The sequence below is a fragment of the Mirounga leonina genome, unplaced genomic scaffold (assembly GCF_011800145.1).
Source record: "Mirounga leonina isolate KUSES-001 unplaced genomic scaffold, KU_Mleo_1.0 Mir_177, whole genome shotgun sequence".
Lineage (NCBI taxonomy): Eukaryota > Metazoa > Chordata > Mammalia > Carnivora > Phocidae > Mirounga > Mirounga leonina.
Genome location: NW_023270459.1, coordinates 6,122,668 through 6,183,615, shown reverse-complemented (window position 1 = coordinate 6,183,615; position 60,948 = coordinate 6,122,668). Strand labels below are relative to the sequence as shown.

The following is a 60,948-nucleotide window of genomic DNA, read 5'->3' as shown; positions in this document are numbered from 1 at the left end:
GAGCCACCCAGGTGCCCCTGTTAATGAGAATGTTGAGAAGCTGGAACACTCGTACGCTGCCAGGGGCGGGGGTGGGTGGTGGTGGTGTAAAATGATGTAGCCACACGAGAAAAGTCTGGCAGTTCTTCATAAAGTTAAACATAGGTCTACCATTTGACCGAGCAACTCCACACTTTGGTATATACTTAAGAGAAATAAAAACATATGTCCTCACAAAAACTTGTACATGAATGTTTATAGTGACATTATCTGCCATAGCCCAAAGGTAGAACCAACCAAAATGCTCACCACCTGCTGAATGGATAAACAAAAGGTGGTCTATCCATACGATGGAATATTATTTGGCCATAAAAAGAATGAAGTATTGTGACATGCTACAGTACAGATGAACTTTGAAAACATTACACTTTTTACAAAATTATTTTTGTATTTTACAAAATTATTTATTTTTACAAAATTAAAATTATACAGCTAATATATGTATATTTCACACTTAAGACACTCAACATAGAGCAGATGTAAAGGGACAAAACACTAAATTGCCACCTATCCCCAGTCGGTTAAGCATCTGCCTTCAGCTCAGGTCCTGATCTCAGGGTCCTGGGATCGAGTCCCGTGTCAGGCTCTCTGCTCTGCGGGGAATCTGCTTCTCCCCCTCACTCTCCCTCTGTGCTCTCTCTCTCTCAAATAAATAAATAAAATCTTAAAAAAGAGAAAAAGAAAACATTATACTAAGGGAAAGAAGCCAGTTACAAGAGACCACATATTATATGATTCCATTTATACGAAGTGTGCGGAATAGGCAAATCTATGGAGACACAAAATAGATTAGTGGTTACCTAGGACTGGGAAGATGGGAGGATGGGGGTGGGGGTGGTAGCTAAAGGGTATGTGGCTTTTTTTGAGGCTTAAGAAAATGTTCTGTAATCACGAGGATGGTGGAACAACTCTGCTAATATAAGAATCGTCAAATTGTACATTTTATTTATTTATTTATTTATTTATTTAAAGACTTTATTTATTTGACAGAGACACGGTGAGAGAGGGAACACAAGCAGGGGGAGCGGGAAAGGGAGAAGCAGGCTTCCCAGTTATCAGGGAGCCCAAAGCGGGGCTCGATCCCAGGACCCCAGGACCATGACCCCAGCCGAAAGCAGACACCTAATGACTGAGCCACCCAGGCGCCCCAAATTGTACATTTTAAATGGGTGAATTGTATGGTATGCAAATTACATCTCACTAAAGCGGTTACGAATAAAATTACAAAACAAGGAAAAAGTTCATTTTATTTTTAATTTTTAAAATTATACAGCTAATAGGGGCTCCTGGGTGGCTCAGATGGTTGAGCGTCTGCCTTCGGCTTGGGTCATGATCCCGGGGTCCTGGGATCGAGTCCCACATCGGGCTCCCTGCTCCTTGGTAGCCTGCTTCTCCCTTTGCCTCTCTCTCTCTCTGTCTCTCATGAATAAATAAATAAAATCTTTAAAAAAAAATTATACAGCTAATATATGTATATTTCACACTTAAGACACTCAACATAGAGCAGGATGTAAAGGGACAAAACACTAAATTGCCACCTATCCCCAAATTCTAATCATACTGCAGTCCTGAGAGGAAGTTGCTGTTATCAGCTTAATGAAAATCTTTCTTCACATTTTTCTTTGTACGTGCATATGCATGAACATAAACAAGATGTAGATTCATAACTTAGTTCTGGAATTTAAAAAATAGGAGGACTCATGCTGTATGTATTGTTTTGCTGCTTGCTTTTTTTCATTTAACATTGTGTTTTGGAAATCCTTCCGTGTCATTATGTATAGATCTTCCTTTTATAGAAATACTGCAGAGTATTTACAAAGTATTGCATCAGTAAAGGTGTAGGTAGGCTGAATACGTAATAGGGGAATTGTTGGGTTGAAGGGGATAGGGCCTAAAATTTGGCAGATACTGTCAATTGTCCTCTAAAAAAGCGGTAAAATTTCACCTGTCCACCAGTAGTGAATATATATATATATGCTTCCCTACACCCGTGCAAACCACAGACATTGTTAGTACTTTTAAATTTTATTTGTTTGATATCTCATTGTTTTAACTTCTGTTTTCCTGATTACTTGTAAGGTTAATGAATTTGGATTCCCCAATATTTTCACTCTGAGTTATTTTTCTTAAGATATCTGGCATATTTTTTTTTACAACCCTTTAAAACATTTTTTATCCTTTTTATTTATCCTTGGATTTTGTTTTGTCCATATCTCTTGTAAATAGCAAAGAGTTAGATTTTCTTGATTGTAGTTCTCATCCATTTGCCTGATCTGAGAACCAGAAAAAAGGAAACTTGCAAAACTTCACAAAGAGTTTGTTAATGATAAATCACTAAAACTAATGTTGTTTAAATGTCGGTATGTATAGCTAGCTGTATGTTATCTTTGTTTTGCTACAAAATTAAAGTTTTAAAGTTTGTTTATACAAAGGGCACCTGGGTGGCTCAGTTGGTTAAGCATCTGCCTTCGGCTCAGGTCATGATCCCGAGGTCTTGGGATCGAGTCCCGCATCGGGCTCCCCACTCAGTGGGGAGTCTGCTTCTCCCTCTGCCCTCCACCCCCCTCCCCCGGCTCATGCACATTCTCTCTCTCTCTAAAAAAATAAATAAAATCTTTTTCAAAAAAATAAAGTTTGTTTATATAAGACATTTAAAATTTTATCATAAAGAATTCCACTTTGAAAAACATGTCCCCAAACTCTTTAACAAAATTCTCTCATGAAAGGTGGAGTCTAATTTTCCTCCCCTGGAATATGAGCTCACCTCAGTGACTCACCAAACCATCCCTCTCCTCTGACGGAAGTGATGCTGGGTCACTTCGAGCTTCCACTTGGCTGTTTTCCTGTTAGGATGCTTCTCTTAGAACTCAGCCCCCATGTTGTGAGGAAGTCCAGGCCACGTGGAGAGGCCCACATGAGGGGCAAGGGAGTGCTCCCAGGCCACAGCCAGCACCAACTGCCAACCCAGCTTTGGAGTCTTCAAACTGAGGCCCGAACATCAGGAGAAAAGACGGGCCATCTCTGCTGTATCCTGTCCCAATGCCTGCTTCACAGAAGTTATGAGCAAAATAAATGGTTGTTTCCTGCCACTAAGTTTTGGAGTAATTTATTATGCAGCCGTAGTAATTGGTATATTTATTAATAAAGAGAGTTTTAGACGTGTTCCTCAATACCACCCAACTGGGGTGGAAAAGAGAAGGCAACCTGGCTCAGAAATTTTCTTGTTTTTCTAATAAGTCACTCATCCACTTTCCTCAATGAGATATGTTTAGAACTGTTTATACTATCTTCTTTTGGGTTTTCTCTTTCTGTTTCTGAATAGAAATATATATTTTTTAAATCTTTTTTTTCATTAAAAAAATCTTTCACTTGCTTTGAGTTAATGGAATTTTCTTCATCTCATTCTAGATTTTTTTTTTTTTTAATTTGACAGACAGCGAGAGCGGGAACACAAGCAGGGGGAGTGGGAGAGGGAGAAGCAGGCTTCCCGTGGAGCAGGGAGCCTCATGTGGACCTCGATCCCAGGACCCTGGGATCATGACCTGAGCCGAAGGCAGATGCTTAACGACTGAGCCACCCAGGCGCCCCTCTTCATTTCATTCTTTTCCTTCTGGGAATTAGAAATATATAGAATTTATACGTCATCTCTTCTTCTAGGATTATGATTACATTTTTTAACCCACATTTTCTATCAGTATCTATATCCTCCCCTGAACAAGATGAAGAACTGAGCTTTCACTTCCTTCCTCCCTCTCTTCCCCACCATCTTTCATGTTAACTGATCTGAGCTTGAGTTTCAGACTGTCTTAAAAAAAAAATAGCCAGCAATTATTTATATTTAATTACGGGCGCCTGGGTGCCTCGGTCTGTTAAGAGTCTGCCTTCGGCTCAGGTCATGATCCCTGGGTCCTGGGATCGAGGCCCACATTGGGCTCCCTGCTCAGTGGGGAGTCTGCTTCTCCCCCTTCCTCTACCCCTCCCCACCCCGCTTAATAAATAAATAAATAAATAAAATCTTTTTTAAAAATTAAAAAAAATATTTATATTTAATTATAAGCACCCCCTCTACCTCCGATTCTTTGCTTGACGCTGGTTTTAGTATAGTGTATCTTTCTCATGGATTCATTTTCTGACTTGCTGGAATTCATCTTTTAGCAAATGTTCAGGACTGTCTGGGAGTAACTTTATGAATCTTTGGATGACTTAAAGATGTCTTTATTTTGTGTCTTCCATTTGGGTGTTACTCAGACTTGGTGTAGAGTTCTGGGTTTAAAAACAAATTTTTCCAGAACGATCTATGCGGTGTTCCATTGCGTCATAGTGACCAGTGTATCCGGTGAGACACAAGGCTAACACAATGGTCACTCCAGTGTGGGGACTCCGGTAATCCCTCTCCCCCGGCTCTGTTTTGAAGGATTTTCTCTTTATTTTCGGTATTCTGAATTTCATGAGATGGGCTCTTTCTTCACTCTTCTTAGCAACCTAAGGACCATGTCTTTTCTTCCGCTCTATAAATTCTTCTCATTGAAACCCCCCCATTCCCCTCTTGCTCCCCTTCCTGTGTCTTAACTGTGCCAACACCCCACTCTAGTCCCACCGGATAGGACCCCCTCACCTGCCTGTCTCGCCCTCCTCCCCTCCATTGTGACCAGGCAGGTGGCTTCCTCCTGGCCCAGGTCCAGGCCTTTCTTCCTGCTCTGGACTCATTGCTCCCCACCACCCACCCAGGGGCCCGTCCATGAGCATTCAACCACGCACTCCTCTCCCCACTTAAGGAAATCAGGTGCCTCTCTCTCTCGACTCCACACCCTCTCCACCCACCTCCGTATTTCTCAACTCTTTATTCACAGCTGAGTCTCTTGACAGAGTTGTCTCCATGCACCAACTCTACTTCCTCACCTTCATCAGTTTGCCCACGTAGTCCAGTATACTCCCCACAGCACAGGTGTGTTCCTGAAACTGCTCTGGGCAGGTGCCTTCCAGCCAGACTCTGCAGTTAGCCCTTGGCCCTCACCTGCTTTCCCTTCCCAGCAGCATCTCCACCCTCTCGTGTTGGAACACTTTCTTCTTTCAGCTTCAATCTGCTGCTTCTCCATCTCCTTTATCGGCTCCTCCTCTGACGGAAGTGATGCTGTATCCCTTCGAGCTTCCACTTGGCTGGTTCAGGCAGAGCCACCCCATCTTCTCTCTCTGTGCTCTTGTCCTGGGGGACCTCATCCTCTCCTCTGGCATTAAATACCATCGATTTGCTGTTTCGTTGCAGATCTGTGCCTCCAGCCTGCTGCCAAGTCTGAGCTCCATCCTCTAACATCTCACCTGTCCATGGATCTCAGAGTTGGCCGGTCTAAGACTGGACCTTGTTTTCCCTCTGAATGCCCCACCCGACCTGCTCCTTCTCTCCACTTATTCAAGCCCAAGTCCCAGGAGTCAATCCCTACATCTCCTTTTCTCTTGCTTCTCCATGTCTGTTCTCTTAGCATAATCTATTGACCGTATTACCCTTCATTATGACTCAACATGAATGTATCAGGCTCTCCTCATGCCCAGGGCCACTACCCTAGTCCAAACCACTGACTCTCACCCGGACCACAACATCCCCCCAGCTGGGCTCCTTGCTTCCGGTCCTGCTTCCTTACAATGCATCTTCCATCCAGTGGCTACAGACATCCTCCCCCAAACACAATCCAGCTCACAGCTTCCCCTTACACCTAAAATAAATCCTACAAGTTCCTGCCTGGTCCAGCTCTTCTCCATCCCTCTAATGGCATGTGATGTCATTCTGCAGCCCCACCCCCACCCTTTCATTCATTCAGGGACCCTGGCTTTTTTACCTCCAGCCTTTCACACCAGCACAGGTACTTACGCATCACTCCATTTGCCCGGTGAGGAGGAGATGGACAATGGAGCAAGGTGCCCAAGGATGCAGCAAATTGGATGCATCCTCCAGTGACATGATGAGGGGTATTTAGCTTTCTGACTAGGACGAAAAGGGGCACGAGAGATCTATGCTGTAAAAGTCCTTGGAATGCACAAGGTAGACGAAAAGTGAAGATCCACCACATGTGAAGATCCTCAACTTGGGAGGAAAAACACAAAGAATCCAATAGAAAAATGAGCCAGGGATTTAACAGGCTTTTCACAGGAAGAGAAATTCAAAGAGCCAATAAGCATGTGAAGAAACTGAGGTAACCTTCTTTCCTCTAAGCTCATGAGGTAGGGACAAATAAAAGAGTGGCTGGTGAGAATGTATGAAACCAGATTCTCTTGCACATTGTTGGTAGAAACATGAATTGCAGCAATGCTCCGGGGAAATAATCTGGCAATGTCTATTAAAATTAACTTACATGTCCCTTTTGATGCAGAAATGACACTATTAAGAATCTATCTTATAGGTATAAAATTACCAGCCTGGAAGTATATTTACCCCAAGATGGCATTTTAGCAACTGTTTGCAATATCAGAAATCAAAGGGCAGATTAGAATAAAGGTTGTAACAAAATGGAAAATTGTTCACAATGTCACGTTAAGTAAAATAGGAAGATAAAAAATTCTATCAACATGACTACGAATCTGCCAACATGGACTGAGCATATGGACAAGAATGTGTAGAAATATTGATTTAGATCGCTGACGGGATTGTGGGAGATTTTGCCTTGAATGTCTGTTGCTATCAGAATATTGTTTTGCCAATAATGTAACTTTTTAAAAACACGTGTGGTGAGTCCTGGAAGTGGTGGTGGTTTACAGGGTAAAGGTTAATTTCCCTTGACGGCCATCTTAAGGTTTCGAGCTATTCTTTGGGAAGCCGTGAGTGGTGGATGGGTTTGGGGCTTGGGAGTGCTGGAGGTGGGCATGGAGGTGGAGGGGGTGAGGGTGGAGACTAGAGGGGAGTCTTCATGGGAGGGGAAGTCACTGCCACTCTATATAGATCAGGCTTGGTGAGGATCAGATCTGGGGCAGCGGAGAAGGAAGGCAGGAGGCAGATTCGGAAAGCCATTTGGAAGAAACCACCCAACTGGGTAAGTGAGGAGGAGGAGGAGCGGAGGTGACTCTACCTGCCTTACCCGGGCAGGGAAAGCCTTGCAGCCAGCGGAAGTTTTTAAAGACCTAGGGTGGGAGGGGAGGAAACGTAAGAGCTCAATTTCAGACATGCTGAATTCGGAATTTGAGAGTTTTCTGAACTCAATTTGGAACAGGGAAATGTTTGCTTTGAATGACAAAGTTAATATATATATATATATAATATATATAAAATATCTATTTAAATATATATTTATATACTTTTTAATATTTATATACAAGTATATATATTTATATACTTTAAGTATATATATATACTTATATATATAATTTATATATATACATATATATATACTTATATATATATAATTTATATATATACATATATATATATAGTACATATATATTCAAGAAGCCAGAGATGGAACATTCTTCAGTGATTTGACTGACCTGTAGAAAGACTGAACTTTCCCTTCAATAAGACAAAGCTACTTTCAGCAGAGGGATTTCCAAAAATAGCACTTCCTCACTTTCTGGTATGGCTTTATCTTAGTATTTTTGTCTAATATTGAACCCAGACTCTTCTTTTTTAAGTCTTTGTGATCGTACAAGGATATTTTCCCCTCCTTAACGCTTTTCTTTTCTTCAAGAAAGAATTCCTGTGCTGGTTTTGCCCACTGTGTATTTGTAAACAGTGGACACCAATGACCCAAACTACCCCTTGGAGCTTTCGTCTTTGCTATGGACCAATTCCTCCATTCTTTTAATAACTTTGGTTCCTCTTTACACTCTGGCAGCCTTTTCCCTACATACTTGTGGTAGAAAGCAGCCCCAGCCAAGCACGGTTTTCTGGGTGTGGCCCTACTGCCCTTCCCTCATCTGGGCAGCCATGGTTCTTGCCGGCTCTTTCAGGTTCTCTGGCACTAGCTAGTCTGTGACCTTCTCCCGCAGGGACCTCTCCAATCCCGACCACCCATTGTGGCTACTTTCAGAACCCTCTGCCGCAGGTCCTAGATTTACACTTTCCAAATCAGATGTGAGTGTTAGAACATCCCAGCTTGCCTACTTGGGTGGCTACAGCCATTTTTAAAAAAGGAAGACAGCAAGTGTCATCGAGGATGTAGTGAAACTGGAACGCTGACACATCCCTGGTGGGAATGTATGGTTCCTCAAAAAATTAAAAATAGAATTACCACATGATCCAGCAATTCTACCTCCGGGGACAGCATCAAAAGAACTGGAATCAGGGTCTCAGATATTTCTACACCCGTATTCACAGCAACGTTATTCACAGTAGCCAACAGGTGGAAGCAAGCCACATATCCATTGATGGATAAATGGGTATACAGAATGTGGTCTAGCCATACAATGGAATATTACTCAGCCTTCAAAAGGAAGGAAAGTCTGACACATGTTATAACCTGGATGAACCTTGAGGCCATCATGCTAAGTGAAATAAGACAGCTGCACAAAGACAAATGACGTATGGTTCCACCTATACGAGGGACCTAGAGTAGCCAAATTTAGAGAGACAGAAAGAAGAACGGTGGTGGGTAGGGGTGGAAAGCTGTTGTTTAATGGGTATAGAGTTTCCGTTTTACAAGATGAAAAGACTTCTGGAGATTGGTTGCCTAGCGATGTGAATCACACACTTAAAAAGGGCAAAAATGGTAAATTTTGTCATGTGCATTTTACCACAATCAAAAATTTTTTTGAAAAATTAAAAAAAGGAGAGAGGGAGTGGAGTCAGGATCTAAACCCACGTCATCCGATGACAATGCCTATTCTTACCACTAAGCTATGCTAACCCTATGGGTAAGAGGACCCGTGCACCTCAGAAGGCAGATTATCTGTCACCGGCTCTTGCTTGGAGATATCATTCCCCAACCTAAGAGGCTTATTGGTCGAGGCCTTATATGTACATTCAGAGCACCTTCCCCTGTACCACCCCTGCCCAGAGATGTTCTAGTAAACCATTTCTGTAACTCCATTTATCCTCAGGAGCAGAGCCCCACCAGCAAGCCATTCTCAATCAGTTTAACATAAGTAGCACATCCTCTAACATTAAAGCTGGAGTTTGGGGGCGCCTGGGTGGCTCAGTCAGTTAAGCGTCCAACTCTTGATTTTGGCTCAGGTCATGATCTCAGGGTCATGAGATGGAGCCCCGTGGTTGGTTCTGTGCTCAGCGAGGAGTCTGTTTGGGATTCTCTCTCTCCCTCTGCCCCTCCCCCCGCTTGCAAGTGCTCGCTCTCTCTCAAAAAATAAAAATAAATAAAAAAATTTGGAGCCTTGTGAGTAGCTAACACACAGCCCCAATACTCACCTTACAAAATGCACTCGTCTTTATTATTTGTGTGCTCATTTGGTTTCCTCATGCCAGTATAAGTCCCTCCAAGATATTCATGTGTATCCAAGGGACCCTGAGTCTAGGCTTGTGTTCATGAAAGCTTTTCTGCATGGGCCAAGAATATTCTGTTCATTCTTTTACCTTTTGCATTCTTTGAAGATGAGACCTTGTCTTGTGCGTCCCATAATACTACCATATTTATACACATAATAAGCATTTAAAAAAGAACAACTTATAGAGATTTTCAAACTCGACAAAAGTAGAGAAAATAGTATAATGAACACTCATGTACTCCTCACTGTGTCAACATTTTACCATTCTTGATCCCTAAAATTTAATAAATATGTCATGAGATGATAGCATTGAATGAATGAATTAAATTGAGAATTTAAATGGAAGAACTTCTTGGTAGGTACATTCAGTTTTGTTTGTTTGTTTGTTTGTTTGTTTGTTTTTAGCAAGTTCCGGCGTGGGGCCCAAACTCACAACCCTGAGATCAAGACCTGAGCTGAGATCAAGATTTGGACGCTTAACCAACTGAGCCTAACATTCAGCTTCTTAATAGGTGACAGTGTGGAATACACTATTTCCACATAGGTAGGTCAGATTCTACCTGTCTGAGATCATTTATATCTAATTCTGCCAAATGATAATCTGGAGATGGGCTAAGTTACCTCTTTGTATATTTTCCCATTGTGTAAGTCCAGAATGCTGCAGGCTCTTTGTTTACAAGCAACAGAAACTGAGTCTGGTTGATTTAAAGCAAACAATCTACTGAAAAGATTTGGAGGAGCTCATAGAATCCAAGGAAAAACAGGACAGCCTTGTAAAGGACAGCAACCAGGGCAACTCCAGGACCCTGGAGAACAGGAACCTATTGATAAGTCTGTTCAGGGTGCTGCTACTGTCCAGATGAGATGCTCCAACCATTCTCTGATTGTTACTCCTGTCACCACTTGAATTCCTAAGAGACATCGTCCCCCTTTTGAATTCCCAGGAGAGACCGTCAGTTGCTCACTCTAGTCTGGGTCATGTGTCCATGCGGATGTGCAGTCAATCACTATGACTCTAATTTGGCCAGGCCAGTCTAGTTCCCCAAAGAAGAATCTTATACTCTTATCAAAAGAATAAATGAGGGATAACAAAGGAGCAGAGTTCACCCAAAGACCCACTAGCAAAAAAAGACCCACTAGCACTTTTCCTTGGCAGCACCTTCCAGCTTGGTGTCTTGTGAACTTAATTTGTCTTATGTGGCTTCAGACATGGGTTTGATTTTAAAAATGTTAAGTAGTTTTTAACTAATCCCTAAGATACTATCACCTTCTGGTATATTGCCTCCCTGTCCTGTCTGACCTTTTGAGAATAGATCGCGTCCAGAAGAGTAAAAAATCCATACCATCCATTTTTATCCCAATCTCCCCAATTTTATTTCACTTTATGTCATCAATAAATGCTTTGGAGTCTCCATACAAGTAATTTTCTTTTGGCAAATCGAGTTATACTTCCCTATTAATTTATTTCTAATCTCAAAGTTGTCATCCTTACGTTCGACTCTTCTTTCACAAGTGGTGGTCATGACAGTGAGATTCTCCTATATGCTAAGTGGATGCTCTGTTCAAAGACTACTTCATGGGAGGTCCTGATATGAATACTTAGTGAGGAAAAGTTCTGTAAAGTGAAGCATTCTTCTAATTTTTTTTTCAAAAGGATTTATTTGCATTTTTTAAAAAGAATACATAAATAGATATTTTAGGGAAAGGAGAGGGAAGAAACTGAATCAGTAGAGTAACTATAAAATTTTTCCATTTCCTTCTTCTACATCATTTCCACCTTTTATTTTAGTCCTTCAGGTTTTAGAACTTAGCTGGTCTTTGAGTCAAACACTTGTGGACTGGGTTGAATACACACCTTCAATTATGATAAGTATGTGTTTACCCCATCAATTAAAATTAGGATTGTCCCACAGAAGATTCCAGGTGGCTGGTAGAATCTGTTCTTCAGAATTCCTTCCTGTTGTTCCTTTTTCCTTTTTATCCCTTTTCTCTTTGCTTATAGTTTGACTTTCAAAGTTTTTTCAAGTCTTCTGGTTACAGACATTCTTAGGAAACATTTGCTGTATTTTCCTGGCTTTGGGCAAGGCACCCAAACTTACTTTGATCTTTCATGACACCCACTAGGCTCACTATTTTCAGGATGGTCTAGATTTCACTCATCGTTCAAAGGGGAATACACAGAAATGCACAGCATTGAAGCGTCATTTCCACGATGGGTAAGTATACCATGCCATTGGGGAGAAAGATGGATTTTTTCAGAGTTCTTTTTTCACCTGAGAATCTCTAGACAAATGGATAATTTTCATCAATAAATTATTTTCTGTACAACATTTTCCATGAGCTAGCTTCTCCCATTATGCCACCCACTCCTTGGCTAATAGAACCCTGTTCCTTGGCTAATGAATGCATTCAGGAACACAGGCCTGGGCCACTCTAGACCAGTGCTGTCTTAGAGAAATAGACTATGAGCCACATATGTAGTTTAAAATTTTCTGATAGCTATATTTAAAAAGTAAAAAGAAACAATTGAAATTAATGAATTTTAACTTACACAAATATACAAAAAAAAATATTTCAACATGAAATCAATATAATAATTATTACAGAGTTGGTTTATAGTCTCCCCCACCCTCCGCAGTCTTTTTGAGATATAACTGACATTTAACATTCTATAAGTTTAAGGTGTACAATATAGTGATTTGATATATGTGTATATATATATATATGCATTGTGAAATTTCAGGGTTTTTTGTACAAAGTATTCAAAATCTGGTATGCATTTTATACTTAGAACACATCTCCATTTGGACACTAAATTTTTATTGGAAATAATTGATCTGTATTTAAATTTCATAAAATTGATATTGAAAAATAGATTCACATACCAACATTTAAAAAATGTTTCCAATCACTGAATCATGTATTGGTTCAAAATTTTAAATATAAATTACTTAAAATGAAATAAAATTGAAAATGTAGTTCCTTAGTTGCACTAGTCACATTTCAAATGCTAGTTTTTTTGGACATTACAGCTCTAATGTCCAAAGTAAGCTCTAAACTCTTACTGCTCTAAGTATGGTCTATGGACCAGAGGAAGTTGTATGACCTAGGATCTTGTTAGGGATGTAGCTTCAACTCTATTTCAGAAGCTAGTTTCCTAGCATTCAAAGCACATTAAAGCATAAAAAGGACACTTTAGCCCAGTGGTCACTAAACTTTTTCATCATGGGCATATTCTTCTTATTTATTTTTTTACAAAAACTTAAAATGTAAAAATTATTCTTAGCTCATGGGCCTGTAAAAACAGGCTGCAGGCCACATTTGACCCACAGGCCATAGTTTGCTAATCCTTGTCTAGACCAAAACTGATAAAAGAACAAAAGAATCTGTAGTCCTTTCTGGTGACCCAGTTACCTGGTATATTCACATTATAACAAACAAAGGTAATTAAAAAGATAACATGAATTTTATAGGGTAAATTTGCCATTACCTATCCAAATGTAAATATGTACCCTTTGACCCACACATACCACTTCTAGACATCTATTCTACAGAAAAAATACAATTACACACAAACACACACAACATAGCAATTATATATGTTCAAAGATACTCATTGCAGCAGTGTTTGTAGAAGCAAAATATCAGAAATATTATAAATGTCCATCAATAAATGTTCTAATAAGTTATGATATCTTCATTACCACAAAACACTGTATAGTTATCAAAAGAAATGAAGTAGATCTGTATACAGGGACGTGAAATTATGTCCAGGACATATTGCTAATTGAAAATAAAGTTACAGAATGGTATATTCTCATTTTAAAAATTGAGAACACACATGTGCAAACATACACTCACATAACCCAGATTAGTTCAATGATTACCCCTGTGGAGTAAGAACTGGGATAAACGGGCAGAAAGTAGAGGGAACTTCCACTTTTTGCTTCATACATTTCTGTATTATATTCATATTTCAATAGGTGTGCATCATTTCTATAATAAAAGTAATTTAAAAGGCGATTTTGATTTGTGGGCATATGACCACTATCTTACTTTATACTCTTTTCTGTTCTCCCTATTTGTAGTAAGCATATTGAGCTTATACCTAAAAAATTAATCATGTCAGTCATTTACCATTTCTGATAATGAGGGTCAGAGTCCTAGCTGAGATGAGCCCAACATTCTGCAGTTCTTTTCTACATGAAGCATTTCCTGATTCAAAATATTATGGAGGTGGGCTGCCCAACAGAAATAGAAATAGAAAAACAACTAGGAATCTGGGAAACCAAAAATTTAAACTTTCACTTAAAATCCAGGAGGGGCTACACTCAAAAAGGGTAAACTGGAAATAGACACCCTTCTCAAAAAACTGAATACAACCTTAGACATCTTTCAATCCCAAACTAGATTAAGGTAATTAGCTTTTCTCTACTTGCCTGCCAGGAGGCAAAATTAAATCCTCTTTGAAGGATGATAACATTCACCAGACTGTCAAACTATTTACATAATTTGTCATACATAGTAATTGTATTCAAGCTAATATTACCAGGATGTCTATTAGTTATAACCAAAACCAAAAGAAAATAGAAAGCATGTAGAAAAATAGACAATAATAAATAAAATTTAAAAATGAAAGAAAAAGAAAATAGTAGATAGGAAGTAGTATAAGCAGGTCCTCAAGTGATCCATAATATTGTGATTATCAGAAATGGACTTTAAAATAATTGATTGAAGTCCTAGCTACAAAAATAAGGCAAGAAGAGGCTATTAAAGTTACAACTTTAGAAATTAAAGGTATAACTAATAGAAAACCCCCCACAAAACTCTTATTATTTATAGACAATATGATGGTATATGTAGGAAATTCAAAAGACTCTACAAGCAAACTATTACAATTCACATGTGAATTTAAAGGAAGTTATTACATCAAGTTCAATATAAAACATTTTTGCATGTGTGTATCAGCAACAAATAAGAAGTCACATGTAATAGCATAAAAACATCAACCCTCTACAAATAAATCTAAGGAGAGATTCCAAGTGCTATAATTTTACCCCAACAACTCAAAACATTATTTAGAAAAATTTAAAAGATCTAAGGATATGAAAAGACAGGAGATGCTCATGGATTAGAAAACTCAACATAGGGGCACCTGGGTGGTGCAGTTGGTTAAGTGGTCCATTCTTGGTTTTGGCTCAGGTCATGAACTCAGAGTCGTGAGATTGAGCACAGAGTCTCTCTCGGCTTGAGCACAGAGTCTCTCTCAGCTTGAGTCTCTCTCTCCCTCTCTATCTGCCTCTTCCCCACCATGGGCGCGGGTGCTCTATCTCTCCCTCTCTCTCTCTCTCGCAAATAAATAAATAAATCTGAAAAAAGAAAACTCAACATAATAAATATTTAATTCTACACTATAGTAATCTATAAATTCAGTGTCATGCCAGTTAAAATCCCAGATTTGTGTGTATGTATTTACTAAAATTGGTAGGCTTATTCTAAAATTATATGGAAATGTAAAGGGCCAAGAATAGTCAAGGTAATTTTGAGAAAGAATAAAGCCAAGGACTTATATTATTAAATATCAAAACCTATTTAAAGCTGTAATAATTAAGACAGTATGGTATTGGCACAAGGACAAATGAACCAGTGGAAAATTATGTAGAATCCAGAAACAGCCACACATACCAACAACTGATTTATGACAAAGGCTATGGAGTAGTGCAGTGGGGAAAGAAGGATTATTTTTTCTTTAAAAAAAAGATTTTATTTATCTATTTGAGAGAGCGAGAGCGAGCAAGCAAGAGCAAAAGTGGCGGGAAGGGGCAGACGGAGAGGGAGAAGCAGACTCCCCTCTGAGTGAGAGCCCGATGCGGGGCTCCATCCCAGGACCCTGGGATCATGACCTGTGCTGAAGGCAGATGCTTAACTGACTGAGCTACCCAGACACCCAAGGAAGAATTATCCTTCTAACAAATGATGTTAGCCAATCAGATATTTATACAGAAAAAAATACATTTTTTTCCTTCTATTTCACCAACATGAAAATCAAATTCAGATGGATTGGATATCTAAATGCAAATGTAAAACAATCAAGTTTTTAAAGGAAACAAGAAGAGGATATCTTTATGACCTCAAAGTAGGCATGGGCATAAAAAGTAGTAACCATAAGAAAAAATAATTGAGAAAGTTGAGTATATTAAAATTTGAAACAAAGTATTAGGAGAATGATAACACACAAAAGTGGGGAAAGATATATCCATAAATATAGCAGAGAGACTCATACACAGACTATGTGAAGATCTCCAAACCCAATAAGAAAAACTCAGACAACTTAATGGAAAAGTGGGCAAAATACTTGAAAAGACAATCATAAAAGATGATATCCAAGTGGTCAATAAACATATGAAAAGATGCCCAACCTCATTCAATATCATTTATGACAACCACTTTGGGAAAATAGTTTGGCCATATCTGTTATAGCCAAACATGTGCATGCCTATGGCCCAGCAATTCTCCTCCTAGCTATATATCCATCAGAAATGCACACAAATGTTCACCTAAAGGTATGTACTAAAATATTTCCTAACAGCACTATTTATAATAGTGCCAACCTGAAAACTATACCAAATGCCCCTCAACCACTGAGTGGATAAATCAGTGAAATACTACATATAGTGATAAGAATGAATTATCCATAACCAGAGAAACAATATGAACAAATTTCACAAAAATAATATTGCGCAGAAGAAGCCAGACACAAAAGAAGACATATATAGTAGGTAGAGACTAAGATGGCCCTCAGTCATTTTTGCTTCCTGGTATTCATGCCCCTGGTTAGTCACCTCCCCACTCCCAAGTATGGACTGAGCCTCATGACTCATTTCTAGTGAATAAAATATGACAAAAGTGATAAAAATGTCACTTCTGATATTAGGTGGCAAAAGACTGGCTTCCCTCCCGGGTTCTCTCTCTCTCGTATTTTCTCACTGTGAAGGAAGCTGTTGCCATATTGTGAGTTGCTCAGTGGAGAGGCTCATGTGGCAAGGAGGTCTTAGTCCAACAATTCAGATCCCAACAACTCAGGGATCTGAATCCTGTAACAATCTGCCACTGGACTTTGATCTTTCCCCAGCTGAGCCTCCAGATGAGGCCATCGTCATAGATGACAGTCTGAATTCAGGAGATAACCTTGAATCAGAGCTACCCAGCTAAGCCACGTGTGGATTCCTGACCCACAGAAACCATGAAATCATAAGTGTTTCTTGTTTTAAGCTGCAAAATTTGGGGTTAATTTGTTATGTATGGGCTCAGCAACATGGCTTCCCACTCACCAAGGCCAAACAGGTTAAGGCCGCCACTGAGTTCCCAGTCTGCCAACAGAGACCAACATGCTATGGCACTGTCCTCCAGGGTGGTCAGCTGGCTACCTGATGGCAGGCTGATTTCATTGAACCACTTTCAACATGGAAGAAGCAGTGTTTTGTTCTTACTGGAGTAGGGGCGAATGGGTGGCTCAGTCAGTTAAGCGTCAACTCTTGATTTCAGCTCAGATCATGATCTCAGTGTCATGGGATCAAGCCCTGCATTGGGCTCCACACTCAGCGTAGAGTCTGCTTGTCTCTTTCCCTCTGCTCCTCTCCCTGCTCATGCTCTCTCTCTCAAATAAATAAATAAAAATAAATAAATAAAATCTTACTGGAGTAGACATTTTCTCTGGGAATGTGGCTTTTCTTTCCCTGTGCACAATGCTTCCACCAAATCTACCATCTGTGGACTAACAGAATGCCTTATCCACCATCATGGTATTCCACACAGCATTGCTTCTGATCTAGGAACTCACTGACAGCAACATAATTGTTGCAATGGGCCCATGCTCGTGGATTTCACTCGTCTTGCCATGCTTCCCACCATCTTGAAGTAGCTGGTTTGATAAAATGATAGAATGGCCTTCGAAGACTCAATCACAACACCAACTAGGTGGCAAAATCTTGTGGGGTTCTCAAGAAGAGTGTAAGTACTCTGAGTCAGCATCCTATATGTGGTGCTATTTCCCCCACAGCCAGGATTCACAGGTCCAGGAATCAAGGCGAAGAAATGGGAGTGGTACCACTTAGTATTACCCCTGGTGACCTACTAGCAAAATGTTTGTTTCCTGTTCCCACAAATGTGTGCTCTGGTCCAGAGGTGTTAGTTCCAAAGGGAGGGAAGCTTTCACCAAGACACACAATGATTCCATTGAACTGGATATTAAGACTGCCACCTGGCCACTTTGGACTCCTTGTTCCTTTGAATCAACAGGCAAAGAAAGGAGTTACTGTGTTGGCTGGGGTGATTGATTCTGATCACCAAGGGGAAGTTGGAGTGTACTCCACCAGGGAGGTAAGGAAGAGTATGTCTGGAATAAAGGAGATCCCTTAGGGCATCTCTTAGTATTACCATGCCCTGGGATCAAAAGGTCAATGGAAAACTACAGCCCAATCCAGGCAGGACTACTAATGGCTCAGACCCTTCAGAAATGAAGGTTTGGGTCACCCCACCAGGTAAAGAATCAGGACCAGCTGAGGTGCTTGCTGAAGGCAAAGGTAATATAAAAACAGTAGCAGAAGAAGGTAGTTACCACAGAGCTGATTACAGAAATGATGACTGTCGTTGTCATGAATATTTCCTCCTGATTTCGTTATGAACATGTGTGTGCGTGTGTGTGTGTACGTGTGTGTAGCAAATGCCTTTGTTTTCCTCCCTCTTATTCTCTTTAATGTAACATAAGGTGTATTCACTTTATATTATACTATTTGAGTATTGTTCATTTGAAATCATAGTATTTAAGTTACAGGATATCAAGGAGAAGGGTAAACATCACTCAAGGACTTAACCCCCTTTTCTGGGAAAGGGGCTAATGGGTTTTCAGTTGTATGCAGAATAGTTGTATCATGTTAGGTGGAATTATGATTGTCTTTATTTGAAGATTCACTTGGTTTAAGAGATGCCGTGGGTGCCAGGTTGACAAGGGGTAGAAATAGGGAAAGAGGGAAAACAGAAAACAATGTAAAAGACATGTTGAAAATGTTTAATGTCATATAATTGGGGTCCCAGAGCAAAAGGAAAGAGAGAATGGATTTAAAGCAGCCTATATGCAAGGAAAGCCACACATAGGCACATCATAGTGAAGATGCTAAAATTTAAGATGACGAGAAATCTGAAAAGTATCTAGAGAAAAGAAAAAATATATCATCTTCCAAAGGAGCAATAAAATTGACAGTTTTTGTTTTGTTTTGTTTTGTTTTGTTTTAAGGAGGGATTCGGGGCAGAAGGAGAGAAAGAGAGAGAATTTTAAGTAGGTTCCATGCCCAGCACAGAGCCCGGCACAGGGCTTGATCTCACAACCCTGAGATCATGACCTGAGCTGAAATCAGGAGTCAAGACACTTAACCAACTGTCGCACCCAGGCACCCCAACAGCTTAGTTTTTTATTTATTATTATGTTATGTTAATCACCATACATTACATCATTAGTTTTTGATGTAGTGTTCCATGATTCATTGTTTGTGTATAACACCCAGTGCTCCATGCAGAATGTGCCCTTTTTAATACCTATCACCAGGCTAACCCATCCTCCCACCCCCCCTCCAGAACCCTCTGTTTTTCAGAGTCCATAGCCTCTCATGGTTCGTCTCCCCCTCCAATTTCCCCACCTTCATTCTTCCCCTCCTGCTATCTTCTTCTCCTTCTTCTCCTTCTCCTTCTCCTTCTCCTTCTCCTTCTCCTTCTCCTTCTCCTTCTCCTTCTCCTTCTCCTTCTCCTTCTCCTTCTCCTTCTTCTTCTTCTTCTTCTTCTTCTTCTTCTTCTTCTTCTTCTTCTTCTTCTTCTTCTTTTTAAAACATATGATGTATTATTTGCTTCAGAGGGACAGATCTGTGATTCAACAGTCTTGCACAATTCACAGCGCTCACCATAGCACATACCCTCCCCAATGTCTATCATCCAGTCATCCCATCCCTCCCACCCCCCACCACTCCAGCAACCCTCAGTTTGTTTCCTGAGATTAAGAATTCCTCATATCAGTGAGGTCATATGATACATGTCTTTCTCTGATTGACTTATTTCGCTCAGCATAATACCCTCCAGTTCCATCCACGTTGTTGCAAATGGCAAGATCTCATTCCTTTTGATGGCTGCATAATAGTCCATTGTATATATATACCACCTCTTCTTTATCCATTCATCTGTCGATGGACATCTTGGCTCTTTCCACAGTTTGGCTATTGTGGACATTGCTGCTATAAACATCGGGGTGCATGTACCCCTTTGGATCCCTATTTGTATCTTTGGGGTAGATATCCAGTAGTGCAATTGCTGGATCGTATGGTCCAACAGCTTAGTTTTTGATAGAAAGAATAAAAGCCAGAAAAAAACTCCTAAAATAATATCTTTAACGTGCTGAAAGAAGATAATTGCCAACTTAGAATTCCACTTCCCATGAAAATATGTTTCCAAAATGAAGCTGAAGTGAATAAATGTTTAGACAAACAACAACATAAAATGTTTAGACAAATGTTTAGAGAGGATTAATCACATGTATACTTACTGTAGTACAAATGGTTAAAAGGTAAGAATTCAAGAAGCACAAGAAAAATAGTCCCACAGTTAAGGGTGGAAATTCAGGAAGGATTAAAGAGTGGCAGAGAGAGATGTGTGTGTACATCTAAGTGGACACTGGCTACATAAGACAAAATAATAATGACTGATGAGTTTTATATACACATAGAATAAAAAACATATGGCCACAATATCATGAAAAGTGTGAGGGATATTTATCAGAGCAGACCCGAAACAAAGATGTGAGTTCAAATAATTGATTCGGGAAGTTTACCCAGATAATATCACTGTGGGACTGGAGAAGTGAGGTGGGGAAGGGAAAGAAAGAATGAAGTGTGCATAATCCAGCCATTTATCACTATGTGTAATTGGAGCTTAATCTTGCTTAGAAACTCTGGGACCAGAGGAGAACAAGCACCTCTGAGTTAATCCCACTTGAGGGGCAAAGAGTCTAGGATATTTGCCCACTATCCCTGGCCAGTAATTGGTTGAGGATTACTTCAGGGAGTTTTAAATTTCCTGGCACTTTCAGCCTCCTCTGCACCCAGCATCCAAAAAAGTGCTCAAACCAGGTTAAGTCATGGATGCTAGAAGTTGTATGTTGAGCCAATAGGCATGGAAATGGTAAACACCAAGGGGGTTTAGGTGGGCCAAAGAAAGTACTACAGAAAACACGGGAGTTCAAGAATTCAAAATTTATTTTTAACCATCCAGGAAAAAATAAATGAACAAATTTACATTAGACTCTAATAAGCAGAAGATGCATATTGTTATCTTTAGATGTCAAAGAGTAAGATTATATGTATTTGACAAGTTAATGGAAGGGAAAAAGGATTGATAAAAATGGCTGGATTAATCAAAAAGAAGATAAAAAGGTTGAAAAGATGAGCATAGAAGAATGGAATGAATGGGGCACAAATACTAAGATGGTAGATTTTAATCTCGATGTGTTGTTAATTGCAAAAATTGTAAAAGAATTAAGTATTCCAGTTGAAAGACGAAGATGATCAGATTGAACAATAGAGCACAAAAAATGCTGCTTAAGAGACACACTTTCAATACAGGATCCAGAAAAACTGAATATAAAAAGATGGGAAATATAGACACTATAAACAGCAACCAAAACAAATTGGGTGCAGTTCTATTGACAAACTCTATATTAAGACAGAATGCATTACTAGGCCAAAAGAGGATTAATGAGAAAAGAGTCAGTCACCAAGGAGATATGACAATTTAAATTTGTATGCATCTAGTCACATAGCCTCAATATGTATAAAGCAAATGAATGGAACTAAAAGGTGATTCACATTCATAGTGAGAAATTTTTAGCACATGTCTCTCATTAACTGAGAGGACATACAGAACCAATAAGAAATATGTAATATGTAAACAGGATTAATAAACTTAATCTAATATATGTATAAAATATTGCTCCTGACATCTGAAGAATACACATTCTTTGCAAGAATGTTGTAACATTTACCAAAATTGGCCATATCTTGGGCCAAATTTTAAAAGACTGAAATCATACAGGATGTGTTTTCTTGCTATAATGGAATTAAACTAGAAATCAATAATAAAAAAACGCCAAAGCCCCCAAATGTTGGAAATGTAGAAGCACTTTTAAAAACCAACTGATGAATAACTGAACTCTACATCTGAACTAATGATGTACTATATGTGGCTAATTGAATTTAAATAAAAAAAATGCTTCTAAAAAAACCCCAAACCTAACGAGTCAAAGAAGAAATTGCAATAAAAATTGGAAAATGTTTTGAACTGAATGATACAAAAATATGACATAATAAAATGATTGGATCAAGATAAAACTGTGCTTTCTATATATAGCTTAAAATGTTTATGTTGGAAAAAAAAAGGCTGAAAATCAATGAAATAAGTATCCATTTCAAATGCTAGGAAAGCAAAACAGCAAGTAAACCCAAAGAAAGTAGAAGGAAGGAAATTATAAAGATTAGAATAGAAACAATGAAATTAAAAACAAATGTATACTAAAGAAAGATAAAAATTAGTTCTTTGAAAAGAATATTAAAATCTATAAACTCTCGGCAGGACTGATCAAGAAGAAGGAAAAATCACAAATTACCAATATGAGACTGACAAAGAGGATATCACACCCAATCTTCAGACATTAAAAATAAGAAGATAAACAATGAATTTTTTATGACAATGAATTTGGAAATTTAGATGAAATTAGAAAAAAAAAAAACCTACCAAGAGTGATGAAGAAGAAAGTAGAAAACGTCTGAATAATCTTGTATCTATTTAATAAATCAAATTCGTGATTAAAAACCTTCCCACAAAGAAAACTCCAAGTCCAGATGGCTTTACTAGTGAATTTTATCAAACATTTAAGGAGAATAAATATTTATTTTCCAGGGACTACTTAAAGAGAAAGTACTTTCCAACTTTTATGAGGTCAAAATAACCTTGATTCCAAAGCTCACAGGGATAGTATAAGAAAAGTATAAGCCAATCTCTCTCATAAATTTATATGTAAAAATCCTGAATAAAATATTATTAAACTAAATCCAGCAATATAGAAAAAAGATAATACATAATGACCAAGATCTAAATAAGTGTAGGGATATACCATGTTCATGAACTGGAAAACTCAATTTTGTAAATGTCAATTCTCCTCCAATTCAATACAATCCAAATACAAATCCCAATAGGTGTTTAGGGAAGTTGGCAAGCTGATTCCAAATTTATATAATACAAAGTGCTAAAAATAGCAAAGACAGCCTTGAAGAAGAATGAATTTGGAAGATTTATACTGTCAGGTATGAAGACTTATTATAATGATACAACAATATGATGGCGTGACATTGGCACAAAGATAGACCAATGAACAGGACACACCATCTGGAAATCCACACACACACACAGATACCTAATTTATGATAAATGTGACAAATGCAGAGCTGTAAGGAAAGAATGGCTTTTTCAATACATGGTACTAGATCAATTGGACATCTTCATAGGAAAAACAGTGCATCTTGACCACTACCTCAGATCGTATATAAAAATGAATTCTTTTTTTTTTTTTTAAGATTTTATTTATTTGACAGAGAGAGAGAGATAGCGAGAGCAGGAACACAGGCAGGGGTAGGGGGAGAGGGAGAAGCAGGCTTCCCGCCTAGCAGGGAGCCCGATGCGGGGCTCGATCCCAGGACCCTGGGATCATGACCTGAGCCGAAGGCAGATGCTCAACAACTGAGCCACCCAGGCGCCCCTAAAAATGAATTCTTGTCATACTGGTGATCTAAATGTACAAGTTAGAACAATGCTTCTGGAAGAAAATACAGGAGAAGATCTACATTACCACGAGATAGACAAAGCTTTCCCGAACAGAACACAAAACATAAATTAAAAGGTTGATAAATTGGATTATATTAAAATTAGGAACTTCTGCTCATCCAAAGACACTCCTAAAAGAGTAATAAGGCAAACTGCAGAATGGGAGAAGATATTTGCTGACTTATGTCTGACAAAGCATTTACAAACAGAATGTATAAAGAACTCTCACAAATTAAAAAAAAAAAAAAAAAAGACATCCCAGTAGAAAATGATTTGAACTGGCAGTTCACCAGAGGATCTCCAAATGGTCAATAAACATGGAAAAGGTTGCTCTATTTCATCAGGTATCAGGGAAATGCAACTAACAGGATAATGAATTATCACTGTTCACTCCCACCCCCACTGAATGGCTAAAATAAAATGACTGACGATACCACATGTTAGTGAGGATGTAGAGCGGAGTATATTCATTTGGTAGGGCTGTTGTAACAAAGCACCACAGACTGAGTGGCTTAAACAACAGAAATTTATTTCCTCACAATTCTGGAAGCTGGAAGTCCAAGATCAAGGTGTCAGCTGGATTGGCTTCTTATGAAGGTCTTGGCTTGTAGGGGCCCATCTTCTCCCTATGTCTTCACATGGTCTTCCTCTGTAAATATCAGTGTCCTAATTTCCTCTTCTTATAAGGACAGTCATATTGGATCCCAGGCCACTCTGATGACTATTTCATTACCTCTTTAAAGACCCTGTCTCCAGGGGTATCTGGGTGGCTCAGTTGGTTAAGTGTCTGCCTTCAGCTCAGGTCATGATCTCAGGGTCCTGGGATCGAGCCCCGCATCGGGCTTCCTGCTCAGTGAAGAGTCTGCTTCTCCCTATGCTTCTCCCTCTCTCTTTCTCTCTCAAATAAGTAAATAAAAAAATCTTAAAAAACAAAAAAGACCCTGTCTTCAAATACAGTCATATTCTGAAATCCTGGGGGTTAGGACTTCAATGTATGAATTATTTTAGGAGGATACAGCTGAGCCCATAAACTGGAGCAGCTGAACCTCTCATATACTGGGAGTGTGGATTGATCTAACTCCTTTGGAAAATGGCTGGGCACCATCTACTAAAGCCAAACAGACACAGGCCCAGGGATGATTCCATTTCTAGGTGTATACGCGATAGAAATGCAGACACAGGCATATCAAAAGGCATGTATGAGAATGGTCATGGAAGTATTCCTAACTGCTCCCAACTGGAGACAAATCAAATATCCACAGTGGATAAATGGATAGATAAATTTTGGCATATTCATACAGTAGAATTCTATAGAATAATAAAAATGAACGATCTCTTGGCATTCCCACCATAGATGAATCTCATGAGCATAACGTTGAATGAAAGGTGCCAGATACAAAAGCGTACATTCAGCACATTCTATAGAATCGCATTGACACTAAGTTCAAAAATATGCAAAACTACTCCATGGTGTTCCAGGAGGGAGAAGGAGAGTGACGAGGGGTTGAGAAACACAAGGCGGCTTCCGTCCCTTGATCTGGGTGCTCGCCTGGTGCAATTTCATTGAGTGGGCACTTAGGTTTGTACAATTTTCCTTGGTATATTAGTTCAGTAATGAAGATCAAGCCCCTAACCCTGCTCTGCAACGGATTTTAAAAAGCCACCTTTATCAGGACAAGGACCACGTCCCTGTTTCCTGTCCATGTCAGGTAGGAGGCCACAAGGACAAATTGGCATTATTCTCTCCTAGCTGCTCACACCACTTTGAATTCAGTTCCTCAGCAAGTTTGGGAAATTTCTCCCCAAAGACTATACCTCCCATGGACAAAAGAATATTAAGTTGACTATTCTTAGAAAGAGGAGCTTAGATAAGGGGACTACTTGTTATGATGGCTTTGAGACGGGATTCAGGAGAGAAAAGAGCTTGGGTAAACAAGACAAGAGTAGAGTCTAACAAATTCACCCAGGCAGCGTCTTCATCCCCGAAGGATCTAAAACTAATTTTCAGCACAGATCCCTCTTAAGGACTTAGATTCTTTATTCCCAACTGATTATTCAGCTGAATTTGGGCATTAGTTTGCAGCCTCATTCCCAAAGCCCTCCTTTCCCCGCCTCTTCCTGACCCCACAGGGTAGAGCTGAGCGCTGGAAGCTTTGGCTTTGGAGGTCTCTAGTTTTGATATAACAGGGAAAAAAAAATTGAGCTAACTGAAGAGTTACCTTTGGAACGCTTAAGATTTGGCATCTGTGTTCCTCATGTGATTCTGCGAGTATCTGGCTCCTTTCATTCAATTCAAATCTGGCTCCTTTCATTCAATTCTGTATCCAAAACCAGAATTATTTTCATGACAATCTTAGTTTTATAAAAACCCCAGAACTGCAGGTGGAGATGTCCTCCTACACAGGTGCCTCATTGGCCCAGGGCCACACGACTCTTGCTTTTCCGGGTTAGGAGAGCAAAATCCTGGCAGGGGTCAAGGGCGCTTTTGGAAGTAGAATGGTGATTCCTAAATCCGTAGGAGAAAACACACTCTATTCCCAGGTGCGTCCCACTCACTTTTGCTCGGACACGTTTTGGACCGATAGGCCCCTTTTAAAACATAATTCATTCAGTATGTCACTTGGGTGGGTTTTACTCAAATTTCAAAAAAAAAACCAAAAAAAACAAACCTCCCTGAAGGAACAAATTTCATGTCAAGAGATGGGACTGACCTTTTTCCTTAGTCTAAGTTGGACTGTCTCTCTGAGCACATATCCGTACATAATCCTTGCAAAGCAGGGCTGGGGAGAAGGGAGAAGACATTTCCCCAAAGAACGACTGTGATTATATCTACAATAGCACGTCCTAAGAGGAAAAATGAACCTGCAGCTCTCAGAGTAATGAGACACCTGTAGAAAGCCATTCTAGATAATTGTGTTGTCTTGGCACAATGGTGGGGGTTGGCGGGGGAGTTGATTATCTTGATTACTCTACAAATTTGCTCCCACACACGGAGGCCTACCCTGACCATCCTACTTAAATATACTCTGTGCCACCACCTTTCCTCCTTACTATTCTTCCCCTCCCACCCCCCCAAGATTTACCACCTTTTAATACAGTGAGGAATGTGACCCCAGGAAGACAAAGACCTCCTTCCGGTTTGTTCCCTGGTACATACTAAATGCCTAGGACCAAGCCTTGTACGTAACGAGCACTCAATAAATGCTCAGGGACAATTTGAAAATTCAGTACCTTCATTAACCAAGTGCCAAGCCTCCTAATCTTCTTGCCTCATCTTGAACGGAAAACTTTGATTACAAAGCCTTTGCTGAAAAACGGAACTAGACCCTTACATACAGAGAACAAACTGATGGTGGCCAGAGGGAAGGAGGTGAGGAATGGGGAGAAAGGGTGAAGGGAAGGGGGGGTACAGGCCTCCAGTTTTGGGATGAATCAGTCACAAGGATGAAAGGTACAATGTAAGGAGGAGAGCCAATGGTATTGTAATCGTGTTGTATGGTGACGGAAGGTAGCTACACTTGGGGCAAGCATAGTATAATGTATGGACCCTTCCAATCACTAGTTTGTACCCCTGAAACTAACATGTGTGTCAATTTTACTTCAATGAAAAAAAATCAGTCTTTGCTATTATGCAAAGGATATGGTAACATATTTTCCAGAGACAGGATCAGGTTACGTTACCTTATCCTTTTATAACGCCGTTTAAAATACATTATTATTGGGGCGCCTGGATGGCTCAGTCTTTAAGCGTCTGCCTTCGGCTCAGGTCATGATCCCGGGGTCCTGGGATCAAGCCCCGCATCAGGCTCCCTGCTCAGCGGGAAGCCTGCTTCCCCTCTCACTCCCCTTGCTTGTGTTCCCTCTCTTGCTGTCTCTCTCTCTGTCAAATAAATAAATAAAATCTTTAAAAAAATAAATAAAATACATTATTATTAACAAATACTAATCTAATATGAAGGTATAAAAATTCTGGAAATTAAAAAAAAACTTACGTATGTAAACATACATCCTCTATGATGCAAAGCAAATTTGGGGTTAATTGAAGATTCTCTAAAGACGAACTCAAAGACACAACACATTTGTCTTTAATCACGGCATGAAGTGTCTGTTTGAGGAACACCATATGAAAAGTGCATGTCCAATTATGATTGGTAAGACCATGTAGAGGATGCCTGGTATGTGCCAGACCTCTAATTTCCCCAACAACCCTTCAAGATAGTGTTACCATCCACATCTGTAGATGAGGAGACTGAGGCCCCAAAAGGAGAACGAACTGGCCCAAGGTCACACGGATTTCAGATGATAATCTGGTTTTGTTCAACACCACGGTCTATCCCCAGACGCTGGCTAGCTCTCCAGAAGAGCGCCCAATGCCGTTTCACGTGATATTCACATATGTCATTGGTTTCATATTCTTAGTCAACACATATGTTTTGAGTAATTTTTATGTTCTTAGCACTGTGCCGGCTTCCTTGGAGATTGCTCTAAGAAGCCTGCCCTCTCACTGGGAGGCACTCATGAACCCCAGGGAGACCATGTGAACGGAGGAGTGGGACCCACATGGATGCTAGGGGAGTTCTGAAGAGGGAGGAACCCTCATGGGCTGGGCTCCTGGCCCTAATCATGGAGTGCCCCTTTGCCTTCTAAGCCAGGCAAGGCCATGGGTTGAGATTGGAGCTCAGCTTCTGTGTCCCCTCACAGTGGCACCTCAGTCTTCATGAGAAGTGACCTCTCCCCACCGTGTGGTCTCGGTGGTGACTGTAGGGGCCGTTGCCTCCTGCTGCCCACCAGCCTCTGTGGAAGCCGGAGAGGCAAATCCTTCCTCTCTTGGATGCTGGTGGGATGTGAGGAGGCATGGGACAGCCAAGCGTGGGGCCCATGGCCAGCACCTTGGATCTTGCGTGAGTGACACAAGGATGGCAGGCCACTTGTAGGCATCAATGACAACAGGGGATGGAGGTCAAACCAAAGGAGCCACGTCTTGACTGGCTGCTTCTGGGATGAGGCAGTGACAAAGGCCCCTGAGAACAGGTTCATTCCCTCCCACATCTGGGAGTCTATAAGATCTTCCCACAAACCCCTTTGCAGTTGACATAGTCTTGAATTCCTCGTCCAGTTTTGATTGGAAAGGTGTGTTTTTTCCTTTACCCTTTATCCGGAACTTAACATGGATGGGTATCGTTCATGAGAAAAAACATTCTAGGGACGCCCATCACTGAATCAGCGGGTGAAGTCTGCTTTTAGGAAATGGTTGTTCGCTTACTCAGATGCTTTCTCCATCAGTTGGAGTGTGTCTGATTCTTACCTAATAACTCTGTATTCCTCTGAAGTTTCCTGAAGCTTGGTAATCACACAAGAAGCCACCAGGAGTTATGGAGTCATGAGTGACCTCAGGCCCTCCAGGCTGAGCAGGGCTCGGGCTCGGGTAGTAAGGAGGGCAACACCAGGGCCCTGGGTACCCTGCCGGTCTTGCTCTGTGGGATGATGCAGGGAGAGGCTTTCCTATATTTTGGCCCAGAGCACAAGATCTTATCTGCAAAACCACATCACTCTGGCCGGTCCTGAAACCATCAAAGAATTAAGCCCGGGATGACCCATTTATTGGGTGAATGAAGGTTGCATGCTCCAGCACTGTTCATTCCCTTCCATAGTGTGATGTGCTAATTCACAGAGTATATTTTCAGAGCACATCTGCCCCTTTAAACTCTGCACCCGTAACTACAGTGTGCAACTGTAATTTGAGTTCATCAAAGCCAATTATTCCAGTTCCTTTTTTTCAACTCAGGGTTTTTTTTATTTTATTTTAAGTTGTCATGGGAAAATAATTCTTAATAAATCCCTTTAAGCACAGGGAACTAGGGCAATTACAGACATTTTAAGAATTATTGAAACATTTTAAAGTTTTTTGATTTATGTTCCAAAGGACATAAGTAATCCTTTCTTCTTCTTCTTCTTCTCCTTTTTTTCTTTTTGGAAGAGCTTCACTTAATTTCAAGGACAGACATTGGGCACACAGATTGTTCAAATCTAATTAATTATCTGGCTTTACCCACAACAGTCACACCTTCAAAACACTGAGGTTGTAGCTAATCATCTGAAATTCTCCCACACTGAAATAATTGCACACACCCTTTTGGGCCATGACAGATATATGTACTGGGTGAATTACAAGAAGGGAAGGCACACCCCCCGAGGGAAATCAAGTTTTGTTTGTTAGTGACTCATCAATTTAATCATGTATTAAATATTCAATATCTGATGTAAAACATTTAAAATCCTGAGGTAGTACCTTGAAACAAAAAATATACTAGTCGGGTTATCCAACTGTATTAGTGTTTTTTATACCCCCAATTAGATTAGAAAATCCCACAGCTGGGGAAAGCAAGGCTGGGAAGGTCCCAGGGATGGTACGGCTTCACAAATCCATGGGTGACCGAACCTGATGAGGCTGAGGGGTGGGTTCCTTTCAGTTTATGATCCACGGGAAGCTGAAGGCCAGTGACCGTTGGCCATGGGAAAGATCACTCCATGCCCAGGGACATCCACTTGGAATTAATTGACTGCACTAGAGCATGCATCAGAAAATGAACACAGGGTTTATGACTCATATTTGCAGGTAACCTAAAAAACACTTGATTTTTCCATGCATTGATAAGCTTTAAAAATAGAAAAAGAGGGGAAAAAATGACCTTGAAACCTAAAAGCTAGAATGTGACAGCCATACGTCTATCACGGTTGAGAGCCAAACCCTTTCAGTTTACCCCACAAAAAGACCTGGTATACCAGGTTGAAAAATAAAACCATAAACTCTGTCAGAGTCAAAGTTGAGTTACTGCTATGTAGGTCTGGAGTACAAATACAAGAAGAAATGTTAGCACAGGCCATGACATGCCCCAGGAATTATCAGATGCATCTTTTCTTTGGCACAGAAGTTTGGAATTCACGGCTCCAAGGAAAAAAAACTGCTTGTCAATCCAGACTTTGGATCCGGACACTGGCAGCCAGCTCCGTGATAATTCCATGTGGGAATTGGGTGGTTTGTAAAGGCAAGAGAGCTCTCCCTGTGGGGCTCAGGTACTGTTGCCAAGGGGGCATCTTCCAGCCGTGTTTCCTACGATCAGCTACGGTCAAGAGAAGCTGGTCTCGAGGAGGATGCCCTGCATAAGGTGAGAGAGAGATGAGCCGCGAAAGTAAGGCAATATTAATACAAAAGCTGGACAGAGCAGGCCAAAAGATGGACTTCCACCTGATGATCATTGATGATTCAAGGGAAATCGGTGTTTGGACTTGTGTGCCTGAGTGTAAGTGCCAGACTAGGATGGTCTAGGGCTGATCTTCCATTTTCCAGTGCACAGTGGGCCACGAAGGACCGACCCCTGCCCCCCCATCCTGTCAGCCCTCAGCCCCAGCACCAAGCCCTTCTGATGCAGGGCTAGTCCCAAAGTGCCCCAGCCTCTTGCTTTCACCCTGAAAGCAGTCTGAAAAATAAATTCACACTAAACAACCAATTGTTGACGAACGGTTAATTTGTGGGAGGTTCTCATTATCCTAGGATAAAGAGTATCACATGCAAGCACGTGCAAACACCCACAAAAAATTGGAGTGAATCTAAAATTCCTTAAAACAGGAACCAAAATTTCATACTAGAGTGAAAAAAAAGCTATGACTGGGGTTTTGCCTTGAATATTAAACAAGCATTTCGCTTATATTTTGCTTTATAATTCAGGAAAGTCAATTTTGTTTTCTATTTCAGAAAACCTGGGGTGAAATTGCAATCATGCACAGTTCTTAAAATGAACAAAGAATGTGTCAGGTGTTGATGGGCGAGGTTCTGTTTATGGTGCGTGATGATACTCTATGGATTTCCCCTTAGACTGTGGCAGTGTGATGACACTTTATTCATTTCCCCCCAGAGTTTCCCTTTGCTTTAAACTCATTCTGTTCCATGTCAGTCTCCTTTATCCCTCGATTTCCCTTCCTCAGTTGGTCACCTTTCCAAATCTTGCCCCATCCACCTCTGTCAAGGACTTTGCTTGTGATACAAGGAATCAATATGACTTGGACAGACTGTGTGAAATCTGTCCCTTTTTTTGCAACTTCATGTCAGGTTAGATTTATTGTATGTGTATGCCAGTCCGTTGCCCCCAAAGAACTGACCCCTCAAAAGTGTCACACGAAAGGCAAAATCGCTTGGGTCTGGAGTTGTGTAAGGGAGAATTAGTTTTGACCATGGCAAATTCATCATCCATGGCCATTCATATTTTCATGTTATGATTATCTTGGATTCTCTGAGCAATTTTGTAAATATCAGGCTTTGGATAAAGAAATCCCCTTTTTACTTCCCAGAACTGAATGATGGCCCATTTATTCTTTTCCAATAATACAAGCCTAATCTTGAACTGAAGCCTAAAACTATAAATTTTCTTGAGTAACTAAAGCTTTGGCCATATCCTCAAAATTTATTTTATGCGGTTCTCATAATTATTTTCCGAGCATAACTGAAATTGCCATTTTTATTACATCTGAAAGATTTATTATACCCAGAAGATTTTTTTAAAGATAATTTTTCTTTTGATTTGTAAGTTATTTCATTATTTTGTTGATCCTTTTATTTAATATCTAGTTTTATTGCATTGCAGACAATAGAAGCTCTATTTTTTTGGAATATATTCACATTTTCTTTATTGCCTAATGTAAATTTGTGTGTATGTGAAGGCTTAGTGGATATTTGAAGAGAATGCATGTTCTTTGACCAATAAAGCACCAATACATTTTATGTATTATGTCACAGTTATATGTTGTTATTCAGATCTTCTATGTCTTTTAAAAATAAAAGACACAATTTACATTTCATACAATTCACTGATTTTGAGGCATACAGTTCAAAGTTTTCTGGTGTATTCACAAGGTTGTGCAACCACTGCCGTATTCTAATTTCAGCCTAACCGTGAAATCCACTTCAGATTTATAATGACTTAGTCCCAGTGAAATAGACACTTTAATCCTAAAAAGCTCCATTCTGCCCCCTCTTTATGTTATTATTGTTATAAATATTACTCCTCTATATGTTAACAACTCAATAATACATTGTTATGATTAATGCATTAGGTAGTCTCACGTATTTTCAAGAAATAGAGAAGAAAGGAAAGCAAGTACAGTTGACCCTTGAACAACATAGGTTTCAATTGCATGGGTCCACTTATATGTTGATTTTTTTACGGTATAGTCCTGCAAATGTATTTTCTCTTCCTTGTGATTTTCTGAATAACATTTTCTTTTCTCTAGCTTCCTTTATTGTAAGAATATTGTAGGTATTACATAGAACATACAAAATATGTGTTAACCAATGGTTTATGTGATCAGTAAGGCTTCCAGCCAAGAGTAGGCTATTAGTGGTTAAGTTTCGGGGTAGTTAAAAGTTATATGCAGATTTTCACCTGCACGGGTGGTCAATGCCCCCTAACCCCTGCATTGTTTAAGGGTCAACTGTGTATATTTTTAGAGTTGTTATAGTACCTTCTTATTGACCCTTTCTGGTTCTCTTCATTTATTACTGTAGTTTCAGATTATCACCTTGTGTCCTTTCCTTATCCCCATATAGCTTTGCTCCTACTTTCCTTCTATGTAAAGTTATTGTCAAATATATTGTATTTCTATGCATTATAGACCCAACAATACAATTACATACACATTGCTTTTATAAATCAGTTTAGGGAAAACAGGAGAAGAAATATATAATTATGTGCTGTCTTTTGCAATCACTACATAATTACCTTTACCGAAGCTCTGTGTATGTGCGTGCATGTGCATGCACGCGCATTCAAATTATTGTCTGAGGTCACTTACTTTCTGCCTGAATATTTTTTGTCAGTCAAGTGGACTTATCAACAAATTGTCTCAGGTTTTGTCTATCTCAGAATGTCTTTATTTTGCCTTCATTTTTTAAAGATAGTTTTACTGGATATGAGATTATTGGTTTGACAATATTTCACTTTCATCACTTTGAAGATATCATCCCACTTATCTCTGGCTTCCATTCTTTCTGATTAAAAGTCAGCTGTTAATCTTCCTGGGGACTCCTCATATGGGATGAGTTGTTTTCTTTTGCTGCTTTAATGATTTTATCTTTGTCTTTGTCTTGCAACATTTTTACTATGATGTGTCTGGATGTGGATCTCTTTGTTTATCATACTTGGAGTTTGTTGACCTTCTTGGCTACAAAGATTAATGTTTTTCATAAAATTTGGGAAGATTTAGTCATTGTTTTTTCAAATACTTTTAATGTTCCTTTCTTCTCTTTCAGCTAATTCCTTTATGTGTATTTTGGTGCATATGATGGCATCTCACATTTTTCAAAGGCTCTGTTAATTTTTTGTTTTCTACTTTATTATTATTTTTTTACCCTCTATAGATAGACATTGATCTATGTTTAATTTCACTGATTTGTTTCTGCCAACTCAATCTTCTGTTGAGCCTATCTCTCTAGTGAAGTTTTCATTTTGATTATTGTACTTTTCAACTCCAGAATTTCTGTATTGCTGTTTAAGTAATTTTGTTTCTTTATTGCTGTTCTCTATTTGATGAGACATTGCTATCATCCTCTCCTTTAATTCCTTAAGTATGATTTCCTTTAGTTCTTTGAACATATTTGTAATAGCTAGCTGCTTTGAAGTTTTTGTCTATTTAACCACCTAGACCCCTTCAGTGCCATGCCTTTGAAATATTTATCTGCTTGACCTGTCAGAAAAAAAATAAGAGGCATATTAATATATCCCATTAAAAATGTGGTTTTGTGCTTTCTTCCCCTTATATTTCTAACTTTTAACTTTCCAAATTTCAGTGCTATTACTAGACATATAAATGCTTTTTCTTTCTATTTTGGTGTTTTTTAAACACTGAGCAGCTATAAATTAACACTTGGCATAATGAATATCAGAATATGTACCCATCCAATTTAAGCAAAAGAATATTATCACTCATTTTTTCACTTTTTATTTTAAAGAATGAATTTGGAGGATTCGGTCCCCGTAGTAAAGACATTACTCTGATCACAGCGGCTTTAATAGCTATGACTTAAGGGTATATTTTGATTTTTTGGGTAGGATAAGAATCTCTTGAGTACTTTTTCCTAAGCCTGTAGTGAATTCAGAGGGTACCTTCTAAGGTCTTCTGAGTCTAGATATGCTGAGGTCAGACAGAGCATGTAGGTCAGATTCTAAAGAAATAGCTTTGGTGCTAGCCTTCACAGAAACAACCACAAAAATACACTGGACAGAAATATAGCCTCCAGCTTCCTCTGGGCCCCATGATGCTCTGACATTTCACTTTTCCGGAGTCAATTCTCTTTCCTATTCTTGTTAGCTCCAATTTCACACTTAAACATATCTGTAGGGGCACCTGGGTGGCTCAGTCATTAAGCGTCTCCCTTTGGCTCAGGTCATGATCCCAGGGTCCTGGGATCAAGCCCCGCATCGGGCTTCCTGCTCAGCCGGGTAGCCTGCTTCTCCCTCTCCCACTCCCCTGCTTGTGTTCCCTCTCTTGCTGTCTCTGTCTCTCTGTCAAATAAATAAATAAATAAATCTTAAAAAAAAAACAAACCATATCTGTAAACCACTGTCTCTCCATTGACTCCTGGGGGATGAACATTCCTTCCAATTTACAGAGTAAAAATAAACCATAATATGAGAACTTCTCAACTTTCTAATGGCAAACTTACAAACCTGCCCCTAAATCTATTCTTTCCTCTTCTCCTCTTGTTAAAATGAGAGGACGGTCCTGCGCACTCCCTCCCAGGCTCTATTAAGCGAGATGTGGTCCCATGCCCTCCCTTCCCCTTAGGGAATAGCTCCTGCAGTCCTCCCTATCTGTGTTTAAACATGCCTGTCCCTCTCACCTTTACATACACGCGCGCACACACACACACACACACACACACACCCTTTCACTCCAGACTTCCCTGCAGCTATCCTGCTATCTCCTCTTGCTCAAAGCCACACTTGTAGAAAAAGTTGTCTAAACTCATCATTTCTTCTCCTCCCACTCATTTCTCAGTCTGTCACCTGTCACCTGTTACCTGTTAAATCTTTACTAATATTCTTGCCTCTGATCTTGCTCTCCTTCAATCTGTTTCTCACTGTAGCAGCCAGACTAATCCTTTTAAGATGCAAATTTGGACACATTCTTCCTCTCCTTCAAAGGCTTTCATGACTTCTTATTGATCTCAAGATAAGATCCAAACTCCTTGGCAAGGCCTCCACTGTCAGTCTCCTTAATCTCCTCAGCCCTCTCCAACCCCAGGCTCTGGTCACACCTTGCTTCTCACTGTCCCTGACTGGCTCTCTGTGCCTCCCCTGGTCTTTCATTTTGCACCTTCACCCGGTTCACTCATACTTACCTTTCTCACTCCAGGGAGAAAAATGGGAAGCCTTTTCTGACCTCTACCACTCCAAGACCAGATGAGGCCCCTTTCTTTTTGTTTCCCTGGCACCTGGTACTTTACCCCTACTATGTGGTACTTACCATATCACACTGTTTATTTCTGTCTCCAACTAGACCGAAAACTCTTGGGAGCAAGGATCATTTCCTAATCACCATCTCACACCAACATTGAGCAAAGTGCCTAGCACATAGCAGATGGACTGTAGATTTTTAAATAAATGAACAAATAGCTCCTGTAATAGCCTGGAAGGTCAGCATCATCTGTGATTTTCTTTCTCTCTCTCTCTTTTTTTTTTTTTTTGGCAACTAAAGAAGGCTGTTTGTTTTTATTGTGGTGAAAAAAACACATATCATAAAATGTACCATCCTGACCATTTTTAAATGTACAGTTTAGCAGAGTTAAAGTGCATTTACGCTGTTGTGAAACAGATCTCCAGAATGTTTTCTCTTGCAGAGCTGGAACCCATACCCATTATAGAACAATTACTCTTTCTCCTCTTCCCCTCACCCTATGGCCTGTATCTATGAATTCGACTCCTTTAGATACTTCATGGAATGGAATAGTTCAGTATTTGTAATTTTGTGACTGGCTTGTTTCACTTAGCGTCATATCTCCGAGTTTCATCCATGTAGCATGTTTATAGGATTTCCTTTCTTTTCATCATTTTATTTAAATTCAGTTTTATTTAAATTCAGGTATTATTAGTTTCAGAGGTAGAGTTCAGTGATTCATCAGTCTTATATAGCACGCTGTGCTCATTACATCTGGTGTCCTCCTTAATGTCCATCACCCAGTTACCCTATCCCCCTACCTCCTCCTGCACAGTTTGTTTCCTATGATTAAGGGTCCCTTATGGTTTGTCTCCCTCTCTGATTTTGTCTGGTTTGTTTCTTAAATTCCACATATGAATGAAATCATATGATAATTGTCTTTCTCTGATTGACTGAGAATTTCCTTTCTTTTTAAGGCTGCAGAGTACTCTATTGTATAGATATAACACATTTCATTTATCCATTTACCCACTGATGGACATTTGGGTTGCTTCCACCATTGGTGACTTTTTATGATTTTCTATGGTATTTATAATTCTGTTTTTTTTTATAAGTTTCTGACCCTACAACATTCAAATACAGTACTTCAGATAATATAAGCAAACATATGCTTTCTAGAAATACAGTCTTTATTAAATATAATATTTTATTGTTATAAAGTTATTCAACTCTTTCTAATAAAAATTTTATCATTAGAATCATATATATTTCACAGTATAAATCCCTGTTAAGAACAAAAACACTTATATAAGACTAGGTATCCATCAGTTTAATTTGTACAGAAGAATGAAGCTAATAAGATTCATCTTTATAAGGTCAAATTAACTTAGAAGTATACAATTCTTACTTGAGAGTCTGCAAGTACATATATAAAACCATATATACAAACTTTATATAACATATATGTATAAAATCAGTCAATAAATGGTAACATAATATCATATATAATTTACAATATATATATCTCTTCCAAAGCTAAGTGTGTATCTCTTTTTGAAAGAAGGAACACAAGTAATTAATCTTGATTTTGTTCAAACAACAGACAGCCCAGAGGAGAACATTTTTAATCAACACCTGAGATCAGGTGGGGATGGATAGAGTTCTGTGCACTAATGGTCAAATTACAGTGCAATCCATACAAATAGGCATTCAGTTCCTCAAGGGATAAAAAGACAAAAGAAAGAAAGGTGACACACACACACACAAAATCCAGTAATAGTCCGAGTCGTCATCCTGTTCCTTTAAGCAATTACCCATGTCAGGCATATCTTTTCTTCCAAGCATCACCTTCATTTCTTCTTGTTGAGCTTTGAGAATTTGGTCACCACTGGTCGGGGCTAATTCAAATGGACATTTAAATAAGTTCTTTAGTGGGGCGCCTGGGTGGCTCAGTTGTTAAGCGTCTGCCTTCCGCTCAGGTCGTGATCCCAGGGTCCTGGGATTGAGCCCCGCATCGAGCCCCGCATCGGGCTCCCTGCTCGGCGGGAAGCCTGCTTCTCCCTCTCCCACTCCCCCTGCTTGTGTTCCCTCTTTTGCTGTGTCTCTCTCTGCCAAATAAATAAAATCTTTAAAAAAAAAAAAAATAAATAAGTTCTTTAGCTGCTATTGTTAACAATGATACAATGTACTTCCTTGTATCTTTGCTGGCATGCGTGATGATCTTTTAGAATAAATGACTGAATTGAAATGATCAGGTCAAAGGGTATGCACACTTCTAGGGTTTTTATTTCAAATTGCCAAATAGTCTTCCAGAAAGATTTTATAAAATTACTTTCCCACTGACCAATTTACTTTCTCGCTACTGCCATTTAGTAACATGTTTTTTGATTATTTATAATCATAGAGAGAATATGGTATCTCATTGATTTAATTTGCATTTGTTTAATAAAAGATATTTTTTCATGTCTCAGGCCATTAGTATGTCTTGTGAAATGCTTGTTGATATTCCCTACCTTTGAATATTGTGGCGCTCATCTTCTGATTATTGATTTCTTTTTTTTTAAGTAGGCTCCACGCCCAGCATGGAGTCCAATGTGGAACTTGAACTCAAGATCTTGAGATCAAGACCTGAGCTGAGATCACGAGTCAGATGCTTAACCGACTGAGCCACCCAGGCGCCCCTGATTGTTAAGAGTTTCTTGTATGATAAGGAAATTGATACCTTGTTATATGTTGCAAATATTTCTCTAGTTTCTCATTTGTTACCAGTTTTATTTATAGTATATATATATATATTTATTTAAAGATTTTATTTATTTATTTGACAGAGGGAGACACAGCGAGAGAGGGAACACAAGCAGGGGGAGTCAGGGAGGGAGAAACAGGCTTCCTGCTGAGCAGGGAGCCTGATGTGTGGCTCCATCCCAGGACGCTGGGATCATGACCCAAGCTGAAGGCAGATGCTTAACGACTGAGCCACCCAGGCGCCCCTTCTTTGTCTTTTTTTTTTTTTCCAATTTTATTTTATTTTAATTTTATTTTGTTATGTTATGTTAATCACCATACATTACATCATTAGTTTTTGATGTAGTGTCCTTTGTCTTTTTTTGACCTGGGAGTCAAAGTTAGTAACCTCCACGTAGCAGGTTCCTATCCCATAAGGAAGCAACTTGCTAACTTCTGTGAGAGCCGTGGGGCAGGGGTTGGGTGCTAATCAGGGAAATTGTTCTTGCTGTCTGTTGTGCTTTGGGAAGTGTTACCTCTTGTTGGCCATTGGCTCCTCTCTGGCAATGATAACCAGTGGTATCTGCCTAGCAATGCAGTGGGTGGTACAGGGGATGAGGGAGGGGCACCTGTCTCCTCAGCACAATGGCTGCTTCTACTCCCAAAACCCCAGCAAAAGCTAATCTGACCATGGAACAGTGATCAAAATTAGAAAACTAACATTGACATGGTACTAGTAACAAATCTATAGACCCAATTCGATTTTCTCCAGTGACCCCACTAATGTCCTTTTTATGGTCTAGAATTCAATCTAGCATTCCATGTTACCTTTAGCTGTCTCCTTAGTTTCCTCTAATCTGGGACACTTTTTCAGCTTTTCCTTGTCTTTCATGACCTTAACTTTTTTTTTTTTTTAAAGTAAACTCCTGGCCCAGGGCAGAGCCCAACACGGGGCTTGAACTCATGACCCTGAAATCAAGACCTGAGCTGAGATCGAGAGTGAGATGCTTAACCAACTGAGCCACCCACGTGCCCCTGACCTTAATATTTTTTAAGAGTATTGGTCAGTGATGTTATAGGTTGTCCCTCAATTTGAGTTTATCTGACATTTTCTCACAATGAGGTTGAAATCATGCATTTTGGCAAGAATGCCACAGGAGACATGTACCTTTCTCGGTGCATTATAACAGGGGTCCATGATGTCAATATGTCTTAGTACTGCCGATGGTAACTTTGAGAACTTGGTTAAGATGGTATCTTCCAGGTTTCTCCAATGTAAGATTATTAATTTTCCCATTGTAATTAATAGGTATCTTGTGGGGAGATACTTTGAGAGTATGTAACCATCCTGTTTCTCATTATCCTTTCACCCATTGATTTTAATATAAAGTGATGATTCATTCCCATCACAGTTATTACGGTGGTGTTCATCTAAAGGTGATTTGCTATTTCAATAATTCCTCCCACATTTAGTAATTGGAATTTGTTATAAGGAAGAGCTGTTTCTTTCCTGTGATTTATTTGGTTATTTAATTATCTATTTATGTTGGTATGAACTCATAGCTATTTATTTTATTCTGCAACTTATAATTCATTACTATTATTTATTTGGTTACTCAGTTGTCCCAAATTTGGCCATCGGGAACTCCTTCAAATTAACTCCTAAGTTCTTGTGATATGTCTCCATCAGTTTTGGAGCATTTTTTCACTTCCTGGCACCATGAGATGTGCCAGATTCTTCTTGTGTTTTCCCTGCCCAATTGTGGAATCAACTGCTTAACCAATGAACCCTAGTTCTGTTCACTGAAGGAAGATATTTAGAAACCATGATTTGGTCTCTAGGTGGGATCATTACTACTGGGGTGTTTTTGCTTTTGGACCCTCTCAGTGGATAAGGCTAGAGAACACACATAACTATATTCTCACACACACTTACACACATCTGTATTTATTTCTGTATCTATCAATCTGTGTATATACTACAAATCATGAATTCACCCTGATAACCTCAGATTCCAACCCAACACCACAGGATTCATTCTACCCTTCCTTTCCCCTCATCTGTAACTTCTTTCTCCAACAGTGAGAAACTCCATCTCATTATGCCAATGTATTTACTTGTTTGCTCAGTCCTAGCATGTACATAAAATAGTTCCACGATTGCTACCATAACCCTTTGAAAAATTTAGTAACTAGTGCATATTATTTACATACAGTTATTTTTGTAGTTAGCCTTATCCAATCAAAATACTATTTTCTAAAGTTATTCAGGTTAGGTTCTGTCTTTGCCACAGTGTGGTTATGTTATTCATTTGTAGTGCAGTTGGGTTCACTGGTTACTATTTGTACTTTGAGTTCCTCCCATGTCCTGGTTGGTGTTAACTATTTATTTCTGGGGTGTGTGAAACTTGACCGTGGTTCTCAGAGTCAGAGCTATACAAAAAGGTCCACTTACTCTCCCCCTCATCTATTCTACCCTCTTTCCAATTCCCTTCCACCCTGTAGATAACCAATCTCATTAGTTTCCGGTGTATTCATCCTGTGTTTCTTTTGCATTAATGATCCCCTGCCAAATCTTGATGGCAAATGGACAAATATAGTAGCCAAGGCTTAAAAAGGCATGGTAATGAAGAGTACAGATTTCTCAAGGTGGAAAGTGTGGGTCAGTTGGACATGTGAGCTACTTTGACCAGAAGAGGTGCTAGCCAAGGGTGAGGAAACTCTAACATGGATGAGAGGGGAGGCGGGTGATGAATACTGGTGTAGCCTTGAGGTCAATTGCAGCAGTAGGCACTGTAGTTCATCTACTAGCTATCTTCTGGCAAATCTTTCCAGTAAAGGAGACCATCCAGAATCCTGGAGAAGCTCTTCACAGGTGGGATTAATTTATTGTAAGTAATAAGTGGATTCAAGCCCTGGAAGAGGTGGACTGCAGTAGATGTTGTGGTGTAACCCTCCCCCCGACGTTTCCGGATCCCCATTCGGAACAGAGACACTCATGCCCCCCTGCTGCGTGCCCCCCTCATAAGTACCTGGCATAGCATTATGTGCATAAAACAGAACCTTCTCTTTCTATAAGACAAGAACAGAGTATAGCAGACAGGAGAATAGCAAAAAGCACCACAGTGTGCATTTTAATGTTAAATCCTATGCCACCGAGAAGAAAGAGGAGGGCCAGCACGAACTAGAATAGTCAGCAAAGTTGAGGTGGTCTCCAGCCTCCCTCATCAAGCATTTCTTGGCCAGCTCCTGGAGCCCCACCATGAGGCACTGCACCGCTAACATGGTCCCTTGACCATCATCAGGGTCTCTTGAGGACAGGCCCTTTCGCACAAACACTACTTCTGCTTCTTCTTTGCAGAGTTGATCCCGCAGCCAAGGGGGCTGATTCATGATGTTTACAAAAACACAAATCCTCCAGGCATCAAAGCAGCTCCCCTGGGCTGAAGAAATGGGATCATTCACAGAGGTGAGGGGGGATATGTCCCTGTCTTCATAAAGACTGCTACATTGTGCTTGCCTCTCCAAATCTCAGATGTTTCCCCAAAAACCTTTGCAAAGAGAAGAGAAAACAACGGGGCATCTGGGTGGCCCAGTCGGTTAAGTGTCTGGGTGGCCAAGTCCGTTAAGTGTCCAACTTTTGATTTCGGCTCAGGTCGTGATCTCAGGGTCATGAGGTCAGTCCTGCATCGGGCTCGGTGCTGAGCGTGGAGACTGCTTGGGATTCTCTCTCTCCCTCTCCCTCTGCCCCACCCCCCCGCCCGCCCAGTATGTGCATGCACATGCTCTTAAAGAAAAGAAACCAAGAATTGGGTCCTAGGTAGCAAATGCTTTTTGGATGGACAAATTATTTTTACGCCTCCCATGTGCCGACACCATGCTAGCTTCATGTCAGTTTACTTAATCCTTATAACCACTCTATGAGGTAGGCACTGTCCACCTTCTCTACAGATGGGGAACAGAGCTTTAGCTATGTTAAATACAGCCAACATCACTCTTGTCTGTCTCCAAAGCCCATCACACTGCCATGATGGAGACTGCTGTCATATATATCATACATAAGCCAATAACAAAAGACAAAAACCAAACACCCATTTATCTTCTGTTTTGTGCTTCATAGGCACTGGAATAATTTGCATTACAATTATTATGTAGCAGGTAATCAGTGCTTATTCAGTGAAGTGAAGATATAAGAATAAGACCCTTCTTATATATATGCAATGGAATATTATGCAGCCATCAAAAGGAATGAGATCTTGCCATTTGCAACGACGTGGATGGAACTGGAGGGTGTTATGCTGATTGAAATAAGTCAATCAGAGAAAGACATGTATCATATGACCTCACTGATATGAGGAATTCTTTTTTTTTTAAAGATTTTATTTATTTATTTGAGAGAGAGAGTGAGAGAGAGAGAGAGCACAAGAGGGAGGAGCGGGAGAGGGAGTAGCAGACTCCCCGCCGAGCAGGGAGCCTGATGCAGGACTCGATCCCGGGACTCCAGGATCATGACCTGAGCCGAAGGCAGTCGCTTAACCAACTGAGCCACCCAGGCGCCTGATATGAGGAATTCTTAATCGCAGGAAACAAACTGAGGGTTGCTGGAGTAGGGGGTGGGGTGGGAGGGATGGGGTGACTGGGTGATAGACACTGGGGAGGGTATGTGCTCTGGTGAGCACTGTAAATTGTGCAAGACTATTGAATCTCAGATCTGTACCTCTGAAACAAATAATGCAATACATGTTAAGAAAAAAAAAGAAGAAGATAGCAGGAGGGGAAGAATGAAGGGGGGGGAAATCAGAGGGGGAGACGAACCATGAGAGACAATAGACTCTGAAAAACAAACTGAGGGTTCTAGAGGGGAGGGGGGTGGGAGGATGGATTAGCCTGGTGATGGGTATTAAAGAGGGCACGTTCTGCATGGAGCACTGGGTGTTATGCACAAACAATGAATCATGGAACACTACATCTAAAACTAATGATGTAATGTATGGGGATTAACGTAACAAAAAAATTTTAAAAAAAGGAATAAGACCCTTCTGGGCCCACAAAAGGTACAGATGAGCTCTCCTGATATGCATGACGTCATGGCCTATGTATACAGATGGAGGGTACCTAGCCTCATGCCCACAGATGCACACAACTCTCCTCCTGTGTGTGGATGGTCTGTACCTATTGTCATGTGCTCACCTGGTACACACCTACCCCTGTGCTCACAGATGACATGTACTATTCTTAAGTGTACAGGTGACATATCTTAACTCACAGGATAACGAAGTCTGACATGTGGCGAAGTGCTGTATAATGGACTAACTGTTCAAGTTTAAACCATGTCAGATTTTTCTCTTTCAGGCATTGGACATGCTTACAAAAGTTAGGGTGTCCTAAGACAACCATTCAGCATTGTAGCCCATATGATTCCAAACAGTGCTTCCAAAGGTAAAATTAGAGGTATAAATTTTGCCTTCAGGCATGGGGAGCATATCACGTGGGGAAGCACAAATCAGGCAGCCAGAGCAAAGAAGCCTCCATCAGAGTGACCGCGGTGTGATTTGCCATGCGAAGTGGATATTCCTGGATGTGTCTGCTCAGCACTCCTTTTTCCTTTGGGAAGTGCCTCAGCCACTCCCTCCCGAGCTGCCTTGTCAGTGCATCGTGACCTGTTCCTGGCCATTTGGTTATTTCAGAGATGAGCACTTGAACCAGCTGGGCATCGCCATCCCAGAGTCCTTGCCTAAGACTTTTCTAACAGGGACTTAAAAAGAGAGTCGGAGAAACATCGCCAAAGGCAAGGGAAGCAAGGGCAAAAATGAACTATTGGGACTTCATCAAGATAAAAAGCTTTTGCAAAGCAAAGGAAACAGTCAACAAAACCAAAAGACAACCAACAGAATGGGAGAAGATGTTTGCAAATGACATATCAGATAAAGGGCTAGTATCCAAAATCTATAAAGAACTCATCAAACTCAACACCCAAAGAACAAAAAATCCAATCAAGAAATGGGCAGAAGACATGAACAGACATTTTTCCAAAGAAGACATCCAAATGGCCAACAGACACATGAAAAAGTGCTCAATATCGCTCGGCATCAGGGAAATCCAAATCAAAACCTCAGTGAGATACCACCTCACACCAGTCAGAATGGCTAAAATTAACAAGTCAGGAAACGACAGGTGTTGGCGGGGATGCAGAGAAAGGGGAACCCTCCTACACTGTTGGTGGGAATGCAAGCTGGTGCAGCCACTCTGGAAAACTGTATGGAGGTTCCTCAAAAGGTTGAAAATAGAGCTACCATATGATCCAGCAATTGCACTACTGGGTATTTACCCCAAAGAGACAAAAGTAGGGATCCGAAGGGGTACGTGCACCCCGATGTTTATAGCAGCAATGTCCACAATAGCCAAACTGTGGAAAGAGCCAAGATGTCCATCGACAGATGAATGGATAAAGAAGAGGTGGTATATATATACAATGGAATATTATGCAGCCATCAAAAGGAATGAGATCTTGCCATTTGCAACGACGTGGATGGAACTGGAGGGTATTATGTTGAGTGAAATAAGTCAAACAGAGAAAGACATGTATCATATGATCTCACTGATATGAGGAATTCTTAATTGCAGGAAACAAACTGAGGGTTGCTGGAGTGGGGGGTAGGGTGGGAGGGATGGGGTGACTGGGTGATAGACACTGGGGAGGGTATGCGCTCTGGTAAGCGCTGTGAATTGTGCAAGACTGTTGAATCTCAGATCTGTACCTCTGAAACAAATAATGCAATATATGTTAAGAAAAAAAGAAGAAGAAGAAGAAAGTAGCGGGAGGGGAAGAATGAAGCGGGGGAAATCGGAGGGGTAGACGAACCATGAGAGACGATGGACTCTGAAAAACAAACAGGGTTCTAGAGGGGAGGGGGGTGGGAGGATGGGTTAGCCTGGTGGTGGGTATTGAGAAGGGCACATTCTGCATGGAGCACTGGGTGTTATGCACAAACAATGAATCATGGAACACTTCATCTAAAACTAATAATGTAATGTATGGGGATTAACATAAGAATAATAAAAAAAACCTGATGATTAGTAGTACTATAAGAATGTAGAGAATGGCAAAATCATGTGTGTAGTATCATTAAAGCATAAGGGGAAAAAATGGAAAGGTGTATCAAAATTATATGTGATGGGACTAAGAGTTATTTGTTTCCAACTTTTCCACAATGTGATCATATTACTGAAATAAAATCATTAAAAATAAAAAAATAAAAAAAAAAGAGAGTCGGCTTTTCTTTAGTGACCAAAACTGTGAACACTGAGGCTGTCAGTGACCGGGTGAAGAAAGTTGGTGTGCAAGCAAAAGATCAATGAAACCAATAGGCACCCACGTGCACACACACACATGGACAGAAGGGCAGAGACAGACATGAAGACATTTGAGTTCTTGGTTCTGATATAGCATGGGTATTTCATGAAGAGGGCCCTAAAATCTTTGACCAAGTCCTTCTTTCTGCTAAGGCAAGTCAGGGATGGTTTGCAGTAAAAATGCCCTTTACCAGTGCAGAATGATTGATGAGCCCTGTCCTAATAATGCTAATATGCTGCAGTAAATACCTACTGAGAGGCAGACCTGTGGCATTGTTTCAATGCTCAAAATATAGATATGGCCCAGATCTCCTATCAGAGATGGTTAATTTGGTATATTAATTTTTCAGAAACTTTCCAAATATAAATTTATGATAAGTACTTAAGTATTATCGTAGGTACTTAAGATACATTTAAGATACATGCATAAGTTTGCATAGTAAACTTTTATTGATCTGGCTTTCTAAACAGTAAGAGATTTGAAATTACCAAATTTTTCCTTACCCTACAGAAGCAAGTGAAGTAAGATATGGTAACTAAGGGAACTATTCCAAAAAACACATTTTGGGATACACTACAGGGTCGACATGAACACCTTTAATATTCTGTGCGTTTCAGTGGCTGAATGAATCATCAAAGCTACATGAAGCACAGCTTGACCTTGTTTTGAAGTGTATTTAGTCTCCTATAATTCTATGATATAGCTTGTTTATAATTCATGTATGAGCATCATAGTAATAACAGCTACTACTTTTTGAGTTCCTACCATGTAGCAGGCAGGCACCGTTCTGGGGGCCAAACACACATTAACTCCTTTAACCCCCACAGCAATCCTCTTGGGTAGATACTGTGGTTATCCCTATTTGCAGATGACCGAGAGGTTACACTATTAAGAGGTTAAGCTGTGGAGAGAACAGCCTGATACTACGGTCCACAGCTGTTAGGTAACTAAGATAATCATAGTAGGTCTCAGGTAAGTAGCATAATCAACTAACAAGACATCCTATTTCTCAAGTCCTTTAGAGGGGATTTTAATGTACAAACTTGTTTACAAACTCTTTGGATTTGTAGATTATGGATCAGGTATCAGTGAGGCAGAGATCTATGCAGGAAACCTTTCTTATGAAGGTTTAGGTCCCTGTGACTCAGAAGAGAGCAACATGGTGGATCTCCTCAACCCAGAGACAGCCTGTGCCAGGCTCTCCTCATTTCCTTATGGTGAGAGCAAAGCTTTCCAAGGCTTCTCATCTCTCTTAGGGTAAAAATCAGAACTCTTCCTGGGCCACAGGCTCTGTTAATTTCACCAGTCTCCACTGGGACATTGCGCCTTGCTACTCTGGCCTTACATTTCTCCCATCATAAAACCTTTAGATAAGACATTTCCTCTGACTGGTACGTGCACTTCATCTGCACTACCTAGGCAAACCCTACTCATCTGTTAGGCCTTCCCTGAACCACAGACCACATCTGGTTCCCTTCTTATAATCTCACAGCATCTTGTACTTCTTTCTTGTCATATTTATGAAAGTGGTAACAGAAAAATTGTGTAATTACTGAACGTCTGTCTCCCTGGCTCTAGGGGCAAGCTTCATGTAGGCAGGGGCTGTGTTTGTCTTGTTCGTTGCTGAATCTCCAGCACTTAGCCCATAGCTTAGCAGGTAGTTAGCACCAAATAAGTATTTGTAAACTAAGTAGAAGAATTACCAGCTGCCAGCTGAAGAGGAAATTTTTAAGTCTCCTTGGCATTGACCAGACCTGCTGAGTGTGGAAGACCTGCCCAGACACAGAGAACGCTAGAGCAGCTTGGCTGAGTGGTCAGCAAGCCAGAGAATAAACGAGCATACCTATAATTTTTTTTTTTTCTATACAACTTTTAAGTGATTGGGAGGGGTTAGGGCAAAATTATGATTTTGTAAGCAATAAAGTACAATCCAGTTTTAACAGTGCTAAAATCTTGATCAGAGAAATTTCAAATCAGAACACTGAAGGCCAAAGTAAAAGAAACACAGTGGTTTTGATGGTATTATGTCTTGCTACCAAGTATGTTTCTATGGTTAACACTGTTCGCTTTTAGTTGCAGCCCTTTTAATTTTATGTTTTATCTTTAGTTTTTGCAAAGGTTTTTTTTTTTATCATCTCTTTGCTGATTCCTCGAAACAATCTTATGCCGAGAACTGGTGCCCTGGCCTGGGCGATGAAGAAATGTTTCCTCTTTCAAAGACTCTTATTTTTTGGACGATAAGAATTGCTAAAGAGGAAGCAATCAAACCTATCGCGCTGGCTCTGTCCTCCACCCAGCGCGCTGCTTCCTGGTTTCAGACGCTTTCAGATCCTCCTGTGAAGTGTCATTGGATACATAAAACTGGACTGCCGTGTGTTTCTTTGAGATCCCATCTCTCAGTCTGTTCACCTGGATGACGCCACACGGGAATCGGTCGCGCAAACCCGATTCGTTTCCCGGTGACAACGAACCACAGTTTGCAGCGTTCACCAATGTGACATCAGTCCTAAACCTACGCTGGGAAAATGTGGCTCTACCACTTTTCCCGCAAGCTGGCAGCTGCCTTCGCGGCCGTGAGGTCCTGCACTTGCCTCCAGGCTCCGCCGGGCGCCCCGCGTCCCGGGAGGCGCGTGTCGTGGGCCGCTCCGCGGGACGGTCCCTGCGGATGCCCCGGGGGCCTCCCGAGGACGCGGCGAAACCCCGACGGACTTCGGCGACTGAAAAAACCACCGCAGGAAGTTGTGCCTCCCAAAGACAGGTGCCGCCTTCGCAAGGCTACAGCTCCCCAACGCCTCCAACTCTCACAGGTCCTTTCTCGCCGCGGGTCTCCCGTAGCCCGGAGCCGCCGCCCCGCGCCAACCGCGGAGGACGCGCGCGGCGCCAAGAGCCTCCGTCCGCTCCCGCCACACCCGCCGAGCCGCCGCGCCGCGCCGCGCCGCGCCTCGGCCAACGCCTCCGCCACGTGCCCGCCTCCCGCAGCCAGGCCGCTCGCGATTGGCTGGCGGCGCCGCCCGTCGCGAGGGGCGGGCGCGCCGCCCGCAGGCCGGCGCTCCTATTGGCCGTGGCGGCGGCGGCGGCGGCGCGCGCGGCCCGGGCGAGGAGGGGAAGCCGGTGGCGGCGGTGGCGGAACGGGCGGAGGCTGCCGGTTTCGTAACCGTCGCTCCTCCTCGCTGACTCGCGGGCTGCGAGGCCTGGGTCCGTCGCGCCGCGCCGCGCGGGGCCGCTCGGAGTGGAGGCCGCCTGGGGGCGGGCGGGCTGGAGGCGCAGGTAAGGAGGCCGCGGGCAGGCGGGCTGAGGGAAGAGGAGGAGGCCGCGGCGGAGCCGGCCGCTCGCCTGGTTGCCGGCCGGGCCCGAGGAGACCCGGCCCGGCCTGAGGCGGCCGGCTGGCCGGGAAGGCCCCGCGCGGCGTCTGATGCAACCTGCCGGCAACACCCGGCGGGGCCGCTGAGCTCATCCCTGGCCGCGGCCCAGCGCTGCGGCGCCACCCGCCGACCCCCGCGCTCCCCCCGGGCGCCCCTCGCCGCCGGCCGGGGACGGGGCGGGGGGCGAGGTGTGCCCCCTCCGGAACCCGGCCTCTGTTGGAGCGACGGGCAGTGGTGACAGGCTAGGCGCGTGTGGGCCCCTGGGGATACAGGGTGTTCCCCAGAAGAGCAGTAGGTGGACCGTCCCTTACTGTCGTGCCGCATCGGATCTTGCCCGCCCCTCCAGGACCGCTCGGTGAGGGGAGGCGAGACTTCGGTTCCGAGGTTAGTAGAGCGCTCAAGTGGGCAGCGAAAGGAGTTGATGCTGAAGTCCGTGACTTTACAGAGCTAATCCCGTGCTTGCTTACGGAGCTGTAATTTGAATATCCTGCACTTGACCGCTGAACGAAGTTAGCTGAACGTGCAGCTACCACAAGTGGAATAGAAAAGAGAAGGGCCAGAAACGGAGCCCTTCGTTAGCCTGTCGCAGCGAACACAGTCAAGAAAAGAGCTGGCAGAGGGGTCTAGATGAAGAGGATGGAGATGCATGTTTGAGGGGGAAGGATCATCTGTTCTCCCACGGGGGCTTGTATGTTTTTATTCGTCAGAAGGTTTGATTGTTGGCCTTGTGTCTGAGGTTCATGTTGTAATCTGGCACCTTAAAACGTGTCCGTTTCAGAAAGGTTTTCAGGTTAGTGGGTTACACAAAAATTGGTAGTTCTCTTTCTGAGCCTACACTCAGCGAATCCTTACGTGAAGAGATTGCCCTTGAATTCAGATAGGATAACGCGACTCCCAAATAAATTTTGGAAAGAAAATACTGTAAGGGCTTGCTTTACTAAGAAATTCTGCATCTTAAAGTCCGTGATACTGAAAAGTTAAAATCTGGTCAGCTATAACCACTTGATCAGTATTGGGGATGAGCTATTCTTAAAGTGGAGTCTCTGTTTCTGGGAAAACTTCCTATAAACAAGGCTAAGTAATTACAGGATGCCAGTGAGCTGAAGAATTTTTTGATTTCTTGATTCCTGCTTCTGGTGGGTGCACTTGGCTGATTCAGTCATTTTTAATACCTGCCTGAAAAACAGGAGGAAACAAAATTTCATTTTTTCAGAATATCTTTTAAGTTCTCCAGGGCATAACATGACTGTCAGCAGTTGTCTGATCTTGGAGAGGTGGTTTCTTCTGTAGGGATTTAAACAGCACATGGTGAGTCCCTGGTAAAGACAAATAGGACCTCATGGGGCTGAATTTGGTCTTATGGTCTAGGATTGCCTCACCTGATCACAGTAATGGTAAATGTGGGTAGCCACGATTCCAGGTATATTGTATATTCTTGGGAGTGAGTGCTTCCACCGGTTCTTGTAGGTACATTGGTCTCCTACCTTTTTGACTTTCCAGCCCCTATCAGCTAAAATTTTTTTTTGAGTATGATTTCCTAATAGAGGTATATTTATAAACAATATGTGTACTGTTTTATTTTTGTATGTTGTAAATCCTACCAAAGGAAAATTAAAATGATGATGTTAAAAAAAGACAAATGAACGTACATTTTCTCCATACTCCAGTGGACCACTCATATACTCCCCAAAGGGATGTACCCTCCTTCATGGGCCCCCGTGTTGGGTCATGAAGCAAGCAGTGGCAACTAAATAGAAATCCTGCTCATCTGGGTATGTATTGACTTTGCTTACCTTGACATCACGTATAGTACAGAGTTGTCAGACCCTGGCAAAACATACCTAAGAACTTGAGGTTATTCATTGGAACACATAACTGGCTAAATAGAAAATAAAGGTTAACTGAGATGAAGCAAAGACCAGACAAGAAATGTTCATTGTATAGACTGGGCACTCGAAGTATCAAATGGAATTGTATTTTTATTTTCCTGTTCGCCTTTAAGAAAGACCAAGAACTTAGGGTTGGAAGACTATAAGATCTTACTAACACTTTTGATTTAATTGTGGTTGTTTTAAGAGATGTTAATGCTAGAGAATATCATTTCTATATAGGACATTTATAAAAATAAATGTTTTCTCTTAGCCTCTGAGCCAGTATTGGACAAATATTTCTCCAGCACCACCACTCCATGGCTAGCCCTGCACTAGATGCTGGGCATATGGATATGAAGACAGAGTCCTGCCTCTAGCTTAGTCTACAGGGAGCCACATTATAGAGCTGGCATTGACAGAGAAACTAGGGGAAAAAATTGGACAGCAACACAAAGAAAAGAGAAAGCGTGACCATTTAGGGGATTGGTAGTGGTTCAGTATTATTGAGGTGTGAAGCATAAGGGAGCAGGGGCTGGACACTAGCGCAGGTTTGAGTGCTCCATGGGTCTGGCGACAGTGGTTGGAGGGTGCACTGCTAAACCAGAGGGGACAAGTGCCCCCCGGGGAGATGGTGTCAGCCTGAGGTAATTCTGTGGTGTTAGGATGGAGAGGGATGGTGGTTGTAAGTTCTTTTGGGAGATGGGTACGTGTACAGATTGGGAGTAATGGAGAAACATCTGTGAATATTTTGGAGTGTAGATGCTCACTGAGGAAATATGAGTTAAGAATTTATTTTTTGGGGGGTGCCTGGGTGGCTCAGTTGGTTAAGCATCTGCCTTCCGCTCAGGTCATGATCCCAGGGTCCTGGGATCAGCCCCGTGTCGGGCTCCATGTTCGGCGGAGAGCCTGCTTCTCCCTCCCTCTCTGCCTGCCACTCTGCCTATCTGTGCTCTCTTTCTGTCAAATAAATAAAATCTTTAAAAAAAAAAAATTTATTTTGGGGAGCATGGGGAGGAATATTTGGTTGTATATAATGTGGAGAAAAAAGTGACAGGAGGATTAGGAGAATTCTTGACAAGTTTACTTTCCCAAATGAAACTTAAGAGAAATTTGTTTTACTCATTCTAACCTTGCTGAGTTTTCAGTGTGTTACTGATTTGAATGAACACTACTTGAATTAAGAAATTTGAATTTTAAAAAAATTTACCCAATCAGACCGTCTTTCTTAAGATCCATTGTTAATCTGCAGCATTGGCTCTTAAACCTCAGTGTCAACAGAATCACTTGGAGGTCCCTCTAAAACAACACTGCTCAGTCCTATTCCCAGAGCTACTGATTCTTATGTCCGGGGTAGCCTGAGAATTTGCATTTCTGACAAGTTCCCAAATGATGCTGCTGCTGGTCCAGGGACCACGCTTTGAGAACTGCTCTTCAGTTTTTCTCCTGCTCCCTGCCTGGATGATTCACATCTAAGGAAACGAGGCACCACCCTGCTTCCTGTGGAATGAACTTTGGAATAGTATTTGTCCACATAGGAGCCAGACTTTCATTTAGGGTTGAATATCCAGATTTGAAATAAACTAATTTTTTTTTCCCATTGTAGGTGCTAAGTGTTTGTGAAAGGAACAAAAGCATAAATGACAGTGGAGACTGTGAAATGTGTAACTTTGGAGGCAGCTATTTTGCTTGTGTAAAAGCACAGTTGATAATCTGGAGTTAACTCTCTTGGACCATTTGGCCCTTTGACCCCCCCCTTTACTTGGTTTACTTTCCTTAATGGATATTTTTTCACTTAAAACTTACTTCCCTGGCTTTGGTTGAGGAACTTAAAAAAAAAAAAAAGAATCATTTTTGAATTATTTTTATTATTTCCAAGTTTCCTTACTTACATTTTTACCAATTTGATAGTTTCTTTGTTTTTCAAGCAATGAGCACATCTTCAAAGTACCCCCTACTCTAGTACCCTACCAAAATGAGTCAGGCTGAGGTAGAAGAGCTCTTCCCCATTCCTATATCTTTGGGTACAAAAATGGGCATGAACATCACTGAATTTGGAGCCTGTATTAAAAGTTTTTAGTGACTTAGGAATAAAAAAGCATAAAGGGGTAGAAAAGAGTTTTTAGTGACTAAAGTTCATGGTGTATTTTCAGAGTCAGAAGGCATCTTACCATTCTATATCCCTCATTTGCAGATGGGGAAATCGAGGCCCAAAGAGGGGAAGGGATAGGTCCAGAGCAAAACTGGGGGAGCCAGAGCCAAGACAAGAATTGACCTGGTTCCTGCTCTGTGCTTTTTGGATCATTTTCTCTTTGAGCTGTCTCTAGAGATTAGCTTTAGAGGTTAAAACCATAATTGGTGTATGAGAAATAAAAAAGTTAAATAAGATGACCGTGATCATGATAGTTGAGACAATCCCAGGAGAAGTGTTAAAGTTTTTAAAAGTCAACTAAAATTCTTATGCTCACTTTACACCAAATAAATAAGCAATAATGTAGGTGGCCACTAACACTATTAGTGGTAAGGTGGCCCAAGTTAATACTGAATTGCCACTGTTTAACTGGAAGAAAAAATAGGCAACATAATAAATTATCCAGGGAGATTGTGTAATGTCCTTTATTGAAGATAGACTCTGTGTAGATATCCATCCATGGTTTGGAAGGAAGCTTTCTCTTTTGCCGTACTTTTGGAGTGAGAACAGATGACCCACTAACTCAGGGCTGCACACATGGCTTTGAAAACAATTGAAAGTAATGAAAATATGGACTTTTTAAAAGGAAAATTTTTTTAAAGCAGACCAATGAACAGTGTTTATACAAGAAACACCTGGCTAATGGTTTGGGTGAAGCTACTGGTGTTTACTGAGTTTTTTCTTAAGAGCTGTGAGGTGTACTCATTTGAGGCATCATAATTCTGGCTCCAGGTTTTATCCTGGATGTAGGTTTAGCAGTTTTGTGAAAAGAGAACAGGATAGTCATAACACTGCTTTCTGAATTTCCAAGAGTGCTATGATTTCTTGGTGGACATGGCTCATTCGCTGAGTCAGTTTGTCTTGAAGTGGCCTCATCATCAGATAGGTATGCTTTTGACACATCTTGAGGCAGCTCAAGTGTGTGACCTAGTGGATTGGTCACTCAACTAGTGACCTAGTTGGATTGATAGTAATCCAAGTATGACTAGTTTCTGAAACTGGCTTCATTTCTACGGGCAGCAGTGCAGGAACACTCAAGAGTTGGCATTCCGTCTGAGCCGCGTCTGCCTTGTCAAGTGGGTGCCGGCGCACTTTCTGTCTAGCCTCAGCCCCATACTTGCTCTTCCTTGGGTGCATCATTAGGGCTTTTGTTTCTTTCCTTGTGGTTTCAGGTTGCCTGGGTTGAGATGTGTTTATAAATTATGTCAAGAAGGAAAAAAACCCCACCGTTAGAAGCAGCATGGTGGGATGGGGCAGCACACTGGAGGTCCCAGAGCTCCTACATCTCTGATCCAAGAAGCTAACTTAGGAAATCTATGTAAACTACTATGTGTGAGGTCATTAAAAACAAAAGAAAAAAAATCTCCCCCCTAAAAAAAAAGTCTTTTCAGAATATTCCATAAAGATGTACTCCGGGAGAAAAGTCAAGTCCTTGGTGACTTAGGTCTCTGCATATTGGTGTAAGGAACATGCAGTGATCCCGACGAGTCGGGGAGATCGGGCACTCTGCCGCAGGATTCTGTTTTGACGTGAGCCAACAATTGAAACTTTGTCCCCCTTGCTTTGCAGGTGTCTCTTCTATCATAATTGAACTCAGGTTTTGCATGTTTCACCCAAACAGCTCAAATTTTTTCTGGCAGATTGCCAAGTGCTATTATTTCCTCTCTGCTACCTAATTAGCGGTATTCTTTTGTTTTTCCTTCCATTTTTGATAACAATCACAGACGGGCAGTACCCTCAGGGATGCAGGTGGGCTGAATTTGGCCTTATGTGCTCCTGTACTAACTTACCTTTCTAAATTAAATGATTTAGACTTCTGAAACATTGGAACAGTTGGCAGTTGCTGTAGACTTTTCTCAGCATAATCAATGAATGTCGGCCTGCTGTTAGATACATGCAAGTTTAATCTCATTTGATCTTGTCATTTCAAACATTTTAATGCAATTTATTTTTTAACTAGGTACATGTGAAGATTTCTTGGCAGCTTAGTGTGGAAACCATTGATCACCTTGCCCTCATTTCTGCCTGTTCTGTGTCAGCAAGAGAGAGTGCCCAAATGAGCAAGATAGCCCAGCAGAACAGTACTCCGGGAATAAGTGTTATTCATACTCAGGCTCATGCCGGCGGCTTACAGCAGGTTCCTCAGCTGGTGCCTGCTGGCCCGGGGGGAGGAGGCAAAGCCGTGCCCCCAAGCAAGCAAAGCAAAAAGAGTTCGCCCATGGATCGCAACAGTGATGAGTATCGTCAGCGCAGAGAGAGGAACAACATGGCTGTGAAAAAGAGCCGGTTGAAAAGCAAGCAGAAAGCACAGGATACACTGCAGAGAGTGAATCAGCTCAAAGAAGAGAATGAACGTTTGGAAGCAAAAATTAAATTGCTGACTAAGGAATTAAGTGTATTGAAAGATTTGTTTCTTGAGCACGCACACAACCTTGCAGATAACGTGCAACCCACTAGCACTGAAAATACAACTTCTGATAATGCAGGACAGTAGACCTCACCCCTTCCAAACTTCACAACTTGTGGCTTGAACGTTAAAGGTGTGACTACCTACATCACTCATATCAATGGCCGAACATTGTCTTGTTCCATTATTCAAAGACCCACTGAAGGTTGTTTTCTAGGATCAGCACTGAAGAGTTGATTAGCTAAAAATGTTAGCCATGTAATTTGAATATCTAGTTTTAAATGATATGGATTTTTTTGTGGGGATAAAACCAATTTTTAAGGTATATGGTAAAAAAAAAAAAAAAAAGCCCTGGACCTTGATATTCTTAATAAATCCTCACTTCCCAAGAAATGCTTCTTTTGTAGGTTGATCAAAGGAATGGGGAACTGGCAGGTCCTGCAGAAGGGTCTTGGTTTTATTGGAGATGATTAATTAGACTAAGAGAAGTTGAATGCCATCTGTGTTAATCTATTTGTGTTTTTTTTCTAAATTATGTATTAAAAATCCTTAGGGCTATAGAAATCAATCACTTTGTAATTTGGAGTGATTTTATGTATAACATAAACCTGTTTTAGCCTAATTAGTACTGTTTTCCCCCAACAAGTATAAGTTTTTGAGTAGCGGTGCCAGGTTAAGTAAATTCCATTACGTTTTAAAGGCAGTATACAGCCAGTGGCTTGAAAATACTAATGATTAGGAGACAAATAGGTTTCTTAAAAATAAAAGTAAAGCATATTAGAATTATGCTTTCGGGATACCTTTGGGTTATTGGATTGGCATTATTTTGTTTTCTAACAACAAAAAACCCCCAGGAGTTTAGAGAAACTTGTATCTGTAAACTACAATTTTTGTTTCTGTAGATGCTGGTCAAGTTAAGTAAATATTTTTTGTTTCTGTAGATGCTGGTCAAGTAAGTAAATATTTTTAAAATACCATTTTGACAGCCAAGTTAGTAGACAAATGCCTTAACAGTTTACTGATTGGGATTTAGGTAACTTCTCCTGTGTCCAAATATCTTCAATGGGGCCATGATTATTAAAGGCAAAAATTTCTTGTGAAGGATCATTTGGCTTTTGATCTTAACCAAGTCATTATTAGAAAAATACGTCATCAACTCTATGCCGTCTCCCAAAATAATAGTCTAAGAAAACTTGAAAGTGTAAGGTTTAACCTTTAATTTATTTCACTTAAATACATCTTTTTATATTGTTTTTGTGACATTTCTTTTTCTAGTTAGTGGGCTCTTCTAGACTTTTGTACCACTGCTTCTGTTTGTTCATTTGTATGCTTTTGTGTCCCATAAATTATTTTAGAAAGAAAATACTGATAAAACTCAGGATATTGACATTTTTGTTGAGACTAAAAAATGGCAGTCGCTAAAGTCGGGGATCGCTAGGGTCTGGTTTATATCAGTGTTTGTGGTTTTGATTGTCCTTGTTGATTTTTTTTTTTAGCACAATCCTAGCTCAGATTTGTTGGTTTTTGTATATTTCTGTGTGTGTGTGTATGTGTGTGTGTGTGTCTAGGCTGGTGACAAGAGACTGAGTCACATCTGATTAAAAAGTTTGTGTTACCAGGTATCTTATTTGAACATGGTCACTTAAGTTTTTGGCCATATTGTTTCTTACTAGGACTTGGAACAGTGTAACCAGGATGTGACTCAAGTTGCACCCTTGGGTTGGTACAAAAGTGTGGTCTGTGCTCTTCTGGGCAGGTGAAAATACCACCGTGACCTGCAACTCAGCAAAGCCATTATTAAGGCCATGAGCCTCTTCCACATGTGACTGGAACCCAGCGTTGTTCCATGAGAGCCACTGTCCCAGGAGGGTTAGCTCCCTGGAGAGCCAGGAGACAGGATCAAGGTTTCTCTTAGGGTCTGACATCGGTTTACTTTGGCTGCAGTATCAGTCTACTTCTAGGTTGATAGATGTTTTGACTGACTAGGAGGTAACCCGCAGAATCCTACTGAATCTTTAATAGCTGATTGATGTTATATAATTAACCTATTTAGAGGTACAGTTAGGTCACTTGAATCGTTAAGCGCCTATAAAGGTGTTACAGACATTGTAATCTCTTGTTTACTAAAAAAAAAAAAGTTTCAGAAATTGATGTCCCTATGGAATTTATGGTTACCATTTATATGAACTGACTTAACTGTCTTGGAGAAGAAGCTTCAGGGAAATCATCAGGGGTGTGCACTCGATAACTTCAAATCCGAACATAAGATTGAAACTTGGAAAAATTGATTCAAGCTTTCCTGTTAACCTATGCAAACCAGAACTTTAGCACAAGCCGTCATGTATGCGTAGAACAAAAATGTTAACCATTGTCTTGACTGTCTTACTGAAGTGTTTGGGAATGAAAGTTTGCAGTTTGATAGATTTATCAGTATCAAATTGAGGGAAACCAAGTATGGGGAATGGGTAAGTTTAGAGCTTTGGGAATTGTTAAGATGACTTTTGTAACTTCTGTTCTGTAGGTTACGTATGCACCGTTAGGGTTTGATCTGCCTTTGCCGGCAGGTCCAGTGGTTTAGGAAGTAGGCTTTAGTGTAAATGTCTAGCTGCATCTGAGTCATCCGAGATGGCTGCTTTGTGGATGGGGTTGGCAGCACGTGGGGAGATCAGAGCAGCTCTTCTACCGTCTGGCCCCTTGCGGTGACTGGAATGTGAGCTCAGATACTTTGGACATTCTTGCTAAGAGGTAGTAAGATAGTAATAAAATATGACCAGATGTTTGAAAGTTAGGTCACAAGTGTGAAATCTGAAATTTACATAAAAAAGTAGTATGTGCACTTTAGTATTTGGTATTAAAAGAAATCAGCCTTTGGTGTTTCTCAGCCCCCATTAGAGGGCTTGAAACATACCTGGACAACCCAGTTAGCACTCAGAGTGCTTTTTGATGCCTTAGAAATAGGAAGCAATTTTTTGTTTGACAAAAGCTAGGGAGGAGAAAGTCCATTCTAATAGCTGTTAGAGCTGCCTCTCAGGAAAAAGTCCTTACCTTGTTCTTTTTGTTCCTGGCTTTCCTCAGTTTGTGAGATTACTCTATTTTTTTAAATATAATTTTATTTCTTTCAATGAATTTGAAATAAAAAACTTTGGAATAATGACTGTATTTCCTTGTGGGTTTCTTTCTGTTCGTATCCCGAGGAAGTAGTCCAGATGTCCAAGAGCTCTGAAGAGCAGGCAGATGGTCGGCCGTCTTCCCTGCTGTCCCAGCCCAGGGCAGGGGTGAAGGTCGCTGAGGGTCGGGGGCGGGAGGTGCTTTTGTCCAAGTCTAGATTTCCCTGAATGGATGGGAACGTGAATGGATTTCCTCTGAATCTAGAGGGCCTCTTCAGTGCTGTTCGTTGTCACGTGGTCTAACCCGGGAATGGGGACCAGGGTGGAGAAGGCAGCGGCGGGCTCGCCTGCTCGGGCACCTCGTGTCTCAGTGTGTGGTTTCCAGTCACACGGTGGTGGTAGAGAGGAGTTCTTGAGGCTTTGAGGCCTCGGGAAGGTCGAAGTAAGGCCTTTCCCCTAGCAGCACAATTTATAGTGTGTACCTCCTCATTGACGTGATGCTGTGGAGTGTCTCTGCAGATGAACGAGGCAATACTGAATCCATGCTGATTTGAGTGTCTCAAGGGAAGATGTCATTTAGAGACTCTTCTGTGATGCATCAGCTTTTTTCATGTGTTGGGACATAGGTTTCTACTTACTGCATCTTAATGACAGTCGTAGTACAGTAATTATTTCTGTGGGTAGTGCATCCTATTTGGTTTTTACAAAGTAGTTGTAATTTGGGAGCCCATAAATAGTTTGTCTTGGGGAATTGTATATAGAGATGATTTGTGAAGGTGCCAGCTTTTTTTTCAATAAAAGCACCTTTGGACCTGCTCTGTCACTGCCTGGGAGCATCTAGAGTCCGTGTGCATTGTACGTGCACTCGAAGGAGATCGCCAAGCCCGAACAGTCTCGTACTGCCACGCGCACTCCTCGCACAACTCTAGGCCTGGAAGCTACGCAGCGGTGCGCACAGGGTCCGGGGTGCAGAACTGGGCTTGGAAGCGAACGGGCCTGTTGTACTTTTCGTGTCGCCCAAATGACTACATCTGGCCCGGGCCTTCCCGCTCCGCCACCTTTCCCTTCTACCCCCTAAATGTGCTTTCCTCCCTCCCTCCCCCGCCGCCCAGAACCATCGTCCTCTCTTGCCCGGACTTGGTCTCCTTGGACCACTGCCTGCTCTCCAGAACCTGCTGTCATTCCCCACTGCACCCAGAGGGAGACCCCGTCTCCTTGTGACGTGGCTCCCCTCATCTGCGGCCTTGCTTTCCCTCCGTCCTCCGTCCCCCGTTACTTGGCTTTGGCTGCAGGGCTTCTCCAGGCTCGTTTTACTCCAGGCCGCCTTTGAACAACAGTTCACGTCTGGGTGCCTCATCTTGTCTCGCTTTTCCCTTTCACTCCTTCCTGTCTCAGCGCCCTGGCTTTCTAGACAAGGTCAGCCGTTCCTTCACGGCACTTTGCGGTGAAGGGATCTGTGCTTGCTTGTTAAAGGCGAGGCCTCTCAGGATCCCCGAGGCTCGGAGAGCAGGGAGGGTGGTTTCCTACTACACCGGCCAGAGTGGCTGCTCAGTTATTTATTGAAGGAATACCCAGACCCTTCCAGGGTTTCAGAAAGGCTTTTTCAGTGCTGTTCTGCTTTCTGGAAGGGTCTCTAAGGAGTTTCTGAAGCTGTATGCCTTTCTGCAGAGGTCTGGAGGCATGAGGAGTTGGGTGCATCCTCTGGACCATGGGGTAGAGGGGGCGCTGCCGGCCACCCGAGCCCCGCACCGCCGGAGGGTGTCCTGACTCCGCCCTGAGGCGAGACCAGTCAGACCTACCCTCCCAGTGCCCCTCTGTGACGAAGAACATGTAGTTAACGGGATTTCCCCTTATTCTTCTGACCTTCTTGCTTGGTAATCACAGAAAATGTACGTGAAACGGGCAGTTTTGGTATGAGGCGTCTGAAGGAAAGGAAGGAGAAAGATGTGACAACAGGCAGCTGTGTTTAACACAAACGAAACTGTCCATTTAGAGCGCTAGCCTCACTGTATCCGGGCTTATCCGGGCGCGGGGGCAGCTGAAACCCCGGATGCCAGAACGGGTCCCCCGCAGGTGCAGCCGGGGCAGAGAAACATTGGTGAATGGAGACTCCTGACACTCAAGTCCATCACT

General features: G+C 41.3%; 1 protein-coding gene and 1 long non-coding RNA gene across 4 annotated transcripts; both read left to right on the top strand.

Moving 5' to 3' along the window:
• The first annotated feature begins 6,973 nt into the window (after nt 1-6,973).
• Nucleotides 6,974-43,972, top strand: LOC118022726. 2 transcript variants are annotated; one of them, XR_004682552.1, is made up of 4 exons: nt 6,974-7,058; nt 9,865-10,003; nt 41,888-41,995; nt 43,879-43,972. It is a non-coding gene; the product is annotated as an uncharacterized LOC118022726 (long non-coding RNA). The 2 variants fall into 2 exon arrangements; XR_004682551.1 differs by lacking the exons at nt 41,888-41,995; nt 43,879-43,972 and adding an exon at nt 11,584-11,868.
• Nucleotides 43,973-48,979: 5,007 nt separating this feature from the next.
• On the top strand, nt 48,980-58,306 carry CEBPG (CCAAT enhancer binding protein gamma). 2 transcript variants are annotated; one of them, XM_035023498.1, is made up of 2 exons: nt 48,980-49,147; nt 55,262-58,306. In XM_035023498.1, the coding sequence occupies exon 2, from the start codon at nt 55,358-55,360 to the stop codon at nt 55,793-55,795; it is 438 nt and encodes a 145-aa protein (XP_034879389.1). In that variant the 5' UTR covers nt 48,980-49,147; nt 55,262-55,357; the 3' UTR covers nt 55,796-58,306. The 2 variants fall into 2 exon arrangements, with proteins under 2 accessions (XP_034879389.1, XP_034879390.1); XM_035023499.1 differs by lacking the exon at nt 48,980-49,147 and adding an exon at nt 49,302-49,626.
• The last annotated feature ends 2,642 nt before the right edge of the window (nt 58,307-60,948 follow it).

Excerpts from the sequence above, each read along its gene's own strand:
- CEBPG (XM_035023498.1), top strand. The coding sequence starts at position 55,358 with ATGAGCAAGATAGCCCAGCAGAACAGTACTCCGGGAATAAGTGTTATT.